Source organism: Hylobates moloch, unplaced genomic scaffold (genome assembly GCF_009828535.3).
Source record: "Hylobates moloch isolate HMO894 unplaced genomic scaffold, HMol_V3 SCAFFOLD_19, whole genome shotgun sequence".
In the NCBI taxonomy this organism is placed as follows: Eukaryota; Metazoa; Chordata; class Mammalia; order Primates; family Hylobatidae; genus Hylobates; species Hylobates moloch.
Genome location: NW_026652294.1, coordinates 31,696,215 through 31,766,276, shown reverse-complemented (window position 1 = coordinate 31,766,276; position 70,062 = coordinate 31,696,215). Strand labels below are relative to the sequence as shown.

General features: G+C 54.0%; 1 protein-coding gene and 1 long non-coding RNA gene across 2 annotated transcripts; both read left to right on the top strand.

The window, feature by feature from the left end:
- Positions 1–17,284: 17,284 nt before the first annotated feature.
- On the top strand, positions 17,285–25,195 carry LOC131381973 (uncharacterized). The gene is made up of 3 exons (XR_009211087.1): positions 17,285–17,420; positions 21,464–21,625; positions 24,962–25,195. It is a non-coding gene; the product is annotated as an uncharacterized LOC131381973 (long non-coding RNA).
- Positions 25,196–27,274: 2,079 nt separating this feature from the next.
- DOC2B (double C2 domain beta) lies at positions 27,275–61,238 on the top strand. Its single transcript, XM_032138174.2, has 9 exons — positions 27,275–27,933; positions 36,443–36,522; positions 41,547–41,621; positions 43,555–43,664; positions 44,204–44,330; positions 48,534–48,691; positions 56,208–56,289; positions 57,153–57,249; positions 57,818–61,238. Exons 1-9 carry the CDS (start codon positions 27,561–27,563, stop codon positions 57,952–57,954), a joined length of 1,239 nt encoding a protein of 412 aa, XP_031994065.1. The 5' UTR covers positions 27,275–27,560; the 3' UTR covers positions 57,955–61,238.
- The last annotated feature ends 8,824 nt before the right edge of the window (positions 61,239–70,062 follow it).

The window sequence follows — 70,062 nt, the reverse complement described above, 5'->3', positions numbered from 1 at the left end:
CCACGCCTCTGTGGGACCAAAGCCCTGTCAGACCTGATGCAGATGAGCCCCCACACTCAGCCCCCACCAGAACCCCATGACTGGGCCAGACCCAGTGCCTGCAGCCCTGGGGTGGATTCCAAATGCATTTCCTAGAAGGCATTCATTAAGACGACGTCCTCGTGGAAGGGTCAGCTTCAGAGCTGAGGTGGGATGCAGATCCCTCATGGGAGACTGTGGCTACCTTGGAGTCAAGGGTTCTCTGTGGGCTGGTCTGGGAACCAAGAAATCTTTTCTTTATGAAACTGCTTTCTTAGTCCCAAGCAACCAACTTACAAATTAGCTTTCAGAACTGAGCCTTTCCCTGATAGAAGGTGGAAGGTGTTCTGTGACATCCGTAAAAATCAGGGCTTACAGAAGGGACTGGATTTGTTCCAAATACCAGATAACCCAAGTGGTTCCTAAAAGAGGCAGCAAGTGGAGAGCTCATGAACTTTGGACCCTGGTTTCAAATCCCAGATCTGCTACTTAGTGCCTGAAAGTATGGGTGCTTCTCTGTGCCTCCGTTTTCTCATCTGTGAAATGGCGATAACACCTCCTTCCTAGGATGACTGGAAATTTAAAACATGAGAGCCCCAGCACAGCTCCCACCACCGTGACAAGCACGTCAACAGCTACCAGCTGTTTCTCCAGTAGAATTCAGTGAGGCACGTGCCTCAGGAGTGGTCAAGATGCCATAAGAACGTGAGCAGGGTGGCTGCCTGGTACCCGGGGCGCAGTAAACCTTCACGCTCCGCCCTTTGGGGCTTTGGAATGATGCTGCTTATCCACACTCATTCCTCTGTGGAGCATTAATCGGGCAGCTGCTGGTGCAGGTGCAGAGTTCTAGGCCCGGGGTTTGGCAGTGGACAAAACGGACATGGCCCCGCCCTCCGCTGCATCTGAACCACCCAAGGGACTCGTTGGAACACAGAACGCTAACCCTACCTCGGAGTTCCTGATTCAGAGGTCTGCCGTGGAGCTGACAATGCATATTTCAGTTCCCAGGTGATGCTGAGGTTCCCACTGGAACCAGCTCACCCGTGACTCCGGGGGCTGACAGCCCTAAACCCGCACCAGCTGGGGCAAAAGATACACGGACATTGGCAGACGACCGAGGGGCAGGGGATGAGGGTCCGGCTGGCAGAGAAAACGCAGCCCTCACAGCCCTGCTGCCGCGTCCCACCCCGACAGATGCGCGGCTCCGCGCTGTTGCTCAGCCCTGGCGCACGGGCCCAGCGGGTTAGAGGATTTCCACCCCAAACAGTGGGGGCTGGCATCTTCCCCACGTGAGAAAACGCCCGCTTTCTGCCCTTGCCTCTCAGAGTCCTCAAAAGCCGGCAGTATCTGTCCTGCCCGTTCCAGCCTGTCTGTTCTGCCGGGCAGGGCGCAGCAGGCTGCGCAGAGGGAAGCTGCCCGGCTCGGGGAGGGAGGCCCATCAGGACTCCAGGCCACGCCCTCCTGGCTCCCCCGCTTCCCTCGCCGCGGCTCCCACCTCCTCTCACCAACTGGGCTTTGTTTGCGGACAACAAACAGAGCCTCAGTTCCACGGAGCCACCGCCAGGGAGAGAGGAAGCATCTTGCTGTGCGGGGATGACCATCGCCATCATGGCCACCGTTTGTGGAGTCAGGCACCTGCATGAGCTTTGGGGAATCGCCGCCCGCCTATGAGTCAGGGACATTTATTGTTCCCACTTTACAGAGGAGGAAACTGAGGCCCAGAGAGGTCAAGAGGGCCCGCACTGGAATCGGGGTAGTCGGATGCCAAAGACCACGCCCCACAGGCTGCACTGCAAGACCGGGGTTTGATATGAAAAAGTTGGGGTTCCAAGGGCAGAGGACAGCCAGCTGTGTCAGCAGCACAGATGGAAACTTCTAGATGAATGGGGGAAAGTCAGCCCCTTGTCCCACTGGGGTATTTTCCCAACGCTAATGTAACAAATGAGAGTAAGTCTCAGTCAATGCAGAGATTTTGCCCCCATTCTGAAAACGGTCTCATGTCCGTGGCCCCACCTGGCTGCGAGCCCCAGGTTCTGAGCTCAGCCTTCCTTCGTCAGCACTTGGGGGTGGGTTCATTGAAGCAGCCGCCCTTGCAGGTGCAGGGGTGGCTTTGGCTGGGAGAGTTTCCAGTAGCTTCCATGGATCAAGTGGGCTCTCAGGGCCTTTACAGCCCAGAGCCTGTCACTAGGCTGACCTTCAACCTCAAGGAGGGCTGTGGGAGCCAGGCCATGGAACGTGGCACCTGAACTCCAAGAAGGGGGGCTGATCCCTTGGACCCCAGCCCCGCTCACAGGCTCCCACAGTTGTCTCATTTTCCCACAAGCACCTGCCTCCCCTTTTTAAAAACTGCAGCAAAATTACATAGAATTTAAGTGTATAGTTCAGTGGCATGAAGCACATTCACAACAGTAACCATTACCATCATCCATTTCCAGAACTTGCCGTGATCCCATAAACAACTACCCGTTTCCCCTCCCCCAGCCCCAGTAACCACCTTTCCACTTTCTGTCTTTATTGCTGACTACCCTGGGTTTCTCATGTAAGTGGAATCATGTATTTGTCCTTTTGTGTCTGGCGTCTTTCACATAACATCGTGTTTTCAAGGCCCATTCCTGTTGGAGCACCCGTCGGATTTTTATTCCATTTTACGGCTGAATATTTGTGTATATCCATCATCTGCCGATGGACACTTGGGTTGCTTCCACCTTTTGGCTGCTGTGACGAAGGCTGTAATGAACACAGGTGTACAGGTATCTGTTTGAGTCCCTTCCAATTCTTTTGGGTAAATACCCAACAGTGGGCCGGGTGCAGTGGCTCACGCCTGTAATCCCAGCACTTTGGGAGACTGATGCAGGCAGATGGCTTGAGCCCAGGAGTTCGAGACCAGCCTGGGCAATGTGGCAAGACCCCATCTCTACAAAATATACCAAAAAATTAGCCAGGCATGGTGGCCCACACCTGTAGTGCAAGCTACTAGGGAAGCTGAGGTGGGAGGATCGCTTGAGCCCGGGAGGTCGAGGCTGCAGTGAGCCATGATTATGCCACTGCACTCCAGCCTGAGTGACAGAGCCAGAACTTGTCTTAAAAAAAATACCCAAGAGGAATTGTTGGATCATATGGTAATTCTAAGTTGAATTGTTTTTAGGACCATAGTCCACTGAAGCGCACCACTTTACACTCCCACCAGCGATACACAAGGGTTTGCCTTTCCTTTGAACGCAGGATGCCACATCCTCCTGAGCCCCTCACTGGCCCCCAGCACCATCCCCTGCCCCAGGAGCTTCAGCTGTTCCCGTGATATCTGGAGTCCTCCTGGCCGCATGGGCATGCGCCCTGGGCAAGCACACAGGGCCCTGGGCTCGGTTCAGTGATCTGCTGTCGCCATCTGGAAATGCTTCGTTATGTTGAATAACGGTCCCCCCGTTTTCATTTTGCACCAGGCCCTGTGATCCTAGAGCGGGTCCTGCCTGGCCTGGCTGTCCTTCTGGGCGCAGAGTCTGTAAGTGCAGCCAGATCAACAGTCCCGGCCGACCGGGATGAGTCCTCTGACTCTCTGTGGAGGGGCAGCCTGGGGAGGTGGCAGGAGTGCCTGACCGGGCGTCTGGGACACAGGTTCACATCCTGGCCCTGCCTCGAGCCCTCCGTGTTTGTCACTCCCCGTCTGTGAGATGAGAGGGTCCCTCGCTGTGTTCCCCAGAGCTCCCTGGGTGGGAGACAGGAAGTTCCGGAGGGCAGTTTGGGATGCCGCCAACAGAGTGGCTGCCGCTGACCTGTTCTCTGTATTGTGATGGTTCAGGACACACTACCCCAAAGTACAGCACCTTGGCAACTGAATGTCTTCAGGGGAAGAAACCTGAGACGGAGCACGCGCAGGAAGGGCTTTTTGACCTTCCCCTGAAGCAGGTCGGAAGCCCCTTGTGCGAGAAGCGCCCTGCTGGTACCTGGAGGAAAGGAGGATCTTATCGCGAGACCATGGAGTGGGGGCGCAAAGACATGCCTGGCACAGGTCCCCGCTCACTCCACTGACCTTGTTCTCTTCGCCCAATCACGTTTCCCCGCCACCTTCTACCTTCCTCCAGCTGCCGTAAGAAACACTCATCCAATCACATTTCCCCATCGAGCGCTGTAAGAAACACTCGTCCAATCACGTTTCCCCATCGAGCTGCCGTAAGAAACACTCGCCCAATCACGTTTCCTCATCCAGCTGCTGTAAGAAACATTCGTCCAATCACGTTTCCTCAACCAGCTGCCGTAAGAAACACTTACCCAATCACGTTTCCTCATCCAGCTGCCGTAAGAAACACTCACCCAATCACGTTTCCGCATCGAGCTGACGTAAGAAACACTCGCCCAATCACGTTTCCCCATCGAGGTGCTGTAAGAAACACTCACCCAATCACGTTTCCCCATCGAGCTGTCGTAAGAAACACTGGGGCTCCCTGGTTCCTTCAGGTGTTCACTTCTTCGTGGCGCTTCTGTGTGAGGTAACACATGCTAAATAACATGCTCAGACTTTTGTGTGGTTCATCTGCCTTTTTTTTTTTTTTTTTTTTCTTTCTTTCTTTACAGGGGGCCCAGCCAATGAGCCTGAGGTGGCTACAAGGAAAAAGCTCAGTTTCCTCCCTATGACTGGTTCCCCCGCAGGAAGGAGGCTGAGGCTGGGTGGGGAACTGGCCTGCCTGCAGCCTCCACCCCAGGCTGCCCTACCCTGCACTCCGCCCATGGGGGAAAGAAGCCTCCTACATAAGGTGACCAGCTGGAGGGTCCAGCTGTTGGAGGTAGTAGGCAGAAGGGGCCCTCGCCAGGGGAGATGGACGGCACACAGACGCACACACACGTGTGCATACACTAGTATGTACAAACACAGAAAGGTTCACCTGTTTACAGAATACGTAGGAGGCCAGGTGCAATGGCTCATGCCTGTAATCCCAGGACTTTGGGAAGCCAAGGCAGGAATATCACCTGAGCCCAGGAGTTCGAGACCAGCCTGGGCAATATGGAGAGATGCCCTCTCCACATACACACACACACACACACACACACACAAAAGCCAGACGTGGTGGTGCATGCCTGTAGTACCAGCTACAGAGGAGGCTGAGAAGGGAGGATCACTTGAGCCCAAGAGTTTGAGGCTGCAGTGAGCTGTGATTGTGCCACTGCACTCCAGCCTGATTGACAGAGCAAGACCCTGTCTCAAATATATGTGGAGGACCCGTGAGTTTAAATTGCTCATCCAAGTGCCACCAAATGCTCTTCTGCACAGGGGAGGGATGAGACCAAAGGAAAACCTGGCACTGGCATTGCCCAGAGTACGTGAGGAGAAGTACCTCGCCAGGCCATGTGTGAAGAGCACTGGCAGAGCCCCTGCCATGGCGAAGTCCTGGCGTCCCCTGCAGAGCAGGGCCTTGAGGCTCCAGTTTCCTGCCCCTTTCCTTTCCTCTGCAAACGGTCAGGGCTCTGACTCGCAGCGCCCAGCCCCACCCCGGGGCTGTCTTGTGCAGAAAGCAAAGCAGAGTGTGTCTCTCCTCACCCCACAGTACCGAGGAGAGCAGGCAGGGGGAGGAGGAAGGAGCTCAGAGAGCCTTAGGAGCCCCCGACAAGGTTCCCCCAGTCTCCACCAAGACGGGCCAAAGCTCTGAGCCTTTGATGCAGACCCCAGGATGTCTGCAGCTTCTTCAGTGCCAATTACCAGAAAATAATTCAGCGTGCTCATCCCCTGCCTCTCAGAGGCTGCTCTTTGGAGACATTTTAAGTCTGACTGTACCTGCTGAGCAGCTGACAAGTGAAGCTTCTCCCTCCCCGCTCCCTCCTTCCTGACTGCTATCGCCTCCACCTTTGCCCAGGCTCTTTCATGGGGAAAAGGGAACCAAAAGCTGGGCCGTGTCATCCCTGCCCCCACAGCAGGGGCCTGCCCAGATCAGTCGCTGCACCTTCTTCCCAGGCTCTGCTTCCAGACGTGGCGTGGCAAGGCTGGGTTCCCTAGAGCCCGGCTCCTGAAGGCAGAAGTCAAGGCTTTTTCACCTTTGGGTCCCTAGTTAGCTGTCGAGAAATACTGCTGGATCAATGGATGCATGGATGCATGGGTAGATGGAGGGGTAGGGGATGGGTCAGTGGGTGGTGGAGGGGTGAGGAAGGTTGGGGGATGGGTGGATGGCAGGTGAGTGTGGGGATGGATGGAGGGATGGATGAGTGAGGGATGGGTGAGGAGATGGATGGGTGAGTGGGTGGAGGAGTGGGGGATGGGTAGGGCAATAGTTGAGTGGGGAATGGGTGGGGGAAGGATGGGTGGGGGATGGGTTAACGGATGGCTGGGTGGGGGAAGGGTGAGTGGGGGCATAGGGGGTGGTTGGATGGATGATCATTGGGTGGGGGATGGTGGGAGTGGGTGGAGGATAGATGGGAGGATGGATGATGGACAGACTGATGGAGCATAGGACAGATGGATGGAGAGACAGGTGTATAGATATTCTGCATGGACCAATGTGCTGAAGGACATCCGAGAGGATGGATAGATGAACAGAGGATGGACCGCTGTCCTGATGGGAAGAAGGATGCGTGGCTGGATGGAAACACTCCAGGCCCAGGGCCCGTGTGCTCTGCATCCCTAGGGAGGGGCCAGCAGATCAGGAGCCCCAACCTACACTTCCCACAAGCTGTGGGTCTGTGGCCAGGGGCACTCAGTTCAAAGCAGCCACAGGAATCCTGGGCAGAGCAGCTCTTGAAGCCCGGCCAGCTGCTGGGGACTCGGTCTTCTGGGCCTCAGTTAGTGCCCCGCCTGCGGACCAGGCCAGGCCTCCAGGCCCCAGAGCAGCCTCCACCCAGGGAGGGAGTAGCAGCTCTGGCCTTGCCAGCCTCTAGCTGCCCAGTCACTCTCCAGGCCAGGCCACTGGTGAAGGAGAGTGGGGCTGTGAAGGGTCCCAGGGCCCTTGTGCAGAGCCTAGGTCTGTGTGCCCCAGCCCACCTCAGTGACCCCCAACAAATTCCTCCCCTGTCAAAATCACTACAGCCGTAGTCCCAGCTACTTGGGAGGCTGAGGCAGGAGGATTGCTTGAGCACAGAAGTTGGAGGCTGTAGTGAGCCATGATCTCGCCTCTACACTCAGCCTGGGTAACAAAACAAGATCCTCTTCAAAAAAAGTAAATAAATGAAAGAAAACCTACTGCCACATTCCTCATGCTAATGAGGAACCCTAACGTGTTTTTATAGATGAGGATTAACTGATTTACTTGACATGTTAATTAGCCAGCCCTTAATGTGTGTGCAGATTAGATCTTACACTCATTCACACACAAGTACAGGCGCGTGTCACCTAACAACCAGGATACGACAGGGATACTTCCAAGAAATGTGTCGTCAGGTGATTTCATCATTGTGCAGACATCATAGAGAGCATGGACGTAAATCTAAATGGCAGAGCCTACAGCACACCTAGGCTATGTGGGAGAGCCTGTGGCTCCTGGGCTACAAACCTGTACAGCATGTGACTGTACTGAATAGCAACTGCAACACAGTGGAATTATGTGTGTAGCTAATCATAGAAAAGGTACAGTAAAAATACGGTATAAAAGATTTTTTAAAATGGCACAGGTGTATAGAGCACTTACCGTGAATGGAGCTTGCAGGACTGGAGTCGCTGTGGGAGAGTCAGTGTGTGGTGAGTGTGAGGGCCTAGGACATTACCGTCCACTCTTATGTGACTGGCAGTGTAGTAGGTGTGTTTACACCAGCGTCACCACAAACAAGTGATAACGTGTTGCACTGTGACATTACACAGCTGCAACATCACTAGGCAATGGGAATTTTCAGCTGCTTTGTAATCTTACGGGACCACCGCTGGATATACAGCCTGTCATTGACAAACTTCGTTATACAATGCATGACTATATTTTAAAATAAATCACTCAGATAGGCCATAGCACCAGTCTCCTCCACTCTGCCGCCTCCAGGTGTGTAAGTACAGACAGGTCACTTGGCCAGTGTGGGCCTCAGATTCCCTGTTAAATATGAGGTTGAGTCAGATGCTCTCCAGGGTTCTCTTGACCCTGAAAGTCTGTGACTTTGTGGCATCTCTGCCCTAGGCTATGGGGTGAAACCAGGCCAGGTGGCCAGGCTCCTCACACTGGGGGAGGGCCCTTCATCCAAGCCCAGCGGTTCCTGCAGGACCTGAGAGCTGTGCCAGGCACTCCTGGGAGAGCACATCAGCCGGACTCTAAACTGGGGCCAGAGCCATCTCCCTCTGAAAGAGCTGATGATGTTGTTTGGATCTGTATCCCCACCCACATGTCATGTCCAGTTGTGACCCTCAGCGTTGGAGGTGGCGCCTGGTGGGAAGTGACTAGATCACGGGGGCGGTTTTCCCATGACTGATTTAGCACCATCCGCCTTGGTGAGTTCTCACGGGCTCCGCCATTTACAAGTGGGCAGCACCTCCCACCTCACTCTCTTGCTGCTGCTCTGACCATGTGGCATGTCTGCTCCCCCTTCGCCTTCTGCCATGATTGAAAGTTTCTTGGGGCCTCCTCAGAAGCTGAGCACATGCCAACATCAAGCTTCCTGTACAGCCTGAGGAACCGTGACCCCATTACGTTGCTTTTCTTTATAAATTACCCAGCCTTGGGTACTTCGTTATAGCAGTGCAAGAACGGACTAATACAGCCAGGGATGGTGACCTGCAAGGCCTGGAACAGACCCCAAATGTGGCCTTGCCCAGCTCTTAGGGCCTTCCAAGTCTAAACTGATAGAGCAGCATTGTTGCAGGTGGAACACACCTGCCATTTTCTGAACAGCTGGGGAGGGAACGCTCCTCTTGGAGAGGAGTCGTCTTCGTTTAGGAAAAAATGCTTTTAAGGGCACATTTCAACCAGGGGCCAAGGCCACAAAAGAGACGTTAGAAACAAACAAAATTTAGAGGAAAGAGCAGAGGTCAGAGCCAGGAGTTGAGGCAGGCGGTCCCTGAGTGAAGCTCCCTTCCACCCCTGCATCCCCCACACTTTCAGGGGGCGGCCAAAGGACTTGTGTGTCATGCTCCATTTGATGCTGTTTGCACTACAGTGATCTCAGCGCCCCCATCCCACCCCGAACGTCTGCGGGGTCTGCCACACCCAGATGCCTTGTGCCTATGGATCTGGGGGGAATGGGGGCTGAATGTCACATCTGAGTCTCTTGTGGTTCAAAAACGTGTGCAAGCACATGTATCCACCTCACCACTGAATTAATTCAGCCAAAGCAGGCCTCAGAGCCACGGGTGATATTACAGTAACCTTAGCAAGGGCTTCGGCCTTCCCCAGGACACAGGCGTGACCTGGCACTTTTAGTGCAATGAGGAGCAGGAGACCACAGGCAGAGTGAGCAACGATCCAGGTTTTCCAGGACCAACGGGTTTCACAAGATGCGGGACTTTCAGGGCTAAAACCAGGAAAGTTTCCAGCAAACTGGGGAGAGTTGATCACTGTAAACAGCCACCACCTGGGTCAGATGGACCCCAGCTGGAGGCCAGACTGGGTCTTTACAGACTTCCCCTGAGTTAGCTCTCACATTAAAGGAATAATGGGGGTGGACGCCATTCCCTTCACTTCACAGAGGAGGAAACTGAGGCTGAGAAGTCCGTCAACTTGCACACGACACACCGCCAGCGAGTGGCAGAGCGAGGATCGGAGCCGCCTGAGGCGCGTGCTATTGAGCGGTGTGTTGCCACGTGGTATCCTGAGGCTCCTCGACTTGTCAAAAACTGAAATCAACACCCTCAACAGCCCTGCTCTGTGCCCTGGTCCAGGGCCTGGCCCAGGAGTCCCCTCGCTTTCTGCAGCCCTCTCTGCATTCCTACCACCGCCTTTGCCTTCCTGGGACCACCCCCTGGCTGTAGGTCGCAGTAGCACGTATCAGCCCGGCAGAGCCCTGTGGAATTTCATCACACAACCCCCTCTGGATTCAGAAGAATCACAAATGCTGCCTGGTTTCTGTCCTCAGCCCCCTCCCCACTGTGTCCCTGTCCCAAACACCCCCTGACCCTCCGCCAAGCCTGCAGGCAGCACCTCCCTCGTCTGCTCCTCCCTCAGGAAACAGCATTCCCGCCCAGCCTGGGGACTTCCAAGCTGGAAATTCAAACAGCTCAGCATGGAATAGGCTCCAACAGCGTCAGGTAATGGAAATAACAAGATGATAAATTATTCCAGGGAAAGGGCAATTTTCCTCGCATGCTGCCTGGCTCCGAGAACACTGTGATCATGGTGGAAATTGGAGCTGATGTGTAGGGAAAGAGAAAGGAAGGCACTGTGCCCGCCGCTGTCAGTGCAGCCCGAGGTGTGAGGTCAATCCCAGGCTGGGCCCGCAGCCGGCCACAAGCAGGCACGTCCTCCCTAGAGGCCCAGGACCTGCCACCAGCCAGCTGAAGAGGCAGAAAGCCAACATCCCAGAGTCATACAAATGCACGTTCTCTTCCCAGCTCTGGCACGTGCCAGCTGTGTGACCTTAGGTAAGTAACTTGACCTCTCTGAGCCTCCTGGACACAGCAGTAGCGAGGGCTACTTGAAATAAGGTGGGGCACATGGTCAGAACGGTGCAGCAGTAAGTGGCAGCTTCCCACTGCCGTGATCAGAGGGCTGTGGGTGCGAGCTGCAGCAGGGCGTGGTGGAAACTGCCATGAGATGCAGGACCCTCCAGTTATCTAGGGGGCCAGGCCCACCTCAGAGGAGCAGCTCCAGAGGTGAGCGTACACCACTGCTAATTCTGCAGAGGGTCCGGTCTGACGTCTACCTCCCACCCAGCCAAGGCTCTCACTTGTGTACCCTCTCCTCTCTCTGAGGCTTCCAGATAACGGAAGTTTACCCTTTCCCTTGCCTGTTTGTGTTTTGTTGTGGTTTTGTGATTGCTTTTTAGCCCATTTTATGGCCATCTTTCTGAGCTGTACTAGGAGCACCTCCTTTTTCCAGATCAACGTAGAAGCGTCTTGTAAACTTGGATGACTCGGTGCTGTGGAAGTAAGGAGACCTCTTTGCCCGCACACCGCCTGACCCCTGTGTGTTGGAGCTGCCTCCTTCTCCAGCACCAGACAGCCCTCCCAGCTGCCTCTTGAATCCGCGGCTGGTTACCCCTGGGGAGACCAAGCCTTGCTGGTGGAGGGGAGATAAACAAGCTCACCAGATCATTATTCTTAATTTGCAGGAAGGCCAAAGCTCTCTCTGAGCCAAGCTCTATTCTGAAGACATTTCTTACTGTTTAGAAGCCTTTGATTCCTTTACTTCCCAGCAACTGGCTGAGTTCCCAGGGCTGAAGTTGCCTTGAAGTTTGACTGCTGAATAAGAAAAAGAGTTTTCCTCTATTTTGTTGTTAATCCAGAGTTTGAGCTGGGAGCATAAAGATTTCAAACATATTGAATAGGATTTCTTCAACTAGATTGTTTTGGAAAATACAAATATGAAATCTGAGAAGGACAGATAAGAAAAAGAAGTCTCCGTTCCAGGCTAAGGTGGACGGAAAGGGGGAGCCCTGAGGAGGCTCGAACCTGAGACAGTCTGTGAACCAGAAAAACCTCCCCTACAGTTTGGGGGCTGGTGTGCAGCTGCTCACATTTTTATCTTGCTAAATTAAGAATATAAAATATTAACCACTGGATAAGATCACCCTTATTTTAGAAAAGAGAGGGGAAAAGTCAACAAAAAAGGCTGTTTTTTTTTTTTAATTAAAGGGATTTAACTTTATGAAAAACTTCCTATATTGCCCTGTGATTTTCTTATTTTGTCATGGGTGAGTAAAGCGGTCAGCTTCTCGGCTTCGGCAAAGCACGAGGGTAGGACCAAGACTTGGAGGCCGGATACTAGAACGCCTGGGTTCCAAACTCAGGAACCTGCTGTGGACGCCTGGGTCCCGGGGTCGGGATCCTGCTGTGTTGCGTGAGCGGGGGTCGAGTGTTCTCTGTGCTGGGTTGTGCAGTCCAAGTTGTGCAGACGCACAGCCTGGGTTTGAATCTGGAGTCCATCTCTAGCCACGGGGCCCTGCAGAAGGCCGCTGTGCCTCAGTTTCCCCATCTGTGAAATGGCCGTAGTCGCTGTGCCTCGGTTTCCCCATCTGTGAAATGGCTGTAGTCGCTGTGCCTCGGTTTCCCCATCTGTACCCCGCTCGTGGACCTGTGGTGAGTCCCCCTGTCTGGCTGTTGTGTCTGCTCACTGGCTGCTGCTTGTGGTTGCTTGTTAGACGTGGCTCCCAGAGGCGCTTGCAGGTCTGTGTGGACTCAGAGGAGTCAGGGGGCAGAAAGGAGCTTTGGGGATGGAAGCACCAGGCCAGTGAGAAGAGACGCGGCGGATTCCACCTGGCCACACAGGGCCAGGCGGTCCCCAGAGATCATGCCCAGCTCCCTCTTCCAGGTCCTGAAACTTTATCTAAGGACCTCAGCAGGCACTTGGTAGCGTAAAGAGAGGGTGGTGGGGCCTGGGGCCCTCCTGGCTGAGAGTGCCTTTCGGAGAAGGCGTCTGCCCCTGATGGAGCATTGCTCAGATCTGGACCATGACAGATGGGCCACACACACACGCATGAGCACACATACACACTGACATTCTCCTCACCCTGAGTAACACAGGATTTGTCAACACCAATTCTAGTCATTTCAGTGTGTGTACAGCTGTGTGAGTGTGTGTACAGCTGTGTGTGTACAGCCATGTGTGTGTGCATGTGCACATGAGCGTCTGTGTGTACACCTGTGCCTGTGTGGGTGTGCACCTGTATGTGCCTGTGTGGGTGTACCTTTTAGGGTGTGTACACCTGTGTGGGTGTGCATCTGGAATGGTGTGTGAAGGCACATGTGGTCTTGGGTACACATATGCACGTGTGCACACACATGTACAGCCTACACACACACACAGCTGTGCACACACTCAACTGACTAGAGTTGGTGTTCAGAGATCCTGTGTTGCACATGTGTATATGTAAGTATCTGTGGATATAGGCTGAGCATAAAAGAATTTAAAAGTTTGTTCTGGCCAGGCACAGTGTCTCATGCCTGTAATCCCAGCTCTTTGGGAGGCTGGGATGGTGGATCACTTCAGGTCAGGAGTTTGAGACCAGCCTGGCCAACATGGAGAAACCCCGTCTCTGCTAAAAATACAAACAATTAGCCGGGCGTGGTGGTGGGCGCCTGTAGTCCCAGCTACTCAGGAGGCTGAGGGAGGAGAATCACTTGAACCCAGGAGGCAGAGGTTGCAGTGAGCCGAGATCTCACCACTGCACTCCAGCCTGGCGACAGAGCCAGACTCCATTTCAAAAAAAAAAGCTTTTTCTGACATCTTTCTCTCCCCCTTTCCACCCATCCTCCTCTTTTCTCTCTTTTATTCCTTTACTGTAATGAAAAAAGGAAAGGCAGCCAAGGAGACCAGCAAAGGGCCGGCGAGCTTGAAGTCACATAGACCTAGATTCAAACCCCAGCTCTATTATTCTCTGTCCAGTGATACTGGACAACCCCTCCAAGCCTGGGTTTCTCGTTCATACCGCGGGATAAAGACATTTGCCTGACACGGCGCACGACAGCAAGAGTGCATGAATTCAGAGTGGGTGGCTGAGTGGCCGACTCTGGGGTGGGACTGGGTTTGCAGCCACCTGTTCTGTGAGTTTCTAACAGGGTGACCGTGGACAGTTTGTGACCCCCTCTGTGCCTCCGTGTCACCATCCCTGAGACTGTCAGCTTGTGGAGTTGCTATGAGGAGTGAATGTGGTGGCATATTTAACACCTTACAGCAGTGCTTGGCACATAGCAGGAGCTTTATAAGGGGCAGTTATTAAAATCAGGAAAAAAAAAAAGAGAGAAAAGCAGAAAAGCATTTAGACTGGTTTTCTCTTTAGAGACAGCATCTTGCTCTGTCGCCCAAAGCTGGAGTTCAGTGGCGAGTTCAGTGGCGAGATCCCAGCTCACAACATCCTGGAACGCCCGGGCTCAAGCAGTCCTCCCACCTCAGCCTCGCACGTGGCTGGGACTAAGGTGCAGCCACTGTGTCCGGGTAATTTTTGAAAAAAAATTTTATTTGTAGGGACAGGATCTCACTATGTTGCCCAGGCTGGTCTGGAACTCCTGGCCTCTTAAAACCCTTTCACCCTGCCTTCCCAAAGTGCTGGGATTACGGGCATGAGCCACCATGCCCAGCCGATTTAGAGTTTTTAGGGGGGATGGAAATGATCTAAAATTGGATTGTGCTCGTGGTTGCACAAGTCTTTAAATTTACTAAAAATCATTAAATTGTACACTTGAAATGGTTGAATTTTATGGTGTATAAATTATGCCTCAATGCAGCTGTTTTTTTAAAAAGCATTTAGAGTTAATGAAAAAGCAACTTGCAGAATAATATACACAGTATGGTTGTCATTTATGAATAGTTTTAAACTATGTAAAACAATACTTCTCTAATACAAATATATGTAGTAAAAATGTCAAATGCAGCCTAGAATGATGCATGTAAGTTTCATAATTATGCTTACCCCTGGGGTGGGGTTGAGACACAAGAAGGGGATTTTTATCTGTAATGTTTTATTGTGTTTATACTTTTAAAAGACCAGGAAAGCTGGGCAATGATGTCACATAAAGTCATAATATAAAACCGGCAAAGCCAGGCACAATGGCGTGGGCCTGCGGTCTCAGCTACTCAGGAGGCTAAGGCAGGAGGATCGTTTGCGTCCAGGAGTTCAAGTCCAGCCTGGGCAATATAGCAAGTCTCCATCTCTAAAAGAATAAATAATCATGGGGGCAGGGAGAGGTGCCTCATGAGAGAAACACATGCTGGGCGTGGGGAAGGCTGGCAACTTCCTGTTTTATGACTTGGGTGGTGATTATGCTGATGTCTGCTTTATAACTAATCACTTTAGGCAACTGTGTTTATGCAGTTTTATATGCCATCGTTCACAATCTTATGGGTTCAAAAATCTCAGGCTGGGAGCGGTGGCTCGCACCTGTAATCCCAGCACTTTCAGAGGCTAACGGGTGAGGATCACTCTAGCCCGGTAGTTTGAGACCAGCCTGGGCATCATGGCGAAAACCCGTCTTTGCAAAAAAATCCAAAAAGTTAGCTGGTTGTGGTGGGATGTGCCTGTAGTCCCAGCTACTGAGGGGGCTGAGGTGGGAGGATCACTTGAGCCCAGGAGGTGGAGGCTGCAGTGAACCGTGATGGTACCGCTGCACTCCAGCCTGGGCGACAGAGCAAGACCCTGACTCTTAAAGAAAAGCAAACCAAACAAAACCCTTCATAAAAAATGAAAATGTTAGTTTGGGTGGATATGTTTTGGGATTTGTTATGTTATTTTCTACAGTTTTGTGTATTAAAATTCAAAATAATTAAAACAAAATTGTGGCCTGCCTTGCAGGGGGTGGGGGCGGTTAGGTATTTGGGATAACGCACTGAAGTGCCTGGGGAAAGGGAGGGAGGCTCGCCTGCCCTCCTCAACCAGGGGGGCCCGAGGCGTGGCTGTCTCCAGTCCCTGGAGGAGCAGCCTGCCCTCCTCAACCGGGGGGGCCCGAGGCGTGGCTGTCTCCAATCCCTGGAGGAGCAGCCTGCCCTCCCAGGCTCCCAGACGCCAGCAGATGCTTGGCCAAGGGGCCTCAGACGGCCTCCCTGATTTACGAGGCTCTACACGTTCCCCGCTGATGGATGGCCCTCCGCTCGCCCTCCCTCCTCCCTCTAAACGCTGCTGTCTCCAAGGCCACAGGCCCAGGGTGGGAGCCGCACAGGCAGGGAGGAGCCGGGCTGGCCTCCCTCCTCCTCCCACCCAGCTGCCCCGTCGTCCGGTGGTCTCCCGCACGGCTGCCTCCCTTCTACCTCCGTGAATTGAGTGCTTGCCCTCCATGAGCCAGGCACCAGGCTAGGCCTCTGCCTCCAAGGAGCCTTGCAGACCAGAAATGAGCAGGACCTGAACACAGCTGTTTTCCACGGTTCCCCAGGCCTCTCTAGGAACTGGCCTCGAGTGAGAACTTCAGTGAGGATGAGCCCTCCGTGGGATGGTTTGGTGCCAGAATAGTCCAGGAGGAGGCCCTGGCCAGTGCAAAGGCCCTGAGGTAGGTCTGGGCAGGTGTGAAAGTGGGGAGGGTAGGACGAAAGCATGAAATGGGTTCTTCCTGAGTACTAAGAACTTTCTATCAAGGCCCTGTGGGAGGGGGTGAGCCACAGTCACCACCGGGGCTGCTGGAAGCCAGGTGGGGTAGGAACAGTCTCCCCGCTGGCCACACTGGGGTGGACTTCGAGCCCTGAGCTAGAACCCCAGAGGGAACCGGGAGCCCTGGCCCCACCTCACAGTTGCTGTATGACCTTGGACAGCTCAGGTCACCTCTTGGCCTCCGTTTCCACATTCGTGAAGCTGGTGAAAGCTCTGCCGGGACCTCTGCTTCAGAATACTGGGCCCTACCCCGGGCCTGAAGCCTGGGCTCCCTGGGAATGGGTCCGGTGAATCTCCCAGAGGGTCCCAGGCAATCAAGTTGGACCCCACAGCTCAAGGGCCACAAAGATGGTGATGCCCCATTCAGGTCCTCAAGAAAGTCAACACTGTTGGGGAGACACACTTGAACGATAATCGCCAAGTGTGGTAAGGCCCATAAGGGTGGCACAGATGTGGCCATGCCAGGGGACCACTGTGGAAAGCTCGTCGGAGGAAGCAACACCTGAGTAGGGTGTTGAGGGCAGCATAGGAGTGTGCCAGGTGGTCAAGGGTGAATGACGCTGCCCAGCAGGCAGAGTGACCCGAGCAGGGGCATGGTGGCTGGAGCTCACTGGTGTGTTTGGGCGCTGGGCTGTGGTGGGAGTGGGGAGATGGGGGTACTGAATGAGTTATAAGGACCCTTCATCCCTGAGTCTTTGACTCTGAATGCAGACAGCAAAGGGCTCCCGGCACTGACCCATAACACAGGTGGAGCCCACAGCATTAGCAGCCTCCAGGGGAGTGTGATAGGAGGGTGAGCACATGCCAAGGCCACAGGACAGGTGCAACAGGAGCCACCGGGCCTCCACCCTCTGCCCCGTAGGGCCCCTTCACACCAAGAGCTCCAGCCAGGCTCAACCACAAGCAGCTCCCCAAACACCACACTCCTCCCCGTGCCCGGCCTCAGCACCTGCTGTTCCCCCTGCCTGGACCCCTTTCTCCCTCCTGCAGCTCTTTGCTGGGCTAACCTTTTCTCAGCCTTGAGGTTTCAGGACTGAGGCCAACACAGTGGCTCCTGCTCTTGCCTTAGGGCAGAAGAGGGGTGAGGGAGACAGCGGATGGGGCTGCAGAGGCAGGGGCTGCCGGGTGGTTAACCTGATGCAGACCCCCTGCCCTCTGAGGAAGGCTGGGCATGAGCCTGAAGGCCAGGCCTTGTAGGGAGTCCGGGACCCCTGGATCATTGTCCTGTGGGTTCAAGGAGCAGAGGACTGGCCCAGCACTGGCAGGTGCCACCGAGGATGGTAAGCAAAGCTCAGCTCAGCTCACCCTCCCTACTCACCCACAAAGAACGATGCTCTGCCACCTGCAGCCTTAACATGTTGGGCAAGCATGCCCCTTCACAGGGGCAGGGGAACAGGTAACTGTCACGGGGGGCAGGGGAACAGGTAACTGTCACGGGGGCAGGGGAACAGGTAACTGTCACGGGGGCAGGGGAACAGGTAACTGTCAGGGGGGCAGGGGAACAGGTAACTGTCACGGGGGCGGGGGAAGAGGTAACTGTCACGGGGCAGGGGAACAGGTAACTGTCACAGGCTGGGGGTAGGTGGCAGTGGTCAAGGGTGTCAATTCTGGAGCCAGATTGCCAAGCCTCAGGGCCAGCTGGCCTCTTTCTAGTTATGAGAACTTGGCCATTTGCTTAACCTTCACTGACTTAGCACACCCTATTTTACTGTAATAATTATGTGCTTATTTCAATGTGCCATAGAGAGACATAATCAGCACATCAATTCCCATCATAGATATTACTGTTAGGACAAAGCTAACCTGGGCATTTAAGGGATTTTTAAGTAAGTCTGTTTAAAGAAAAGTACTAAGTAAATAATAGTGCAGGTTCCAGCTGGGAAGCTGATTCATAAGTGATGAAAGTTAAGGTAATGCCAGCTGGGGTTTTCCTTAGACCCAGTGGTGTTCGAACTGTTCCCCAGACCCTGGGAGCCCCAGAAGGTTCCAGGCAGGCAGAGATGCCCAGACCAGGGGGTGGGAGAGGGTCAGGGCTGCTCTCCAGGGGGGCATGAGGAAGCTGCTCATGGAACAAGTGCTCTCCCAGGTGCAATTAAAATTTATTTATTGTGAACTTATTTTTACCTGCTTTTTTTAGTGTGGTAAAATAGACATAACCTAAGATACACCATTCCAACCATTTTTCTTTTCTTTTCCTTTTTTTTTTTTTTTTTGAGATAGGGTCTTGCTCTGTCACCCAGGCTGGTATACAATGGTGCAATAGTGGCTCTGCAGCCTCGATCTCCCCAGTTCAAGGACCCTCCCCTCCTCCTGAGTAGCTGGGACTGCGGGTGATGCTACCACACCCCACTGCTTGTTTAATTCTTTGTAGTGATGGCGTCTCACTGTGTTGCCCAGATTGGAGTGCAGTGCTGAGAACATGATTCACTGCAGCCTCAACCTCCTAGGCTCAAGCAATCCTCCTGCCTCAGCAACCCCAGCAGCTGGGACTACAAGGTGTGTGCCACTGCACCTGGCTAACTTTTAAAAAAACATTTTGTAGAGACAGAGTCTCACCATCTTCCCCAGGCTGGTCTCAAACTCCTGGGCTCAAGTGATCCTCTTGCCTCGGCCTCCCTAAGTGCTGGGATTATAGGTGTGAACCATTGTGCCAGAGGCCATTTCAACATTTTTTTTTTTTTTTTTTTTTGAGATGCGGTCTCGCTTCTGTTGCCCAGGCTGGAGTGCAGTGGCATGATCTTGGCTCACTGCAACCTCCACCTCCCAGGTTCAAGCGATTCTCCTGCCTCAGCCTCCTGAGTAGCTGGGATTATAGGCGACCACCACCACGCCCAGCTAATTTTTGTATTTTTAGTAGAGACGGGGTTTCACCATGTTGGTCAGGCTGGTCGTGAACTCCTGACCTCAGGTGATCCACCCGCCTCGGCCTCCCAAAGTGCTGGGATTACAGGTGTGAGCCACCGTGCCCGGCCCTTTTCAACCGCTTTTAAGTGTACAGTTGAGTGGCATTAAGTACAGTCACAGTGTTGTCCAACCATCACCACCATCCATTTCAGAACTCTCTCATCATCTCAAACAGAAACTCTGCATCTGTCAAGTAAAAACCCCCTATTCTGTACCCCAAAACCTCTGGCAACCTCTATTGTACTTTCAGTCTCTATGAATTTGCCTATTCTAGGGCTAATTTTTTCCAACAGGCTAATACACATGCGTGGTAAGAATTCACAGAGCAGAAAAGTTTCCCTGTCCTCTAGCGCTCTTCCCAGATGAACTGCTGTTACCAGTGTCCTGTTTCTTCTTTCAGAGGTATCCTGTGCATATACTTGCAAATATGCACGTGTATACATAACTTTTCATTTATTTACAAAGGGAATATGCTTTTTATGCCTCTTGCTTTTTTATTTAACAATACATCTGGGAGATGAAAAGATATTTAGTGCATCAGTATATCAATATCTCTTCCATATCAGCACACACATCTTTGTTAATGGTTGTGCAGTATTCTATTGCATAGGTGAGGCATACTGTATTTAGCCAATCCTTATTGATAGAAGCTCTTTAATTGTTAATTTGTTGCATTTATCTATTGCTAGCACATGCCCACCCTTAGCAGCAGAAATGAAGTAGCACCTAGTTAGCAAGGAGAACTAATTAAATATAAAAAAAACCTACCAGACTAGCAAAAATTCGAGTCTGGCAATACCAAGTGTTGACAAGGACATGGAGGAACTGGCACTGTCATAGATGGTTGGTGAGAATGGCAATGGTTCTAACAAGTTTGGGAAGCAGTTAGGCACTCTCTAGTCAAGCTAAAGATATACAGACCCTAGATCCAGCAAATTTCCTATCCAAGAAACTCTAAAGAAACTCTCTCTGGCCAGTTGTGGTGGCACACACCTGTAATCCCAGCACTTTGGGAGGCTGAGGTGGGAGGATCACCTGAGCCCCGGGAGGTTGAGGCTGTGGTGAGCCGAGATGGCATGAGTGAACTTTAGCCTGGGCAATAGAGTGAGACCCTGTCTCAAAAAAAAAAAAAAAAATCCCATGTATGGACCAGGAAACAGGAATAGCCATTGCAGCATGTTGATGATAGCCACGTATAGGAACTAACTTAAATGTTCAACAATAGGAGAAAAGAGAAATAAATTATGGCGTACTCATATAGTGGAACAGTAGACGCAATAAAAGCAAACTATAGCTAGATGCATCAACAGGAAAAAACTTCACAAACAATAAAAAGTCAAAAATGAGTTTAATGAGGTTACATACAGTATGATGCCATTTTTACAAAGTTTTAAATCATGCAAAACAATACCATATATTGTTTATAGGTACACACATTTGTAGTAAATGTAAAACTAAGTTCATGTAAGCCTGGGCAACATAGCAAGACCCATCTTTAAAAAATAAAACATAAAAAAATTAGCTGGACATGGTGGTGCATATCTGTGGTTCTGGCTACTCAGGAGGCTGAGATGGGAGGATCACTTGAGCCCAGGAGTTCAAGACTGCAGTGAGCCATGATCCCTCCACTGCATTCCAGCCTGGGTAACAAAGCAAGGTCCAGTCTCTTAAAAAAAAAAAAAAAAAAAAAGCGGGGGGTGCCAGGCGTGGTGGTTCACGCCTATAATCCCAGCACTTTGGGAGACCGAGGTGGGCAGATCACCTGAGGTCAGGAATTCAAGACCAGTATGGCCAACATGGTGAAACCCCATCTCTACTACAAATACAAAGAACTACGCCCGCCAAGCATGGTGGCAGTCACCTGTAGTCCCAGCTACTCAGGAGGCTGAGGCAGGAAAATTGCTTGAACCTGGGAGGTGGAGGTGGCAGTGAACCGAGATCGTGCCATTGCACTTCAGCCTGGGCAACAGGGTGAGACTCTGTCTCAAACACACACAAAAAGTGAAACACATCATCATTGAAAGCTACCACTTGCATTGTTAATACCTTTGAATTGCATCATGAATTCAAAGCGATTGGAGGGAACATTTGTGGCTGTTGGCCCTGGGTTTCCACCAGCCCTGGGCTGGTTAGAGTTTCTACCCGTTCTAATTCATGTATAATGCTGAGATGTTCACTCCAGTCATGAAGACCCTGGGCTCTAGAGGTCCCCAGGCCTGTGGGAGGGAGGCTTGTCTGTGCTGTGATATAGGCCTCAGGCTCTGCCCCTCTTTCTCCCAGAGGTCATTTCTAGAGCTTCCCCAGAGGGTTCAGCATTATCCGTCTGTGACATCTAATCTCCTGCCTTAGGCAGCCTGATCCTGGGCTAAGTCTCTCCTGGCAGGGGAGCCTCTCACCCGGCCTCTTTGAAATCCCACAGCACAGACCTTGGCAGTGTGGAGGGAGAGAGCCTGGTTCTTCCGCCCAGCCCTGGGCAGCCTTCTGGTGTCCCAGGATAGAAAAAAGACTCACATTTCTTTGCACCATTGAGCCCGTCACTGCAGCACCACAGCATTTGACATCTGCAAAACAACATCATTAGGTAGGTGTTAACTTTTCCCCACTGCTAGGCCTGGTGCTCGTAAATGTACTGTGACGAGTGTAATGTGTTTATGAGAATGTGCATAATAAATTATCAGAAATAGGCTGCGTTTTTAATATCACTTAATATATTAAGTTGGCCTCTAAGCAGCCACAAGCTGTATTGCAATTGCTGAACTGACTTGCTGGCGTCAGTGCTCCATCATGCTCTCCATGCCGAGGGCATAGTGTATGCCAAGAAGGAGGCAGGGGACCCCCCAGAGTGGTGGTTCCTGCCTCCCTTCCTGACTTCCCCTCCATCATCTGGAATCTAAAGAAAAATGGGCTTCATTTATCACTGGGCCCCCTACAGATTGCAGCACAGGGCCTGTTACAGGGCAGGTGCACAATAAATATTTGTGGAAATGTGGCTTCATGAATAAATGACTGGACAAGAGACCTTGGAAGGCCCCTCTCCGTCAACCAGCAACACTGGATTTCCTCCATCCAAGCGCCTCTGTTGGGTTAAAATTTTCTGTTAATACAGAGAACGTTCTATTAGCATAGCAGGACACGATCTCCTCCGGTAATCAGGGAAGGGTGGGAACGGGGGACACATGTTAGGCCTGGGTCAGAGAGAGCCCTTCTTCTCCGGGCACATGGACACCAGCCAAGATGCCAAGCAAGGAGCATCCAGCCAAGAGCTGCACAGAGGGCATTGCCTCAGAAACACACGTTACCTACTCTAAGAAGAGTCGTTAACTGGTCCTTCTCTGCCGAGACCAGCTCGGTCGGGGAGACCCTAACCCAGTGGCGCTAGAGGAATTAAAGACACACACACAGAAATATAGAGGTGTGAAGTGGGAAATCAGGGGTCTCACAGCCTTCAGAGCTGAGAACCCCCAAACAAAGATTTACCCACGTATTTATTAACAGCAAACCAGTCATTAGCACTGTTTCTATAGATATTAAATATCCCTTATGGGAAACTAAGCGATGGGCTGAATTAAAGGAATAGGTTGGGCTAGTTAACTGCAGCAGGAGCATGTCCTTAAGGCACAGATTGCTCACGCTATTGTTTGTGGCTTAAGAACGCCTTTAAGCGGTTTTCCACTCTGGGCGGGCTGGGTGTTCCTCGCCCTCATTCCGGTAAACCCACAACCTTCCAGCGTGGGTGTTATGGCCATTATGAACAAGTTACAGTGCTGCAGAGATTTTGTTTATGGCCAGTTTTGGGGCCAGTTTATGGATAGATTTTGGGGGGCCTGCTCCTAACACTTCTCCACCAGGAAAGAGGTCAGACTACCCAAACAGGAGGAGATCAGACTCCCTGCTGTGGCTCTGCCAAACCTCTCTGGAAATTCCAACACCTGCCTTGGGTTAGGCACTCACTTCTCCAGTGAAGAATCACTAAATATTGAGAGATGTCACTGATGGGCATATGTTACACATGTGAACAGCATAGAGGCAGCCCAGCAGGTTGAAAATCACTGTTAAACCATTAGCACCCTCTAATCCAGCAAGTCTCAACCTTCATTGTCTACCACAATCATCAGGGGTACTTGTTAAGATGTATCCTGAGTGTGCACACAGGTATCCTGAGTCAGTGGGTGTGAGCTGATGTGTCCTGAGTGTGCACACAGGTATCCTGAGTCAGTGGGTGTGAGGTGATGCGTCCTGAGTGTGCACACAGGTATCCTGAGTCAGTGGGTGTGAGACGGTGCATCCTGAGTGTGCACACACATATCCTGAGTCAGTGGGTGTGAAGTGGTGCATCCTGAGTGTGCACACAGGTATCCTGAGTCAGTGGGTGTGAGGTGATGCATCCTGAGTGTGCACACAGTATCCTGAGTCAGTGGGTGTGAGGTGGTGCGTCCTGAGTGTTCACACAGGTATCCTGAGTCAGTGGGTATGAGGTGATGCATCCTGTGTGCACACAGGTATCCTGAGTCAGTGGGTGTGAGGTGATGCGTCCTGAGTGTGCACACAGTATCCTGAGTCAGTGGGCGTGAGGTGATGCGTCCTGAGTGTGCACACAGGTATCCTGAGTCAGTGGGTGTGAGGTGGTGCGTCCTGAGTGTGCACACAGGTATCCTGAGTCAGTGTGTGTGAGGTGGGGGCCTGGAATCTGCATTATTGATAGACATCCTGGGCTGGGTGTGGCGACTCACACTTGTAATCTCAGCATTTTGAGAGGCCACGGCAGGAAAACCATTTAAAGCCAGGAGTTTGAGAGTAGCTTGGGTAACGTGGCAAGACCCCATCTCTACAAAAATTTTAAAAATTAGCTGGGGATGGTGGTGCATGCATGTGGTCCCAGATACTTCGGAGGCTGAGTTGGGAAGATCACCTGAGCCTCGGGAGGTCGAGGTTGCAGTGAGCCACGATCGCACCACTGCACTCCAGCTGCAGTGACAAAGTAAATAGACATGCTAGTGTTACAGATACCGGGACCATTTTTTAAAGAACCCACTTTATCTCATTTGACAGGAGCCTTTGATAGGGTCTGTGGGGAGTTGGGAGAAAGCTCAGAAGCTTATTGGGAAAAGCAGGAGGCAGAGAGGCAAGGGCGCAGGGCTTCTGAGGGCTGTGACCAAGGGCAGACTGCATCCACTTAACTTTGCCAGAGGCTGGTCCAGCTGCCTAGCCACCCACCTCAGCATGGGGAATGGAAGGCAACATGATTGATGAGGCTTTGGACATATCCAACTGCTTAGAGATGCCCACACATGCCAGCCAGCGCCCAGCCTTGGCAAGTGCATCCATTTCTCACCTGGTCTTGGCAGCAGACAGGGAGCAGCCAACCACATGTCACTGGTAGAGAAATCGAGGCAGGCACTGGGAATGCAATGACAGTTTGCACCAGGAAGGTTTGCACCAGGACGATTTGCACCAGGAAGGCAGGGGCAACAGAATCACAATTCCCTGAGTGCCAGTCGCACACTGGGCACTGTGCTAAGCACTGTATACCCATCCTCACCTTTCACTCACACAAGGTTGTTCTTATTCTCCCCCATTGCAGATGAGACCCAGGGCCTAAGATAAGCAACTTTCCCAAAGTCCGGCACGCTTAGGGGGAAGCACACCTGACTTCTGACTCTAAGTCTGCCTACTCCCTGACCTATGCTCTTTCTAGAAAGTGCACACTTGCCCAGATAACACCACTTCTATCCCTTGGGGAGGCCCCACCCCATTTCAGCTGGGCTCAGAGCTGGGCAAATTCAGACCTAGAGTGGATTTCAACTCTGCCACCTGCCAAAAGCTAGACCCCAACAAACCATGTGTTTCTCCAGTGGGCATCCTGGGGTTCCCTGGCTCCATGCTTAGGAGGCTGGGCCCTCCACCTGACTTCTTCCAGACCCTCCCCAAGAGCCAGCTCCTGCAGAGCCAAGAGCCGTGAGCTGATCCTCCAAAAACCAGACCCACAGGACAAGAGGCCAGGAGGGAGCAGCCAGCTCTCGGTGAACACAGGCACAGGGCCGTGGCAGACTCAGCGGTCAGGACGTCCAGGTCTCATCCCCAGCCTCAGTTTCCCCATCTGTAAGATGATCACGACACCCTCTAGTTCCTTAGTAAAGGAATGATAAAATGACGGTTCAGCGTCTGTATTTTAATGCCTGTGTCATTATATAATCATTTTGTGATGCAGCCACCTCTGGCACAGAAAAAGTCACTCTGTGCCTATTTAAGAATTAATCCCCTTAAGCATTCCTGGAAACGAGAACCCCTCTGTGCCAGGCTGCCCTTCCAGGCTCTTCTGTCCTTCCCTTTGGCTCTTGGAAGGCTGAATATTTCTCCCACCAGGATCTCAGACTATCTTTAGGGAACCCCCAGGCCGGTTCATTCCCACTGTAACCCCTGAGGCTCTTGGCCTCCTCCCCTCCTCCCCTTCCTCCTCCTTTTTTTCCCTCCTTCCCCTCCTCCTCAGTTTGGGCTTCCCCTGTCCAAGAAGCCTCAGGATGAGCTTTGGGAACAAGGTTTTACCTGTGTTTCCAACTCTGCTCTGAGCCCCTGAGCTCTGTAGTGGAGGGGAGGAAAGGGAGAAGGGAGGGAAAGTGGAAGCATGGAAAAGTCAGGACACTGGGCTCTCATCGCAGCTCTGTCGCCAGCCAGGTCACCCTGGACACATCCTTGTGCCTGAGCGCTGATTTTCTCCCCTGTGAAATGGGAACAGCAGGCCCTGCCTACATCCTGGGGTGGTTTAAGGAATCAATGAGATGACAGCTGTGAATGTTCTTGGCACAGTGCAACATATGCCATGTGTTTCTCCAGTGTTTTCAAAGGCCGGTAGTGCCCGCCACCACCCAGTTCAGAACTCACCACGAAACATGAATTTCTCATCACTTCTCACCATGAGTCTTGTCTTTCCAAAGGAAGGGAGAAAGGAAAGCCAAGTGAGCACCTCTTACCTGTCGTTCTGTGCTGGATGGGGCCTTGCCACAATGCTGTGCAGTTGGAAATAGCCTCACTTCATAGATGAAGAAACTGAGGCTCAAAGAGGTCAAATAGCCTGCCAGAAGTGTGCAGCTGGAAGCCATAGGGCAAGGCTTTGCCTCTTTCCTCTGCTCCCCATCACTCTGCAGGGGTTATGGTGGGGGAACAAGAGAGGCTTGGAGCCCCTCATTCAGACTCACCAAAGGCACCAGCTAAGAAGCTCAGTGTCTTACACGTCAGTGGAAACCAGAGGGTAAACAGGATTCCATCCATGCCCAGGGCTTTCCGGGAACACACCTGTCCAAGCAGCAGCAGTTCCCAACAGAGCTCTGGTCCCGGAAAGCGGGACAGCCGGGGCTGGGCCCTGTGGGATTTGTTTAGTGATCTGACCATGTGGGAGGCTTAGAGTAGGAGTGGGGGTGGGGGGAGGGTGCCGCCCAGCCTCACTGCATCACTCACCGCCCAGGCCCTGCCCTTACCCCCTCCTGACCAGGCCCTGTGCAGGTTCTCAGCCACCCTGCCCCGGTGGGTCCTTCGGACTACTCATTGACCAAGTGAGGGACTGACCCGCGGTTAGAGTGCTGTGTTGTATGTGACCTGAGAATATGTGTGCACAGACTGTGCCCCGGTGTCCTTGTACAGTTGAGCGTGTACATGTCCTGCCCGTGTGTAGGCAGCCTGTCCCTACACGCTAGGAGTGTGACTCCATGTCCTGCTAGATGGGGGAGGAGAGAGGGAGTTGTGCTCAGCGTCCTCTGATCACTTCTATGGGCACGTGTTTGTGCGTCTTGTTAGGGGTGCTTGGGGGTGTGGAAGCCTGTGCCCTGGGTGCCCTTGATCACCTGTGTGTGTGCTCCATTAGGTGTGCACGCCTGTGCATTGGGGATGTACTGTGTCACAGCATCCTAAACCAACTCTGTATGTGCGCATGCAGACGTTTGTGTGTGTGTCCTACGGTGTGAGCGAGCGGATGCTTCCACCACGTGTCTCTGCACACGCAGGTGTGCACTTGCACACCTGCGTGTGTCCCGAGAGAGCCAGCAGAGCCCAGCGTGGGCTGGCACGCGCGGGAACGTGTGGGTGCGCGTCCTGCGGGTCCCTGCCCAGCTGGCTCCCAGCTTGTACTGCGGGCGTGCATGAGCGGAAGGCGCCCGGCGGCCCTGCCTGGCCGCGAGTGTGCGCGCGCGGGGTCCCGGGCCGGCGTGCACGCCGGTGTGAGTGCGAGTGCGAGTGAATGTGGCGCCGCGCGGCTCCCTCCGCTCCGCGCCGCCCGCGCAGCCCGCACACTCACCCTGCTTGGTTGCTGCCGGGTGACGCGGGCTGGGCCCGCCCCCTGCCTGCCGGCCTCTGGCACTCACTCGCGCCGTCCGCAGCGGAGCGGGCAGCAGCCAAGTCAGGGCCGTCCGGGGGCGCGGCCGGCGATGCCCGCAGCACCCCCCGCGCCCCGCCGGGCCTGCTGAGCCTCCCCCGGGCCGGGGTCGCGCCGGGCCGGGCCGCGCCCGGGGCGGGGCGGCGCTGCCTGCATGACCCTCCGGCGGCGCGGGGAGAAGGCGACCATCAGCATTCAGGAGCATATGGCCATCGACGTGTGCCCCGGCCCCATCCGTCCCATCAAGCAGATCTCCGACTACTTCCCCCGCTTCCCGCGGGGCCTGCCCCCGGACGCCGGGCCCCGCGCCGCTGCACCCCCGGACGCCCCCGCGCGCTCGGCTGTGGCCGGTGCCGGCCGCCGCAGCCCCTCCGACGGCGCCCGCGAGGACGACGAGGATGTGGACCAGCTCTTCGGAGCCTACGGCTCCAGCCCGGGCCCCAGCCCGGGTCCCAGCCCCGCGCGGCCGCCAGCCAAGCCGCCGGAGGACGAGCCGGACGCCGACGGCTACGAGTCGGACGATTGCAGTAAGTTTCCAACTCGCCGACTTCGCGCCCCCTCCCCTGGCTCGGGCTCGGCCCGCCCACGGCCTCACGGGTTCCCTCGGCCGGTCCCCCTCGCGCTCTTGGTGCGCTCTCCGCGCCCTGCCCACCGGCCTCCTCCGACCCAGACCCAGACCGCAGAGGAGGGACGTTTGGGGGCGCCCCCTGGGGGAGTCCCATTTCCGGGGCCGGGTTCCCCGGAGCCAGCGCCGCGCCCCCTCCCTGCCAGCCCGCCCTCCCGGAGCTCCGGCGCGGGCGGCTGCTTTTGTTCCCGGGAAGGGCGGAGCTGCGTCCCGGGGAGACACCAGTTGCTGCCGGCCGCGCGGTGGCTCCGCGCTCGCCAGCCGCTCCGGGAGGGCCTCGCGGCCGAGGGTCAGGGCTGGGGCGAGCTGGGGAGGGGCCCGAGGCTGGGAGCGGCCCGGCCTCCCGCGTGGGCCCGGCGGCCCGCAGAGCGCAGCTGCTTTGCTGGCGCGCGGGCCGAGGACCAGGAGGACCGCGGGGCCGCTCGTCCTTTGGAAAAACCTTGGCGGTTCCTCCTCCGGTGTCCATGGACCCCGCCGCAGCGCTCGCCAGGGCCGCGCACCTTCGCCCACCTGTTACGCCCGCGGCCCCCGGGCAGAGAGGGCCCCCCGGCCCGCTCCCCCTCCTCCGGGACTGAGCCCCGAGCCCCTGGGAGCAGGCAAGCGCCGGAGTCCCGGGACCGAGGCCCGGCCGGTGGGCGCTCCCGGCGCCTTTTCCCGTCCCCGAGGGTGCCTGTCCGGCCCGAACCGGGACTGGCTGGGAAACCGACGCCGGAAGAGGTCGCAGTCCAGTGAGGAATTGGTTTGCGCGGGGTGGGGATGGGATGTGAGAACCCCCTCCTAGCCCCGCTGTGGGCTCCAGACTTGTCACTGAGACCTGGAAAACCAGCGTCAAACCGCAGCCCTTCCCGGGACGTGGCCCTTGTCGGGCAGGAGTCCTGCTCCGGCTTCTCCAGGGCTGGGGCTGCCCCTCCCCTGCGCAGCAGGGATGTCTGCGCCCGGCTTGGGCACTCACCGGGGCCTGTGGGCTGCGGGCCTGGAGTTTCCCAAGCATCAATTGTGCCACCAGAAGCTGAAGGCAGGGATTACCAGTGGCCCCTGGGCGCAGACCCCCCATCGCCCCAACTGCGGAGGCCCATCAGCAGTGGCCGGTTACAGCAGGGCCCCTGTAGGGGAAACTGCCTGCTATGCACGTTCTCGAGGCCTGGACCACGGCCCTCGGGCCAGCGCCTGGCATCTGAAGGCCCTGCCCTGGGGCATGGGGGCTGGGGAGCAGTCTTGTCCCTCCACTTTCCTGCCAGCTTGGGGAAATTGGGTCGGAAGAGTTTTTCGCCCTCAGGGCTGTGCCCTAGATCCACCCCCCTCCCCTCTGCTCCTGGCACCCTGTGCGAAGCTCACCCTGGACGTGCTGATCCCCTGGGCAGGCCCTGAGTGGGACCCAAGTCACTACTTTGGCTGCCCTGAATCCAAAGCCTCCCCCAGAAGAAGGGATGGGAAAGTCGTTCCCATTTCCGGCATCTCTGCTGCGGCACCAAGGAAGTAAGAGGCGAGGGCAGAGCTTCAGGCCACCCTCCTGGTGCCACAGAGGGCCCTCTGGATGGCAGATGGCCAAGAGGCTTTTTTTTTTTTTTTTTTTTGCTGTCTCTGAACCCACAAAGCAAGGAGGGGACCAGGAAGCTAGAAACTCAGGCCAGCCAGCCCCATCTCCAATCCATCAGCTCAGCAGCCCTTCATTCACCGAGCATGTCCTGGCAGCAGGGCTGGGTCCCTGGCCTGAGATACATGCCGTGCAGGGGCCAGACTCGCATGGGGTCAGCAGTGCAGGGCAGAGCTGGATGCAGCTTTGCCAGCTTGAACTGTGGGCTGGCCACACCCATATTACCAGGACACGCCAAAGAAATTCTGAAAATGGGCTCAGAGGAGCCAAGGAGGATGGTGTGCCACTGAGCTAGGGCCAGCTTGGGCCCCTGCCGCCCCCTTCGAGGGGGCCTCACCCTAGGCTTGGATCCTGTGGGCGGCTGACAAACATCCTAGGCACAGGAGCCCAGAAATCTTGGCTCTTGTCCATGGTGGGGGAACAGGTTCTGGGGTGGGACTGCCTTCCACCCAGTACCCCAGGCCGTGCCCCCCTCTGGGCTGTGACAACCAGATCCCTAGAATAAGCCTAAATGATTCAAGCCAGATGGTTCATTATGGCTTTAGCCAGGGTTATGCTATTTGCTGCCCTAATTATTGGATTATCTCTGTTCTGACAAAAAGAAATGAGGGCGGTTGCTCTGTTGTCCAAGGCAGAGAGTGAAGTGCTGTTTATTTACTCAGCCTTTTCTCCTGGCTCTTTAAAGCCCTTCCTTTATTCAGTCATGTCAAAGCACCAGCACACGACTCGCATTTTCCCAGCAGATCTCGCAGAGGGGCGATGACAGGGAGGAAAGGCAGTGCATGTCCTAATGAGGAGCAGGACCCAGCGTCCGCCCTGCCAGTTCTCATGGGGTGGCCTCTGTGGCGTGCTGCCCTCCAGGTGGGCCGTGGGCCACACACACCACATGCTGCCCCTACTGGAGATGCTCTCCTGCCCAGCCCCCACCTGTGGAAGCCCAGTTCGTTCTTCAAAGCTGTAATCACTAGAGTGCCATGGGTTGCAAGTGACAGAAAACCAACTCAGAGTGGCTGAAACAATGACAGCTGAGGTCTTGCCGTGCCAGGGTGCACCCATGCGGGAGCCCCTCGGCACTGTCAGGGGTGAGGGTTCCGTCCGTCTTTGCTCGTGGCTGTGCGCTTTTCCTTGTAGAGCAAAATCAAGGCGGTTTCCGATTCCCAGGGGTGTCTGGGTGAGGAAGGTTCAGGTGCAAACCAAGGTCAGAATGACGCTGTCAGTCTCCATCAGCCAAGCAGGACCCTCAGGTCCAAGGTGGCTGCAGCAGGTCCAGGCATCACGTGTAACGATAAGGTCCTCGACTGGGTAAGGACCGATTCCTTTTCTCGTGTCTCAGTGTAAGAGCGAGGAAACCTCTCCCAGAAGTCCCCAGGAGACCTGACCTTTTGTCTCACTGGCCAGAATTGCATCACATGGCTGTGTTAAACCTGCCCTGTGTGGTTCACCCGAGACCGGGTCAGGACTGATGCCCATGCAGGTCTGGAGCAAGGACAAAGTGTTGAATCCACCACAAAGGTTCTCCTTGTCAGGGGGCATATTCCAGCCCCCACTAGCTGTGGTGCCCCTTCCTTTGAGCCCAGAACCTCTTTGGCCCCAGTCATGTTCTACCTGGACCTGTGACATTTTTAATGCACTCAACGTTATAGCAACAACTCTGTGGCAGGCTCTGTGTTAGGCACAGAGATAGAAGAATGCTGAGAGGCAACCTCTGACCTGAGGGTATTCATCCAAACCAAGACAAACAGGTGACCCCACAGCGAGGGACAGGGAGGCAAGAACCCAGATGGAAAGCTCTGGCTGGCGGAGGTCACTCACAGAGAGGGCTCAGCTCTAAGACTGGGAGGAGGGAGGAGGTGGGCTGGCAGAGAGGAAAGAGGAAAGGGAGGTGCTCCTGGCAGAGGGACGGCTGTGTACACAGGTCCTGAAGTGTCAGAAACTCAGCCCAGTGTAGGCAAAACAATAGAGCCAAGTGGCTCAAAGAACGGGAAGAGACCTGTGAGGAGGCCAAAGCGGTCATATCACAGAAGGTCTTGAATGCCACACCAAGGAGGCTGAACTGAGTCCAGGAGTTGATTAAAGCAGGTGAATGAAGATGTTTATAAGAATCTCAACACTCGTCTCTGAGCTCCTGGGAAGCAGGATGATGGCTCGTTTCTCTCTGTCCCCCCTGCAGTGCCGGCCTGGCTCAGTGGCTCAGGTTCCCCAACTATGAAATGCTTTCAACACAAGCTTGATGATTTTCTATGGTCCTTGCCACAGTTTTTTTTTTTTTTTTTTTTTAAACTGTTTGAGAGCCTGACATTTTTCTTCCAAAAAAAAAAAAAGAAATCAGGGCAGATTTCCTGTTCCCATGGGTGTCAGGAAAGTCCAGGCGCAAACCAAGGTTATGACGAGGCTGTCAGGTCTCCATCAGCCAAGCAGGGTTGTTCGGCCTCAGAGGAGCCAACAGGGGCTTGAGCTTGATTTTCTCTGAATTAGCCCCATTAAAGCTCTATAATTATCGACAAGCGGGTGACAACTCTCAAAGGCCCATTAGTGACCAACCCTCATTATTTTTCCGAAGACGTAAACTTCGGTGGGGTCATGTGATTTGAGCGCTCCAAGGGCAGGGCACTGTGGCTCACAGAGAAGCACCTTCTCCTGCCCTTAGGGCCCGCCCCACTCCCAGCACAAGCCCGAGGTGCTTTTCCAACGCGGGGGGCTCTCCAGGGCAGCGGCTGAGCCCCCACTCTCCTTCCCCTAGAGCGACTCTGCTTTTCTCTCTGTTTGTTTCTTAGTTGCATCCTCCTAAGATTTCAGCTAAACAAAGTGGCCAGAAAAAAGCTTTTTGGACCAGGGCGGAGTGGCCCGTGCGTGCCTGTAATCCCAGCACTTTGGGAGGTGGAGGCGGGAGGATTGCTTGAGCCCGGGAGTTCCAGACCAGCCTGAGCAACGTAGTGAGACCCCCCCCGCCGCCACACACACACACCACTGTCTCTTTTTTTGTAAATATTTTTTTAAATTAGCCGGGCATGGTGGTGGGCGCCTGTAGTCCCAGCTACTTGGGAGGCTGAGGTGAGAGGATGGTTTGAGCCTGGGAGGCTGAACATGATCGCACCACTGTACTCCAGCCTGGGTAACAGAACAAGACCCTGTCTCCAAAAAAAAAAAAAAAAAAAAACTTCTTGGGAGCCACTAGGCTGTAAGGGAGAAACTATTAGGATGGAAGTGAAGAGGCCTAGACTGTGTGCCCGGGTCTGCTGGGCCACGCTGAGCTGCTCACCTCCCCTCTCTGAGCCTCATTTCTCTAAAGGGAAATGAAGAGTTTGGGGCATGTGTCTGTAAGAGAGTTTCACCAGCCTCTCAAAATTGTGACCGAGCTTCTGTTTATAAACTATCATTTCTTAAAGACATTCCAGTGGAGTTCAAAGAAATTCATCAGTCCCTTCCTGGTGACACATTGGGCGTGCTGTTCCTTCCCAGGAGGTGGTGACAGGTGTCAGTTTTCCCCCCAAGCAGTTGGAGCAGATCGCTGCCCTCCTTGGACAGGGGTTTCTGTAGAGCCAGTGCAGGGGCTCCTCCCCTCCAGGAGCTGGGTGTCCCAGGGGGAGCAGGCAGCCACTCTGTCTTCTGGCTGTCCTTCTCTGGGGTTGGGAAACAGGCAGAAATCAGAGTGTGCATTTGTACACGTGGGTGTCACACCAGATCCCAGCTCCTGGGAGCACCTGGAGGGCAAGTTGGTTTGAATGGACCAGCCATGTGTGTCTGCCTCTGCTGTTTGTTGGTCTCACAGGTGTGGCCAAGGCATGGTCCCTGTGCTCAGGAGGCTAATTCGTTGGGGGAACAAACCCCAGGTAGGCCTGACCTGAACAGCAGATCCATTTACTATCACGTAAAGCCAACGGCTTTGGAGAATATTGTTACAAAAGCACAGATTGGTGCGTCTTGGACTGTGGCTGTGTTCACTGTTGCAGAAGCAGTGGGATATACCTCCCTTCCAGCAGCCTCACCTGCCTGGTGTGGAGATGGCAGCTAGCATGCAGGCAGCTGAAGGCCAGCTACAGCTATTGCTGAGGCACACATACCCTGCTCAGAAGAACGCGCCCCAGGCTTCACTCAAGACCTAGTATTTATTTATTTTTTTGAGACAGGATCTCGCAGTGTCGCCCAGGTTGGATGCAGTGGTACAATCACGCTCACTGTAGCCTCAACCTCCTGGGCTCAAGTGGTCCTCCCACCTCAGCCTCCCGAGTAGCTGGGACCACAGGCATGTGCCACCATGCCTGGCTATTTTTGTATTTTTTGTAGAGACGGGTGTTGCCATGTTGGCCAGGCTGGTCTTGAACTCCTGGGCTCAAGTGATCCACCCGCCTCAGCCTCCTAAAGTGCTGGGATTATAGGCGTGAGCCACCACACCCGGCTATTTTTGTGGTTTCGTTGCCATGTTGGCCAGGCTGGTCTCGAACTCCTGGGCTCAAGTGATCCACCCGCCTCAGCCTCCTAAACTGCTGAGATGACAGGCGTGAGCACCACACCAGCCACTGAAGACCTGTTGGCTCTTAGTTTGCACACAGTTCCAACAAGTATCATCACCTGGTCTCATGGGAGAAACAATTATTGAATAGGCGAGAGCTGTCTGCGCCACCACAGACAAGTAATCTAATAGGAGTTTCAGGCCGATGTCAAAGGAAGAGGCAGAAAAATGAAGAAAACCGAAAAGAGGGCCACCCGGGACCCTCTGGTGGAGGGGTTGCTTCATGTCCCCTTTTGCATCTGGACCATGACTGTGACATACGGAAGAGTAATTGTAGCCATAGCAATGACTCAGGTTATTCAGAAAAGTTTAAGTTTGTATGTTCTGTTCCCAAAGGCAGGGAGGGAAATGATCCAGTTTAGGACAGTTTCATTCCAGAATGGGTCTCATAGAAGCCAGTACTGTTAGCTAGAAAACCCACCATAGGGATCTGCCCCTTCTCTAATGATCTACTGAGCTCCTCCCACACCCCAGCCACACTGTGTGCTGCCAGCTCCTCCCACACCCCAGCCACACTGTGTGCTGCCAGCTCCTCCCACACCCCAGCCACACTGTGTGCTGCCAGCTCCTCCCACACCCCGGCCACACTGTGTGCTGCCAGCTCCTCCTACACCCCAGGCACACTGTGTGCTGCGAGGTGGATACTATTGTTGTCTCCATTTTACAGATGAGTAAACTGAGGCATAAAGACGTTAGATAAGCTGGTCACACAGTAGGGAAGGGCACGCTGGGATTTGAACCGAGGAGACTGATGTCAGAGGGCAGGTCTTGCACCCCACACTGCTGCAAAGACAGAGACATATGCCTGATTCGTGTTAGAAGGGGATGATCTAGACAAACGCCACTCCCATCACCAGCTCAGAATAAAGGACACTCCACACTCGTGGCCTTTCATTAGCCAATTTCCCTGCAGACCCAAGAAACTTTGTTATGCCTGGGCCCAGCACTCGCCCAGAGATCTGCAAACTTGTTCTATAAAGGGCCGGATAGTAAATATTTTCAGCTGTGCAGGCTGTGTGGTCTGCTTCTGACGTAGGAAAGCAGCCGCAGACGAGATGTAAATGATGGGCCCGGTCAGGTGTGGCCACAGTTTGGGAGCCTAGGTCAGAGCCTGAAGAATAACGTCCTTCAAGTTTGGCTTTCCCTTATCCCAGGATCACACCAGCCGCTAAGTCCGCACCTGCTGGTTGGCCTGTGGTTGGAATCGTCACCTCCCCCAGCCCCTCTGTGCCATTGGCCAACTCCTACTCATCCCTCATGGCTCAGGTGAAGCATGGCCTCCTCCAGGAAGCCTTCCCTGATGGTCCCAAGTCACATGGGCTCCCCATGGCTCCCGGCTCACCAGACTCTACCGCAGCAAATTATTTCCGTTTGTTCCTCGCCTTAAGCTGTACTTTCCTTGGGGTAGGGACGCTGCCTCACAGATGTCCATCCCTTAGAGTCTGGCATGTCGTAAACACTTGGTAAATAATGAAGGAATGTGACACCAGTTGACTGGCCCTGCAGCCTGGGAGCAGGCTCTGGGCTTCTGAAGCCATCTGTGAATGTGCATCTTGCTGTCTGGGGACTGCCCCCAAGCTCTGCCCCCCACCATCACCTCGGCCTTCATGCTGGGAGCCGCTTCTGCATGGAAAGCCACAGCTGCTGTGAGTGATTGTCCCCGGGGAGGGAGGCAGCTGCACCCAATTATGGCTGCACCCTCCCTGCTGGCTTTTGGGAGTTACCACTGCCATTGAGAGACTTGGGGGCAGCAGTATGAGGACCCAGCTGGCTCCTCACAGCCTGCTCGGGGTCCCCAAGGGGCCAGAGAGACGGAGGAGCCGCAGTCCTGTGTGTTGGCTGGGGGACTGGTGATCAAATCAGCTGATCTTCCTGGCCAGGGCCTGTCCCTCTCAAAGCCTCATCTCCTCTGCTTTCTCATGTGATCCTCGTGACATTTCACAGGTGAGGGAAACTGAGGCACGGGGCCCAGACTGGCAGTTGCACCAGGAGGGCAGGAAGTCCTCTGGCTGGGTGCCCAACTCAGGTGGGCCACACACTGGGCCAGACAGGGAACTGGAGTGACCCCCCTGACCTCTCTGAGTCTCAGCTCCTCCTCTGGAAAGTGGGGAGAATATTGTCACTTCCCAGGGTTGGATGGGACTGGGAGGGTAGGTGAGGGGCTGGCACACAGCAGGTGCTTGGTTGGCGGCAGCCACCATGGAATGGTGGCACCTGCCCAGGCCAGGCTCATCCAGCCTCACAGGGGCAGGAGAAGCCTCTCCAAGATGCGGCCAGGGTGGGACCTGTGCCCTCCTCTGTCCGCAGCCGCCCTGGGCACGCTGGACTTCAGCCTGCTGTACGACCAGGAGAACAACGCCCTCCACTGCACCATCACCAAGGCCAAGGTAGGCCCCGCCACCTGCCCCCAAATTCCCTGCCCCGGGGTCCTCAAGAGATGGCCTAGGTCAGGGAGGCCAGACCACACCACCCCCCAGGTTCCTGTCCAGGCTTTTAGATGTCTGCGCTGTGTGGGGTGCGGGGCCAGGAAGGAATTCTTGTTTAAACCTTCTTGAATACCCAACCCCAAGAAACGCCCTGGACAGTCAGGCATTGTGGGGAGCAAAGAAACAGATGAGAATGGGAAGATGAAGGCCTGGACCGAGGACCCCTGAGCCTGGGGAGGGGCTGCTGAGAGGGAAAGAGAGGAGCAGGGTGATGTCTGCCCTGCAGGCCAAGGGAGGGCGGGTTGGGTGCTGGTGCCTCCAGGCCTCCCAGACGCCCTGAGGAGTGGGGATGCCACTTTGCACCCTGGAAGCCGAGCCACGGGAGGAGGCCGATGCCACTCCAGGCAGGGCGTCCAGGGCCTGAGCCCAGAGGCCCTCTGAGCCTCACTACATGGGCTGGGGTTGTGGGTGCCTGTGGACCCCTCTGCAGCCTGGCCTGGTCCCTGGTGCTGCCCTCTGGCTCTGCCGCTCCAGCCAGCATGTGTCAGCTCCATGTTCTCAACTGTCCTGTTCCCTTCCCCCTCACCCCATCGCTCCCTGTGGGAGGAAGGTGCCAAAATTGATGTTCTCTCGCAAGGTAAGGGCCTGCATGGCCAGTGGAGTCCCTCTAGTAGCCCCATGGAAGGGCCTGAGCCAGCCCAGCTCAGATCCAGCGGCTTCCCGCAGAGCTGCCTGGGTCCAGGCCCCACCCAGCCTCCCAACCTGCAGGCTCCCTGCCCCTCCTCCCAGCCTGGCAGCGAGGTCTGCCCTTGGCACCATGCCCACCCAGCAGGACAGGCTACTGCGTGCCACCCCAGGCTGTCCTCCAGCACAGCCTGGGCCACCACATGTGGACTGCCATGGGTAGGTGTGAGTGCCATCCACACCAGCCTCAGGGCCCTGGTAGGGCACTGAGAGGCCTGCACGCTCCATCCCACCCCTGCCTTCCCCTCTAGAACCACCCATGCTATGACTCGGGGCATGTCCAGCCCTGCCTGGCGGGGGCTCCAGCCCGCCGCTAGGAGCAGAACTGAGCATTTGTCAAACCCCAGCTGTGCCAAGGTAGAGACCAAGCTAGACCCTTCCTCCTTTCCCTCTGTCTAACTTTGCAGAGGTGGTCCAGGCCTGGGGACTGGAGAGGTGCTGGCTGCCAGGCCACTCTGGCCAAAGCCCGCCCCTTCCTCTCTCCATGCCAGACACCAGGGCCTTCCCTTCCCAGCTCCAGGTGTGTGTGTGTGTGCACGTACATAGCTGTATGTGTGTCTCTGTGTGTACGTGTGGGTACTGTGCGTGCACACATGTAAGTGTGTGTCCACTTTGGGCTGTAACCCTCAGGTATCAGAAGTGGGGGTGGGAGGCCCAGTTCCTTCTCTGTGTAAACCCAGTTCTGTAGGGAAGGGGTGGTGCAGGCTGGGGAAGAGCTGGGGCTCTGGGCTGGGGTGTGGGGAGGGGCCCAGGGTGGGCGAGCTGAAGGAGGGCTGGCCTCTGGAGTGCCAGGGTGGGGGCTGGACACCCTGGGGTGCACCCTTGCTTGTTCCCCCTTATAAGGGTCAGTCTCAGTTTGCCCATCTGTAAATAGGGTTGGTTGTCCCTGCCCTACATGGCTGTTGTGAGCATTAAATGAGTTAACACGTGGCCACTGGCACTGCCAGTTCTGGGAGACTTTTTTTTATTGTAAAATACACAGATCTAAATTTCCCATCTCAACCATTTTTTTTTTTACTCCTCCCCTCAGCGCTCAACCATTTTTAGTGTACAGTTCAGTTGTGCTAAGTACCTTCTACCTTCACACTGCTGTGAAACCCATCTCCAGAGCCCTCTTCAGCTTTTGCAAAACTAAACTGGACCCATTAAACAACAGTTCCCCCTTCCTCCTCCCCTGGCCCCTGGGGAGGCTGCCATTTGGCTCCCTTCTCTATGAATTTGACTATTCTAGGGACCTCATATAAGTGCAGTCCCCGGGATCCGTCCTTTTGAGTCTGCAGTCCCCGGGATCGGTCCTTTTGAGTCTGCAGTCCCCGGGATCGGTCCTTTTGAGTCTGCAGTCCCCGGGATCGGTCCTTTTGAGTCTGTCTTCTTTCACTCTGCAGAATGTCTTCAGGCTTCACCCTCATTGCAGCACGTGTCAAAACTTCTTTTTCAGGCTGAGTGATACTTCAGACTAGAAAGCTCCTCTTCTGAACACTTCACCAGCAACAGCCTCTGAGAGGTCCAGGGCAGGGCAGGGCTAGGGTTTTGGGGAGAGGCTGTCCTCTCAAAGCCAGACCCCTCATCTGTTCCCTCAGTGCCAGTACTAGCCAGGGCCTCCCCAGGGGCCGCCTCTGCCCATCCCCCCTGTATTAGTCCATTTTCACGCTGCCGATAAAGACATACCTGAGACTGTGTAATTTATAAAGGAAAGAGGTTTATTGGACTTGCCGTTTCACGTGGCTGAGAAGGCCTCACAATTATGGTGGAAGGTGAAAGGCACTTCTCACATGTTTGGTGGCAAGAGAATGACAGCCAAGGGAAACGGGTTTCCCCTTATCAGACCATCAGATCTCGTGAGAAGTGAGACGTATTCACTACCACAAGAACAGTCTGGGGGAAACCTCCCCCTGTGATTCCGTTATCTCCCACTGGGTCCTTCCCACAACCTGTAGGAATTATGGGAGTACAACTCAAGATGAGATTTGGGTGGGGACACCGCCAAACCACATCACCTCCCGTGAGGCCCACCCCTGAACCATGGGATCAGTTTACGTCTCTTGCCAACTCCCAAGGTGGGGAGGGTGTGCACAAGGGCCCCACTAACAGCTCCCTGCCCTGGAAACAGCCTCCTGCCCTTCCCCTTCTGTGGACAGAGGTCAGGTTCCCTCCACCCACAGAGGGTGGAGGCACTGGTGGAACCCCGGGTCGGGGCCAGGGAAGCTGCCTGTTTGGGCACAGAAGCTGGTGGCAGCACAGTGACACAGCCTCAGGCAGTGCCTACTGGTCCTTTTGCTTTTGGCCAAATGTGTGGCTGCCCAGGGTGCTCAGGGACCTGCCCGGTGGAGGAGTAGAGAGGCGGCAGCAGGGGCCTCGTCACAGTCCCGGGGTCTGCAGGACAGAGCAGGCGTCACTCCTGTCCCAGCATGACAGCACCTCTCGACCCAGCCTAGCTCCCACGGGTGTCTTGGGGTACGGAGGTGGGACCACCAGGGCCACTGGAAAGACACGCCAGAACTTCTGGTGGCCCAAAGATTTGTAAGTGAAATGTGTCAAGAAACGTGGCCCAAATGGAAACATTTTAAGCTACAACAAACAAACGTATAAGAACTGTAAGAATAAGACACAGCGGTCAGGTACCCCCGGTCAGGCTGGGCCCCCAGATTCCCAGAACTCTGCGCCTCAGGCACTTGGTGGGAAAGGCGCAAGGCCAGGGTGAGGGAGTTGGGTTTGGAGCAGCCTTGTCCCCTTGAGCACGTGTTGGGCCACTGAGCCAGGCCCTGTCCCAGAGGCAGCCCCACAGTGCAGGCACAGCTCAGATGCACCCACCAGACCTCAACCACTTCTCCGGCATCTCACGGGGGCCTGGCGTGCAGGGAAGGGAGCAAACCCTGCCTGCCAGGCCCTGTGTCCACACGGTCTCCCTCCCTCTCACTCCAGCCCTAAGAAGATGGGAGTATTACATCCCTGCCCTTTTTTTTTTTTTTAAATTTGAGACAGGGTCTCACTCTGTCACCCAGGCTGGAGTGCAGTGGTGCGATCATGGTTCACTGCAGCCTCCGTGTCCCAGGTTCAAGCGATCCTCCCACCTCAGCTTCCCTAGCTGCTGGAACCACAGGCACGTGCCACCCCACCCAGCTAATTTTTTAGTTTTTGGAAGAGACGGTCTTACTGTTTTGCCCAGGCTGGTCTTGAACTCCTGGGCTCAAGCGCTGGGATTACAGGCGTGAGCCACCGTACCCGGCCAACCCCTTTAACAGATGATAAAGCTGAGGCTTAGCGTGCAAAGTAACTCATCCACTTCCCAGCTGGTGAACACAGGAGCTGAGCCTGGAACCCAAGCCAGCCAGGCCCCCAAACCTCTGCCCTTTGCCAGTGGCAGGGAAGTAGATGGTTGGAAGCCCCAGAGCTCTGTCAAAGCAAGGTGGGCTGGGCCTGGGAGGGAGCCCCAGCCTCCCCTTGGAGATGGGCCTGGTGTGAGCTGCCACGCTGCCTCCCTGACCCGGCTGGGTGGAAGCCTTGAATACTGTCCTGGGGTTGCCGGCTGCACCCCTACAGATGCTGCAGCTGCCTCCCTGCATCCCTGTGCACATCCCAGAAGGAAACAAATGCAATTTTCAGAGACAAGAGCCTGCTGAGGTCAGAAAGCCCCTATCTGTCCATGCTTCTGTGTGCCTCTGGCTGTGCACGCGTGGCTGGGTTTTCTAAAAGAACCAGAGTGAGAGAGGGGTGCCATCTTGTGGAGGGACCCTCTGTGGCCAGTCAGCTTGTGTGATCTCTGTGGACGGGCTGGGAGTTGTGGCCAATATGGCCAGAAATGGGGCCTAGTCTCGGACCATGTCCCAGGGTTATGTGGATTTAGGGTCAGTGAGGGGTGTGGCCACTCAGGAGGCCATGCTTGGAAGATGGGGGAGGGGAGTCAGGATGATGGAAGGGCCTGAGCAAAGCCGGGTGGAGAGGGAGGCTCAGAGGAGGGCGAGCCACTGGCTTCCAGGATGAGGAGAAGAGAAAGAGAAAGTCTGTCCTGACAAGAGGCCCCATGACAGCTGCCCTGGGCCAGGGTGTTTTGGGGAGGGGAGAAGGCACCGGCATTGAGCCATCCTCACGCCCTCCCTCTGGAGGTGTGGGGCCCGGGGGCTTCTGAGAAAGGCGCCGTGAATGGACCCAGCTAGGAGACCCAGCGGACAAGGGCACCTGCAGGCCCTGTCAGTTCCAGCTCCGCGATTTCCAGTTCACACCTTTTGCTGTTCTCTGCCCAGGGCCTGAAGCCGATGGACCACAATGGGCTGGCAGACCCCTACGTCAAGCTGCACCTGCTGCCGGGAGCCAGTAAGGTGAGGGGTTTCTCCCAGGCCCGCCCACCAGCTGCACCCGTCCACCACCTCAGGCAACGCACTCTGGTCCTTTTGCTTTGGGGCCTGGACTGGGCTGGGGGCACCCAGGGAGGCCCACAGCTGCCACTCCCCTCAGAGCGCAAGCAAGCTGATGGGACCTCAGCCATTCAGCTGCACACAGAGCACCCAGTCTGCCCCACACCCTGTTGCCTCCTGGGGACCTCACGAGTCAGCGTTACCTACCTGCTGATCTGGGGAAACCCCCGGAGAATTTCCAGGCCAGCATTTTATAAGAAGCATTCTCAGCTGGAAGTTACTATTAGGTGCAAACAAAGGACTCTGTGGTTAAATAACATTGGGAAACATTGTTAAACAGGTTTCTGTACCATAGGACTTATCAGAGCACTTAATGTGTTGATGGGCTGTTCCTTGACTCTCCGTAAGGGGAATGAAGTGGGCGGAATCTGCCCCATATATTTGACCACAGGATCCTCATTCCTACGCCAGACAACCCAAGAGTCCGACCACAAGAGTGCTGAGGGCACCAGCACAGCAGGTGCATCTAGGAGAGGAGAGAGAAAAATTGCTGTTAAATAAAAGCATCAAGGTGACCTTGAGCCATGGAAAATCAGAACTTAATTAGACTTCCTTCTGTGCATCCTACACTTCAGTGCTGTTTTATTTTGAATTTCATGGGGCAGAGTCTGAGTTTATGTGGGGGCCTAAATGGGTGGGCCTGGGGCCCACAGTAGTCCAGGAGGCCCACCCTGGAAGGGGCCCTTCCCCCTTCTCTAGGGAAGGCAGGGCTGTAGGGGAAACGGCCGTGCCCCACCACCTACTCCTGGGGAAGAGATGGGCTCCCCACGCCAGGTCTTGATGTGCTTATGCTGCAACAGGGGTTCAGGGATGTGAGGGCTGAGGGCGAGTGTGACCCGGGAAGTATGCCGCACACGGGAGCTCAGTGACCCTTCATTTGTGGGACTGGAGCCAGCAGTGCCTGGCTGCTGAGTTGTAGAAAGTCCCAGGACTTTCCCTGGTGTTTTTTATAAAGAGCAGTCTCCTTATAAACAAGCTCCCGAAATCAATGGGAGAGAGGGATTCCTGTGCCCTTTCCACAGTGGGGAACCTGATGCTGCCACAGACAGGCTGTCTGACCTCCCAGCCTGAGCCGGGTGTGGCAGGCATCAGACCGATTCAGACAAGGAGCTCAGAGTCGCTGGCACAGGAGGAGGGGCCACCCCCCAGGCAGGCCCGAGGACAGGATGGGTTCCAGGCAGAGGGGACAGTCCACAGCAAAGGCAGGGAATGCCCTGGGAAGGAGACTCCAGCTCCACACAGGCCTCCTGCAGAACCTACCCCGTGGCATCAGGGGCTGGAGGTGGGTCCTCCTTGGATGAGCCTCCCATGGCTGCTGCAAGAAATGACCACGAACTTCGTGGCGTAAAGCAGCACACTTACTCTCTGACGGCTCTGCAGGTTAGAAGTCCAACAGTGGTCTCTGGGCTAAAATCAAGGTGTCGCAGGGCTGCGTTCCTTCTGGAGCCTGGGGAGCCCACAGTTCCCTAGCTCTTTCCAGCTTCTAGAGGCCATTGGCCCTCCTGGGCTCGTGACTCTCCCTCCACCTTCACAGCGGGCCCCATTGCATCTCTCTGGCCCCCTTCCTTGGTGACGTCTCACTCCGACTCTGTTCTCTGCCCATTCTTCTGCTTTTAAGAAGCCCGTGACCACATTGGGCCACCCAACAATCTCGGATAATCTCCCTATTCTAATATCAGCTCGTTACCAGCCCCAACTCCACCTGCAGCCTCAGTCCGCTTGGCCACGTTGGTAACACATTCACAGGCTCCAAGATGAGCACGTGGCCATCTCTGGGGGCCCTTGTTCTGTCTGACACACCCTTTGATGCTAATAAGATCGTTTTTCTCTTCTCCAGGCAAATAAGCTCAGAACAAAAACTCTCCGTAACACTCTGAACCCCACGTGGAACGAGACCCTCACTTACTATGGGATCACAGACGAAGACATGATCCGCAAGACTCTGCGGTGGGTGAGGGTCCCGGGCCGCCTGCTCCCTCCCCAACCCCCACTCCCACCCGGCTCGTCCTCATGAAGGCAGGACTGGAGGGTCAGATGGTCCCCTGTGGGTTCAACCTCATGCCAGCAACTCCAGCCTGGGGACCTTGAAGAAAGGCAGAAAGGTCTGCCCATGCCAATGGAACATGGTGGGTGGAAAAGGGTCACCCTGGCCCCAGTCCCCTGAAGGTGCTTCCTGGGGCCTCTCAGGGTGCTGGAGGTGGTTCCCTCCAGAGAACCAGCTCTCCCAGCCCCTGGCTACTCCTGGCGCTGGCTCTGCCTTCTCCTGTCCCCTCTTCCAACCTGAGGACACTTGTCCGTGAGGACAGTGCCTGATATCATGCCACACTCCGGCCCTGTCAGGGCCCGGGCATCTTGTGCATCTCCCACCCCAGACCAGGGCCGGGCTTGGGGCAGGACAAGCCAGGGCTGGCCCTACCCGCGCACATCCCCACCACGCTCAGTGCGCCTGAGACGCTCGCTGTGCCTCTCGCCACCGCCCCCGCTAGGATCTCTGTGTGTGATGAGGACAAATTCCGGCACAATGAGTTCATCGGGGAGACACGTGTGCCCCTGAAGAAGCTGAAACCCAACCACACCAAGACCTTCAGCATCTGCCTGGAGAAGCAGCTGCCGGTAAGAGGATTGATTGAGCACCTGCTGTGTACCTGGCTCGGTGGCAGGTGCTGGGAAGGCAGAACTTCCTGCCTGCGATGGGGCTAATGAGGGGCAGAGTGAGAGGGGAGGGGAGACCGGGGAGGTGAGTGTGGAGAGTCAAGGGGGTGGAGGTGAGGAAGGACTCTGACTTTCACTCTGAGTGGCCACGGGAGGGTGCTAAGCTGAGGGAGCGCGAGAGATGACATTTTACCAGGCTCGCTGGCCTGGGCTCAGGATGGCTTGAAGAAGAGGGAGGAGAGGGCAGGAGGCCTGGGGAGATGGGGAGAGATGGGCGCAGCCCTGGCCTGACCTTGGCAGCGGTAGGAGGGCTTGATTCTGACCCGGATGTGCAGGCAGCAGATAGGACGTCGTTGGGTGAGGGAAGGGCAGATCCGAGGTTTGGGGCCTGAGCCACTGAAGCCTGAGGGGCTGTTTGCTGTGCTCAGAGGACTGCAGCAGGGACCATGGGTGGACGGGACGTGCAAGGAGCATGCTTGGAACGTGTTAGATCTGAGTGCCTGTGAGATGCACAGAGGAGACAGGAGAGTGTCCTTTCCTAGAAATGGCGTTTGTCTCAATGTTATGTCAGAACAGATTTTGCCCCCTGGCCTGCTCCAGCGGCTGCGCCCTCCCGAGTCTCGGTCTCTGTGTCCCTCTTCCCTCCCCCATCCTCCCTTGTCTCTGGCCTCACCTTCACCTGGTTCATAGGGCTGGTGAAGCCAGGAGTCCCCAGTGCCACTGGGGTCAAGAGAAATGCTGGGGCCTCAGCCTCCCAGTGTTCAGGACACAGGCGGAGGCACGGTTCCCTCGCTGGCACGTTGTCCTCCTAGAGGCCTGGGCAAGGGGCAAGTTCAGGAGGACAAAGCCCAGCGGCCGTCCCCAGTGTACCCAGCCCCAGTGGGGCCCAGGGACGTGGACTCGCCTCGAGCTTAGCCCAAGTCAAGCCCTGGGGTGAGTCAGCCTGTGGCCAGGGCTTCTTCCCAGAATCCCAGTTATTTTTGCATAATTTGATCCAATTTTATTCCCTTGTCACATTCTCTCCCACTCAGACCTTTGTGTGGTGGATATAACCTTTTCTGTTTTATTATTAGTCACTAACCACAGGTAACCCAGTTTTTCCACATGACCTATGTCACTTAAGAAAGGCAACATCTTAGGAGGCAGGTGGGTCACGAGGTCAGGAGGCAGGTGGGTCACGAGGTCAGGAGTTCAGGACCAGCCTGGCCAACATGGCGAAACCCCGTCTCTACTAAAAATACAAAAATTAGCCGGGTGCGGTGGCACACGCCTGTAATCCCAGCTACTCAGGAGGCTGAGGCAGGAGAATCGCTTGAACCTGAGAGGCGGAGGTTGCAGTGAGCCGAGATTGTGCCCCTGAACTCCAGCCTGGGTGACAGAGCAAGGCTCAGTCGATACTGAGCAAGACCCAGTGGTCTTCATAGGAAACAACCCGAAGTACAATATCCCACCCCTGAAAAAAGAGCTAAAAATATCCCTGCTGGTTGGTTTTTGGTTTTTTTTTTTTTGAGATGGAGTCTCTGTTGCCCAGGCTGGAGTGCAGTGGCGCGATCTTGGCTTACTTCAACCTCTGCCTCCCGGGTTCAAGTGATTCTCCTGTCTCAGCCTCCCAATAGCTGGGATTACAGGCGCCCGCCACCACACCCAGCTAGTTTTTGTATTTTTAGTAGAGACAGGGTTTCACCATGTTGGCCAGGCTGGTCCTGAACTCCTGACCTCAGGTGATCTGCCCGCCTTGGCCTCCCAAAGTGCTGGGATGACAGGTGTGAGCCACCGTGCCCGGACCCTGCTGGTTTATATTGTTTAATTTTCACACCACACACACTGACACAAGCAGCACAGTGCATCGAGGCCTGGGGGCAGATAGCGAGATCTCGCAGGCCTGGCCTGATGCACCAGGAATGGCTGCCTGAGCACTGTGTCGGAAAGGATTCTGAGGGGGCATTGGAGCTCAGGGCAAACGCTAGGATCGATTAGCCACGTCTGCTCTGGGCGTGGGAGGTGGCGAAGATGGCTGGTCGGGCATGTATGTCTTCCCTGCTCGACATCCCTGCTCACCTCACAGGAGTCTCAGCTCCAGGAAGGGTTAGATGTAGCCAGAGGGACTCACTTTGGTGTTAGGCAGGGCACGGTTATGAGCAAAAGGATGTGGCTGGGGCTGCTTAGGGGGCACAGTTGCGAGTAAAAGGAGGTGGCTGGGGTTGCTTAGGAGAGGAGCCCGGTAGAGTCCTGAGGGGATCCAGGGGGACACAGGGCTCAAGCTGGGTACGTCTGGGTGGGCTGAGGGCCTAGGAGAGAGGGTTTGGGGTGTGCAGCAGCCAGAAGGAAGAAGCTGGGTAGTCTCGGGAGGGCAAGGAATGGAGAAGCATCAGGCTGGCTGGGGATGGGGAGGCCTGGAGCTGAGATCTGCCCTGAGAGGCAGGCACCGGGCAGCTGCTGAGGCAGGGGAAGGGACTGGATGGGCTCCCTACCTGGCTCCCAGCTTCTCCAGGGTAAGGAACGTACCAGAACTCTGTCTTCAGGGTTCTCCTGAGGGAGCCACATCCAGCACCCTGAGAGGCCCCAGGAAGCACCTTCAGGGAACTGGGGCCAGGGTGACCCTTTTCCATCCACCAGGCTCCACTGGCATGGGCAGACCTTTCTGCCTTTCTTTGAACCCCCCAGGCTGGAGTTGCTTGTATGAGGTTGAACGCACAGGGGACCATCTGTCCCTCCATTCCTGCCTTCACTAGTACAAGCCTCCAGTGGGCCCCTAGTGCCAGGCCCTTGCCCAGCCCTGAGGTATTAAAGATGACTCAGGTATTAGCTGGATGCGGTGGCTCATACCTGTAATCCCAGCACTTTAGGAGGCTGAGGTGGGTGGATCACTTGAGGTCAGGAGTTAGAGACCAGCCTGGCAGACATGGCAAAACCCTGTCTCTACCAAAAAATACAAAAATTAGACTGTAGTCCCAGATATTCAGGAGGCTGAGGCAGGAGAATCGCTTAAACCCGGGAGCGGAGGTTGTAGTGAGCCAAGATCGTGCCACTGCACTCCAGCCTGGGTGACAAGAGTGAGACTCTGTCTCAAAAACAAAATTTACAGGCAGAGTTCCAACTTCAAGGAACTTAGAGGCTGGGGCAGACCCCTGAGGAAGCAGGGGGCCACACCGGGCCATGACCGGATAAACCCGAGGCAGTGGGTGCACAGAGGGGACGGCCAACCCACCGAGGATGGTCAGCAAAGCCCCCTAGGCCCAGAAGGACCAGGAATCTATCAACAGTGAACACTGAGGAGGTCAGAGGAGGGTGCTGGAGCTGTGGATTCAGCGTGTGCAAAGGTGTGGAGGTGGGACCCGGCTTCAAAGCCGAGGGACTGCAGAGAAAGTCAGGGCAGGCTGTGAGGAGGGCCTGGTGGAAGACCATCTGCAGAAGCCGAGCGCGCCAGGCCGGGGACTGCAGACCCGTGGAGGGCCGGTTAGCACTAATGTTAGGCTCTGTGTGCCATGCAGTCTGTGGCTGCCATGCAGCTCTGTCCTTAGGGCAAAAGCAGCTATAAGGAAACATCAGGGAGCCGGCAAGGCTGTGTTCCAATAACATGGTATTAATGGAAGCTGAAGTGTGAATTTCATATCATTTTCATGTGTCACAAAATGTTTTTCATTTCATTTTTCCTTCTGCTATTCCAAACAGTAAGAACCAGCTGGGCACGGTGGCTCATGGCTGTAATCCCAGCACTTTGGGAGGCCGAGGTGGGAAGATCCCTTGAACCCAGGAGTTTGAGATCAGCCTAGGCAACATAGTGAGACCCCTGTCTCTATTTTTTTGAAAAAGAAATTGTTTAAAATAAGGGTAAGAGCCACTCAGCTCACATCCCACACAGAGCCAGGCGTTGGGCCTGATCTGGCCCCCGGGCTGCAGTTGCCAAGCTCTGGGCTGGCCCTTGCTGGGCTGTGAAGGCCACCGCAGGCCATGCAGCCAAGAACAGGGAGGGCGAGGGTCAGGTCCACCCCCGGAAGAACGCTTGGGAGGGAAGAGATGACAGAAGGTCTGTGAGTTCACAGTGTGACCACTCACCAGGGACCCTGACCAGGCCCGGCTGCAGCAGCCGGAGTGGACGAGGTCAAGGACGGCCAAGAGAGGGGTGGGAGCAGGTGAGGACTGAGTGACCGTCCCGTCCAACAGGTGGACAAGACCGAAGACAAGTCCCTGGAGGAGCGGGGCCGCATCCTCATCTCCCTCAAGTACAGCTCGCAGAAGCAGGGCCTGCTGGTGGGCATCGTGCGGTGCGCACACCTGGCCGCCATGGACGCCAATGGCTACTCGGACCCCTACGTGAAAACGTGAGTGTGCCGTGCATGTGCCCACCTGCCACCTCTTCACTTCCAAGGACGGGGGTCCGTGTGCCGGCTCCGTGGTCTCAGGTGGCAGGCACCCAGGGAGTACCTGAGGTACAGGGGCACCATGTTCCCTGATGGGCTACCTTGGCAACTCCAGGGGTTAAGCATGGCCAGCCCATTTCACAGATGGGGAAACTGAGGCCCAGAGAAGCTGAGTGGCTTCCCAGGGTCATGCAGATATTAGTTATCACCTGATGCTATGTCCAGGCCTCTCTGTGACTGAGGGGCCCAGGAGGGCCATGAGTCGGAGGAGGGGACAGAAGGCGGGGCAAGTGCCAGGGGTAGCCAGGAGGCTGGGAGAGGCTGCAGAGGAACTCTGCCAGGCCTTGGCAACTGCCCACATGTGCCCAGCCCTATACTGGGGCCACAGATGCGGATAAGAGTCCACCCAGCTCTACCAACAGGGCTGATGGTGGGCCTGGGGAGAGACACTAACTCAGGGGGCCATGCCAGGTGGCCTGGGTCCAGAGCTGTGGACCTGTGAGCCTGGTCAGGAGAGGCTGTGTAGCTCTGAGAGCCAGGCAGGAGCTGGCGACCCTTTGGAGAGGGGTGCCACAGGTGCCACAGTGACTACCATCAGTGCTTGGGGCTCTTCAGAAACTAGGTAGGTATGAGTGTGAGCTCACAGGGAGACTCTGGAAAAGTGAGACTTGGGGAGGAATTTAGTTCAGCAGAAAGGAGGGGCAGCTGCTTCAGGGACGGGGAATGACAGAGGGATGGCCTTGACCTAGGGGACACCAAGGACCCAGGTGACTAAGGCCTCAGGGACATCTTGGCACCATGAAGAGGCGAGTACTGCTCGTGGCACAGCTCTAGGGGCACCATTGCCATGGCCATGATCACATTTCTGTCACTTTAAAAATTGCATGTGGCAGGTGCAGTGACTTACACTTACATTCCCAACACTTTGGGAGGTCAAGGCAGGAGGATTGCTTGAGGCTAGGAGTTTGAGACCATCCTGGGCAACATAGTGAGACCCCCATCTCTACAAAAAAATTAGAAATTAGCCGGGCATAGTGGCGTGTCCCCGTAGTCCTAACTACTTGAGAGGATTGCTTGAGCCCAGGAATTTGAGACCAGCCTTGGCAACATACTGAGACCTTGTCTCTACAGTTAAAAATAGTCATAAATTAGGCCGGGTGCAGTGGCTCATGCCTGTAATCCCAGTACTGTGGGAGGCCGAGGTGCACAGATCACTTGAGGTCAGGAGTTTGAGACCAGCTTGGCCAATATGGGGAAATCCATCTCTACTAAAAATAAAAAAATTAGCTGGGCATGGTGGCGGGCGCCTGTAATCCCGGCTACTTGGGAGGCTGAGGCAGGAAAATCACTTCAACCTGGGAGGTGGAGATTGCAGTGAGCCGAGATCGCACCACTGCACTCCAGCCAGGGTGACAGAGTGAGACACTATCTCAAAATAATAATAAACAAGTAAAAATAATATGACAATAATGGGATGGCCACTTTGGGAAGCAGCTGATAGTTCCTCAGAAAGTTAAACACAGAGCCACCATTTGATCTGGCAATTCCACTTTTAGTTATATACCCAAGAGATAAGAAAAACATGTCCATCCTAAAACTTGTGCAGGAATGTTCATAGCAGCACTATTCACAACAGCCAACACTGGAAACAGCCCAAGCATCCATCCACTGATGAATGGATACACAAATGAAGTCTGTCCCTGCAGTGGAATATCAGCCCTAAGAAGGAGTGTAGCAGGTGTGTGGCATATCAGCCATAACAAGGAGTGTAGCAGCTGTATGGAATATCAGCCATAAGGAGTGTAGCACAGGTGCGTGGAATATCAGCCCTAAGAAGGAGTGTAGGAGGTGCGTGGAATATCAGTCGTAAGAAGGAATGTAGCAGGTGCGTGGAATATCAGCCCTAAGAAGGAATGTAGCAGGTGCGTAGAATATCAGTCATAAGAAGGAGTGTAGCAGGTGTGTGGAATATCAGTCATAAGAAGGAGTGTAGCAGGTGTGTGGAATATCAGTCATAAGAAGGAGTGTAGCAGGTGCGTGGAATATCAGTCATAAGAAGGAGTGTAGCAGGTGCGTGGAATATCAGTCATAAGAAGGAGTGTAGCAGGTATGTGGAATATCAGTCATAAGAAGGAATGTAGCAGGTGCGTGGAATATCAGTCATAAGAAGGAGTGTAGCAGGTGCGTGGAAGATCAGCCCTGAGGAGTGTAGCAGGTGCCTGCTACACTGTGGGAGGACCTTGAAAGCAAGATGCTAAGTGAGAGAAGCCAGACACAGAAGGCCACGTATTGCAGGACTCTATTTCTATGAAGTGTCCAGAATAGGTCAACCCACAGAGGCAGAGAGTAGATTTGTGGTTGCAGGAGCCGGGGGAAGCTTGAGGGGACATGGGCAGTGGTTGCTGAAGGGTCCTAGGTTTCCTTCTGGGGTGATGAAAATGTTCTAAAATTGATTGTGATGCTGGCTGCATAATTCTGTGAATATACCAAAGTTATACACTAATTATACACCAAAAAGGGTACATTGTACAGTATGTGTATTATGTCTGAAAAAAATCTGTTATTTTAAAAAATCCAATCACACCAGACTCCAGGAGCAGAGCCCAGGACCTGCTCCATCTTTGGGGGAAGTTAGTCTCCCAAAGAGTGCAGGGACTACTGGTTTTCTATGTGGAAAACACTAAAGTGGGCCCCAGCCTCAACAATTTAGCAAAACAAAGTATCCCAGTGCACCATAGACCCGAGTGTTAGGGGAAGCTCTGTGAATGCTTAGAAGACACTCGGGAGACTCCCATAATAATCATTGGAGAGAAAGTTGGCAATATCCAGTCAACGTGGAAAACGTGTGTGCCCTGTGGCCACATTACTTTCCTTCCAGCTTTATTTCCTAGAAACCTGGGCACAGGCAGGTAGCTGTTTATCGCAGCATTGCTTATAATAGCTACAAACTGGAAATAGCCAAACATTCATCATCAGAGGAATAGATTAATAAAATGTGGCATATGTGTAGAATGTGGTACTATGCAGTTAAAAATGAATAAATTAGAACTAGATGAATTATTATAACATGGACAGCTGTCGAAAACACACCAAACAGCACACACAGTAGGATACTGGTTTGCGTATGTTTTTCTTCACTGACTTGAATCTCACGTGTGTACGTCCTTGCAGAAGGATGTGCAATCTGAAGCCAAAATGGTGTGATTTTTTTTTTTTTTTTTTGAGACAGAGTCTTATTCTGTTGCCCAGGCTGGAGTGCAGTGGTGTGATCTGAGCTCACTGCACCCTCTGCCTCCCGGGTTCAAGCAGTTCTCGCCCCTCAGCTTCCCAGGTAGCTGGGATTACAGGCATGCGCCACCACACCCGGCTAATTTTTGTATTTTTAGTAGATGGGGTTTCACCATGTTGGCCAGGCTGGTCCTGAATTCCTGACCTCAGGTGATCCACCCACCCTGGCCTCCCAAAGTGTTGGGATTACAGGCGTGAGCCACTGTGCCCGGCCTATGGTGTGAAATTTTTAAACCAGTTTCAATGCCCACCTGCCAGATGGACAGGAATTCCACGGTCACCTGCTGGGTTGCCCAGAAAGCTGACAGATGGTCTGGTTGGCTTCCACAGGCAGGCGGGGGGCCATCTGGGCAGGGCCTGTTCACTGTACCACAGGCTCCTCCCTGCCACAGGTGGCTGTTGTGGGTGCTGCTGGACCCCTGCAGCTGGGTCCCACCTGCCAGCTGTGGGCCAGGTCACGTGGCCTTTCAAAGCCAGGATGAGCGGGGGGCCACTCCCTGTATCTGAGCCACGCCTCACCTGAGACCTCCACGTCTGTTGCAGACTCCCTGGGTGAGACACGAGGGCTGCTGCTCAGGTCTCCTCAGGGGTCCCCATCTCTGAAAGGCCCCTTCATGGACCAGGGGCTTCTTCCTCACTAAAAGCAGAGGAAATAAGGGCACAGGTTAGATGGTAAGAGGGGCACCCCTCAGCTGTATCCTAGACCTGGAAGAGAGGGAAGGACGTGTCCAGCCGTCGATGCTGAGGGCCAAAGCTAGATGGGTCGAGGCCTTTTGTCTGCACTATTATTTTTATTTGTTTTCTTTATTTCTTCCTTTCTTTTTTGAGACAGTGACTCACTCTGTCACCAGGCTGGAATACTGGAATGCCTGTGACACGCCCAGCAGCCTATGCAGTCGCTCCTGTTGTTGTCTCCATTTCATGCCAGCGAAAATGGCAGTAACTGGCAGCAACTCGCTGTGCCACCCTGGGCAACTCCCTTCTCTGCTCTCTTATGTATAACCAGAAGGGGTTTCTTCTCGAAGGCACGGGCAAGCAGAAGGCACTGTGCAGAGGGCCCAGAGGTACATGGCACAGGGTGCCTCCATGAGCTCCGGTGGCCAGGACCACTGTCCTCACAGCAAGGGAGGGAGAGACGCCACAGGGCAGGCCTCAGGGGCTTTGCAGGGTGGGCTTGTGCCAGAGCAGGGTGTGCTCAGGGAGGGTGCTGAGGGATCTCCCCAGGGTGGTCAGGTGAGGAGGGAAGGGCACTTCTGGTAGAGAAAACAGCAGAACAGAGGGCAGCGCTGGTGGAACTGTCCGTGGCTGAAGGTGCCGAGGCTGGTGCCTGTCCTGGAAGTCTGGTGGCTGAGTGAGGGGTCACCAGATGGGCACAAGTTGTCCAGGCTGAGGGCGCAGAGATCCCAAAACAACTTTCCTTCCAGGGGCTTTTGAAGGCAGGGCATGCGGGACCCTTCTGTCCCTGCTCCTCACCCGTCACCAAACAGACCAAGGACAATTCACAGCAGATACAATACCAATAAGTAGCGAAATGGCCAAGGAGCGTAGTAAGTAACTAAGGAAACCCGCTGTCTCCGGGTGGCGGGCTTAGGGGAATCCCCCAAACTTTTTAAAATCAGGTTTATTGAGGTACAGGTTGAGCGCCCCAAATCCATAAATCCAAAACCCCAAACATTCCAGGCACCGACGTGACGCTCAAAGGGAATGCTCATTGCAGCGTCTGGGGTTTCAGATTTTTGAATTTTTGAATTAGGGTTGCCGAACCGGTAAATATACTGCAAATATTACAAAATATAAAAAATCCAAAATTCAAAACATCTGGTCCAAGCATTTCAGATAATGGATCCTCAACCTGTATCATTCATATCCAGTGAGTTTTTCTTTTCTTTTTTTTTTTTTTAAGACAGGGTCTTGCTCTGTTGTCCAGGCCAAAGTGCAGTGGTGTAATCATAGCACATTGCAGCCTTGAACTCCTGGGCTCAAGCGATCTTCCCACCTCAGCCTTGTGAATAGCTGGGATACAGGCACGCACCACCATGCCCAGCTAGTTTGTAATTTTTTGGTAGAGGTGGGGTCTCGCTGTATCGCCCAGGCTGGTACAGTCTTGTTTCCACCACCACAATCAACACAGAGAATGTGACCCCCGAAAGTTCCCCAGCCCAGGCAACCACTCACCTGTTTTCTGTCCCAACAGTGTTGCCGTTTCCAGACTTTCCCATGAAACAGTCAGATAGCGTGTTGCCCTGTGAGTCCGGCTTCTTTCACACAGAGGAATGCGTTTGAGATTCATCTGTCAGTTGCATGTACCAGGAGTTCAGTCCTTTTTGTTGCTAAGTGGTCTTCCATTGTGTGGGTAAACCACAAGTTTGTTGTTGATGAGTTCCCCAGTTGAAGGGCGTGTGGTTGTTTGCAATTTTTGGTGATGGTAGAAAGCTGCAATGAACAGGTTTTTGTGTGGACATATGTCTTCATTTCTCTCTCCTAATCCCAACTTTTGTCCTCATGCATTTTCTAGTGCTTCTATAATAAACCAGTATTATTTATGCCACGAAAGTCACAATTTTAAAACATGCAAAGTAAAGCAACTGTGAGATATCATTTTCTGCCTCTCAAACCAGCCAGGATTTTTTAAATGATAGCATTCAGCTTCGTCGCAGGCACTGTGTTTCAACCAGGCAGGCTTTCTGGAGAGGAACTGGGCAGAATAAGCTGGACATGGGTGTGCCTTTGGGCGGTGTCTTCACTTCTAGGGATGCAGGTATTCGTTGGACAGATGTTTCTTAAGCTCCCTGGTGCCAGGCCCAGGGAGCTGGTAGTAGGTGAGACCACAGAGACCCCAGAGCACATTCAGCAGGGACAAGGCAATTGTCATGCAATTATCTATGCAGCAACAGGGTGAGAAGCTTTGCAAAGAAGTTGGGGACCTCTTGTCCCCTCTCCAGCCTTCACATGACCTCCCTGTCATAGAGAAAGGAGCCTGAGCCTGGCTTCCAAGCACCACGCTTGTGCTTGCCGGCTGTGTGACCTTGGGCAAGTCACTCCACCTCTCTGAGCCTCAGAGGAAGACAGCTGTTCTGCATCAAAGTCTAAGGCCTTAGTGGCTGTGGAGGGAAGAACATCTAGGTGGCCTCCCTGTTACTGCACAAAAGGTCTTGTCCTTCCTCAAAGCTCCAATGGAGGTAGTGGTGATGGTTGTACAACTCTGGGAGTCTACTAAAGGCTACTGTGTTTTACACTTCAGACGGATGGATTTTATGGTATGTGAATTATATCTCAATAAATCTGCTATTTTATAAAAGAAACTTGAGGCCGGGGGTGGTGGCTCACGCCTGTAATCCCAGCACTTTGGGAGGCTGAGGCAGGTGGATCACCTGAGGTCAGGAGCTCGGGACCAGCCTGGCCAACAAGGTGAAACCCCATCTCTACTAAAAATACAAAAATTAGCCGGGCGTGGTGGCACACACCTGTAATCCCAGCTACTTGGGAGGCTGAGGCAGAAGAATCACTTGAACCCAGGAGGTGGAGGTTGCAGTGAGCCGAGATCACGCCACTGCACTCCAGCCTGGGTGACAAGAGCGAAACTCCGTCTCAAATCACACCTGTAATCTCAGCACTTTGGGAGACTGAGGTGGGTGGATCACAAAGTCAAGAGATTGAGACCATCCTGGCCAACATGGTGAAACCCTGTCTCTACTAAAAATACAAAAATTAGCTGCGCATGGTGGCACGTGCCTGTAGTCCCAGCTACTCTGGAGGCTAAGGCAGGAGAATCGCTTGAACCGGGGAGGTGGAGGTTGCAGTGAGCCATCTCAAAAAAAAAAAAAAGGTTTGAACAAGAGACCAACTCTGCTAAAAACTCTGTTCTGATGGGAAACGTGAGCCTTATGAAAATTAGACTTCCAGAAACGAGGAAAAACCCCTTTCCTAGGGGGATGGAGGGCGCCCCCCAGGGTTAACTTCAGGAATGTGTGTGTGAACAGAAGTGCGGTGGATGAAGGGACCACTTGCTTCTTGAAAACAACATCTCGCCTTTGCCACAAAATAGCGTTGGGAAAATCCAATGATTAGGACAAAAGAAGGGCCCAGGAATCTCTCTCCAGGGACAGAAAGCTCTTCGAATACCTGCTGGCTTGATCTATACCCCATAGCATGTCCCCATCCTCTGCCTGTCCCTTGGATGTAATTCCAGATACCTGAGGCCAGATGTGGACAAGAAATCCAAACATAAGACAGCGGTGAAGAAAAAAACCCTGAACCCGGAGTTTAATGAGGTATGAGGGGCTGGTGAAGCTTCATGAAGGCCACTCCTCTGCCCCAGGGTGTGGCTGGGTTTTCAAAAGGTCATGGCGGGATGGGGAGGGTGGTCAGAGACGGTGGGGAGGGGCCGCACCAAGCCACAGACACAGGGGAGCTGGGGGACCCCTGGAAAGCTCTTGGCAGGACTCATCGGATGTAGGGCTGGGGGGAGGGAAGTGTTGAGGGGAGTCCGGCGTTCCTCATGGAGGCAACAGGGCAAAGAGGGGGTGAGGAAGACGGGGAGAAGCTCTGTGTGGGGCAAGGGGACTCGAGACACCCTGGGGCCCCAGGAAGGTCTTCAGCCCAAGGCGGCAAGTACAGCTGGAAATGCGGATTGCCCCCCAAGGAGCAAGAAGGAAAGAAGAGCAGAGGGGCCTTGGGTAGAGCCCACGCCACACCAGTGATCCAGAGGCAGGCAGGGGAGGTCGAGAAGATGCTTCCAGAGAGTGAGGGGAACCCCGAATGGAAGGGAGGGTCCCAGAAGCTGCGAGAAAGAGGCACCCACAGAGAAGGGAGGGGTCAGCAAAGCCAGGCCCCGGAGAGGCCCAGGATGACAGGGACTGTGGGGCGTGCAGTGCCTCTGCAGTCAGGAGGCTCCTGGGGTGTGGAGAGAGCAGGCTCAGGGACAAGGAGCAAGTGGGTGGGGGGACAGGGGCCCTGAAGACCCCAGTGGAGCTCAGGGGAAAGTGGGCGAGACACGTGAGCATCCACCCATCATCCACTCTGAGCACTGCTCACCCCCATCCCTCCTCTTTCCCTACACCTCATACCCCTCCTGGCCCCCGGCCGAGGGCCAGGCCTCGTGACATCAGCCCTAACACTCCCTTCTTGCCAGCAGGAGTTCTGTTACGAGATTAAGCATGGGGACCTGGCCAAGAAGTCCCTGGAGGTCACCGTTTGGGATTATGACATTGGAAAATCCAACGATTTCATTGGTAAGGGGGCATAGTGGGAACGCCGTCTCGCTGTGTGCCTGTCCTGGATCGGGCCATAGCCCCTCCTTCCTGGCCCCTGGGGAAAGCTGGAGTCTCAGACCACCTGCCCCCAGGTCAGGGGCCTCAGACCTTCTGCAGCCTGACCCTTGTGCCCCAGGAAGAGACAGGCCCAGAGACAGAAGGAGTTCTGGGAGGGTCACACAGCGCTCTGTGGTGGAGCACAGACAAGAGACGATGATGGGCGGTGCCTCGGGCTGGACTCTGAGCCCTAGAGGCCCCAAATTCCTGGTGGGCCTGGTGACTGCGCATAGTGGGGCTGCCTGGCCTTTTCTCCCCTCCTCGGGCCCCCATTCCTTGACCCCTCATGCTGCCTCTGCACCCTGCCCCTATCCCTGCCCTGGTGGAAGAGAGACGGGATGGCTGGGCCCTGACGGGGCCAGAGTGTGGCATGGAGGTCAGGTCCTGTTCATGTTCAGAGCCCAGCGGGCAGTGGGAGAGGCTGGCCCTGGAGCCCACGCCTGGGAGTCGGGGTCCCGGTGCCCCAGCTGCCCCTCCTGTCCTCCCGCAGGTGGCGTGGTTCTGGGCATCAACGCCAAGGGGGAGCGCCTGAAGCACTGGTTTGACTGCCTGAAGAACAAGGACAAGCGCATCGAACGCTGGCACACACTCACCAGCGAGCTCCCGGGGGCCGTGCTCAGCGACTGACGCCCGCCCCCCACCGCTACCCCTGCCGCCGCCTGCGCCCAGCACAGCCGGCCCCGGGCTTCCCCAGCAGCCACCAAGGCCTGTGGCCCCCACACGGGGAGATCCAGAACCCCTGCTTGGACACAGAGCCACTGCAGTCCCCGCTCGGAGGACGTGGAGGGTTCAGCCACTCTGGGACGGGGAGGGCAGGGAGCTGGGGGTGGCTGTCTGCCCTCTGGGGCCCAAGAGGCCAGTGGCGGAAGGAGACCTCAGCACCTGCCCAGGGGAAGGGGACAGGCCCGTCTGGGAGCAAAGACCCTTCTAGAGGCCAGCCCAGGCTGAGAGGACAGGAGTGTGGGGGCGCCCTGGGGGACAGTGCGAACAGAGGAGGGAGGTGGTGAGCAGACAGGTGGATGATGGGACCTTGAAGACTGGCTGCTCCGGCCCAAGAAAGGCTGACTGCATCCCTCATCTCCTTCACTGCTGGGCAGACGGAAGAAGCGGGCCTGCCGGCCGAAAGTCTGCCAGAGTTCCCGGAGTCTCACATGCTTCACTCAATGATTCCACAAGGCCTGGGGGTGAATGAGACACAGGGTCTGCCCTCAGGGAGTTCCCATCTAGTCAGGAAGCTGGGAACAAACCATTCCAACTGGGGTGAGAAATACCGAGACCAGCTTGGCCAGTCTGCAAGTACCGTGGGCTCTGCTGACTCTGCCGGGAGGTCGGGGAAGGCTTCCTGGAGCAGGTGGTGCTTCCGTAAGGCCTTGGAGGGTGAGTGGGGGGTTCTAAAAGCAGTCCAGGCAGTGGGACTGGTCTAAAAAGGCCTGGAGAGAGAAAGCCAATGGGGCCGGGGTGCTGTGGACCCAGGGTCTCCTCTCCGGGGGAGGGTTTGTTAGGAAGGTGTGAGGCTCGAGGCAGGAGGTGGGGGAAGTGATGGGAGCGCCATGGAGAAACTGGTGCTGGTGCAGGGTCAAGTTCAGACCTCAGACCCAAGTCTCCCACTTCCATCTTTTTCTACTCCTGAGAGACCTCGAAGACGGAGCCCGCCCCTCCTCCTTCCTGGCATAAGCATCAGGTCAGCTGCAATGGAGGAAAGGGTCCCTTGTGCTTAGAAAAACAGCAAAAGCATTCCTGCACGTCCTCGCTCTGCCCTTTCCCTTCCCCTCCACTCCCCAGCTCACACTGGGGGCCTCCGGGTGCTTGCTCATGGCATCTTGGTCCCACTACTGCCACAGATGTCCCTTTTGGGAGTAATCGGTGGCAGTCCAGGGCCTTGTCTCTGGGGAGGCCTGTGGGGCCGGCTCCACCCTCCAGGAGCTGAGCAAGAATCACCCTGCCTGGTGGTCCTGTCTGCTCCCCTGAGTGAGACTCCCCAGGAGGCTTGAGAGTATCTGAATCTTGGGGCCCATGCCTGAAGCCCACAAACTTTCCCTGCCTACCAAGGGCCCCTCAGGAACGCTGGGTGAACAAATGCAGAGCCAAGGAGTTGCACAGCCAGAGTCCCAGTGTGCTCAGCCCATCAGTGTGTGATGGAAACAGAGGCCCAGAGAGGTCAGGTGACCTGTCCAGGGTCTTCCAGCCCCCACACAGCTGGAACCAGGATCCACAACCCCCAGCCCAGAGTGCTGGACACCACACTTGAGGGGAATTGGCGTGCTGAGCTCACACAAGAGAGGCCCTGCTAGCTGCCAGCCTGGGGCTCACCCGCCTGCTGTCCACCCCTTCAACACCGATAGAGGGACTCACAGGCACGACACAAAGCACACCACCACCTGAGGTCCAGGGTCATGATTTGAATCCCACCAAGTGCCCATCAGGCCTTTCCCAGGTTGCAGGGAAAACAGGACCCCAGCCCCCACACAGTCCCTGGCCACCTGCTGCTCATGGAGCCTTGTCTCCCCACCTTTAGGAAGGGTTTTTGTGTGAAGGTTTTTGCATGCACTTGCCTGAACGCATGTTCACAGCCCTGCAAGGTGGGTTTGATTCTCATCCCCATCTTGCAGGTGAAACAGGTTCCCAGAGTCTGAGTAGTTTGCCAAGGCCGCACAGCCAGGAAGGGTGAGCCAGGACTCAAACCCAGGTCTTCTGACTGCCACTTTCTCTCCCTGGGGGTCGGTACCCGCAGTCCCTTCCCTCCTGGTCTGTTGGAGACTCAGCGGAGACCCCAGGTGAAGGCTCAGTAAGCTCAGGTACATGATGGAGACCTGGGGTCTTGCCACTGTCCTGCCACCTCGTCCACTGGCTTTGAAACCATCGTGCTGCTTCAGGCTTCCCCAGAGGTGCCTAACCCGGCCCCAAAATCCAGCCACCCCACCCTAGCCTCTGGGGGCTGAGGCAGGGGTTCCTCTTTTCTCCACACAGAATGGGCACCCTCTGGGGGCCTAAGGTAAGAGGTGGTCTATTTCTAAAAGGCCTGGTGTCTAGGCGAGCTCTGGGTATCTTCTTAGCTTTGCTTTTTGGAGGTCTGATTCAGAGAGGAGACTTGACAGCCTCTCTGAAGACAGAAGTGAATGGCAAAGCTAGAAGAGACTGCACCCTCCACCTAGCGTGACTTCCTTATTAGGCACTTGGGGAATGTGGGGCCCAGTGGGCGAAAGGGGCCTGAAGCGGCACAGCTGGGACAAGAACCCAGAACTCCAGCCCCCCAGTCCAGGGCCCTCTACCGCCCAGGCTGTGCAAATGGGGCTGGGCTGGAAAGATGGGGACAGTCAGGCTGGGAGGCGGGTTTACTGGCCAGCCAGCCCAGGGGCAGCATGGGCACTTGGGCAGGAACTTACCAGGAAGTTTGGAAACCTGCCTTCCCTAGGATCTCAGCACCCTTCTAGATCCCGTGCAGATTGTCTTTCTGTTAATGCGTTTTGAGGCCAGGCGCTATGGCTCACGCCAGTAATCCCAGCACTTTGGGAGGCCGAGGCTGGCGGATCACCTGAGGTCGGGAGTTCGAAACCCGCCTGGCCAACATGGCGAAACCCCGTCTCTACTAAAAATACAAAAATTAGCCGGGCGTGGTGGCGCATGCCTGTAGTCCCAGCTACTCAGGGAGGCTGAGGCACGAGAATCGCTTGAACCCGGGAGGTGAAGGTTGCAGTGAGCTGAGATCGCACCACTGCACCCCAGCCTGGGCGACAGAGCAAGACTCCGTCTCAAAAAAAAAAAACAAAAAAACGCTTTGAGAAGCTGCAGAAGCGGCTCTGCCTTTGACCCCAAATGTGCATCTTTACTCGGGTCCATCAGCCCCACAAAGACAGGAAATCTGATGCCAAAAAAAAAAAAAAAAAAAAACCAACAAAAAAAAATTCCAGGTATCAGTAACCAGGCGCTGCATCCAAGCCCGCCCCGCTCTCCGCCCCGCCCGCCGCCAGCGCCAATCCCCGACGGGCCCGTCTTCCAGCCCCGAAGCGGTCACCTCCTGACCTCTAGTGGCGAGCGCGGGGAACTGCGCCCGGCCTGTCCGCCCGCAGAGCCCGGGCCGTGCATGCCCTGCCCGTTGTTCCTTCGCAAACCGAGTGAACCTCCCGATGCATGGACTCTGGCTGTCGTCGACGCAGACTCTCGTGCACTGCTTAACACCGTTTTGCTGCCATGTGACGGCTGCAGACACTGTCCTCAAACTGCAGTCCCACACACAGGTTTTGTACTTTGACCTACCCGAAGGTGTCCTTTTTAAGTCTTATTTGTTAATATTTATAATCACATATAATCCAAAGTAAATGGAAACATCATATTGCGATCTCATTGCTTTGGCGAGACTCTCACCTTTTAATAGATTTGAAGGGGGTGGGGGCGGTGGCTCACGCTTGTAAGTCCTAGCACTTTTGGAGGTCGAGGTGGGAGAATTGCTTGAGGCCTGGAGTTTGAAACCAGCCTGGTCAACATGGAGAAACCACATCTCTACACACACACACACACACACACACACACACACACACACACACACACACACGCAGTGACAGCCTAGCGTGTTGGCACACACCTGTCGCCCCAGCTATTCAGGAGGCTGAGGTAGGAGGAGGAGGGTCTCTTGAGCCTGGAAAGTGGGGATTGCAGTGAGCCGAGATCAGGCCACTGCACTCCAGCCTGGGCAACAGAGGGAGACGCTGTCAAAAAAAAAAAAAAAAAAGATTTGGAAGGGTTGGAGGGGAGGGTGGAAAGACGGAGGAAAAGGCAACTGAAACCTACTCCGGATATAGTCTTGTTACTCTTCGCCAGGAACACATTTGAGGTAGGCCCTCACGTTACAGATGGGGAAACTAAGGCCTAGAGAGGTTAAAATACTTTTACAGAATCAATCACACGGCTGGTCGATGGCAGAAGCAGGATTCAAACTGAGGCAGCCCAAGACTTTTTGCACCAGGACCTGGTGGCCATGCTGTTGTCCACTCATCCAACAAACAGCTGTGGAGTATTGACTCTAACGCCAGCCGGTCTGAGGCTCCAAGAGTCTTAAATTTTGGAAGGTAATTTAAGACATGTACTGCTTAGGTTTCGAGGGAAAAAAAAAACCTTCCTAACCACAGATAAGTGTATGAGGACTAGTAGCAATCTCCACACTTTATATTTTCATTCCACCTTGTTAGAAAATGTTGATCAGTTGTTGAATACAGTTTATTGTACATCATTCTTCAGGTCAGAAACTTCTCGAGAGATAAAAAGCCTTTGCTTTCTAACATCGACTAACGAAGAAAATGTACGTCACTGAATGTGCAAACCTCTCCATCTCTTTCCTCTATGTCTCCCCTCAGGGTCAGGGTCAGGGTTTAGGGTCGGGGTTAGGGTCTAGGATCAGGATTAGGGGCTATGGGTTAGGGGTTAGGGTTCAGGCTTGGGTTCGCACTAGGTCCAGTTCCGGGTCCGGGTCAGCGTTTTGCATTTAGTCAGGGTTTGGAGTTCGGTTTTGGCTGAGTTAGGGTGGCTTAGGACTCGGGTCATAGCTTTGGGTTGGGGCGGTGGGCATCCCTGCTGGAATTTCCTTTCTGGCTGTCACCGTGACCATTACCCTAATTCTGGTTCCACTGCTCTCCGCTGTCTAATTGTCAGGGCTCTTTCCACCGCTGGCTCCATTCATTGCTCGCTCCTCCTGCTTATCTCTCCTGTCCAATCTGCAGAGCTCTCCACCTTCTTGTTCCGCCCTCTTCTCCGTAACATCCAATAGCAGCCTTCTCCGCAGTCCTTGCTCCTACCACTCCTGCCTCTTGCCCAATCAGCAGGCTCTACCAATGCTTACTCCGCCCACTTCTCTCTCTTGTCCAATTGGCAGGGTCTCCTCAGCGCTCGCCCCACGTACTTCATGCCTGTCCAATTGCAGGATCTCAGTGTTCGCTCGGCCTGCTTCTCGCTCCTATCCAACCTGTAGACTCTACCAGTGCCCACCCTGCCCACTTCTCTTTCTTACCCAATGACAGGCTCTCCTAGTGCTCACTCCGCCCACTTGTCTCCCCCATCCAATCAGCGAGCTCTGCAAGTGCGTTGCGTTCCTGTCCCTGGAGGAGGGAGCCCGGGGTCTCTCGGGGAAACGGAAACGCAGGCTCAGATGTGCAGGTCCAGTTTCGAGGCGACGCGGCCAAAGCGCTCCTCCGCCACACAGTGGTTTTGTGGGGCAGAGGCCGCGCGATTCCGCAGGCCCTGACCCTGCAGGGACTCAGGGTGGCCCTGGGCGCTTTGTCCGGGTGGAGCAAGGGCCCGCCGGGCGGGACGTGTGTGGGCGGCTGCGCAAATGGCCCCGCCGGCACCGCGCGGGCCGGGGATGGGGGCAGCCTGGGGAGGCGGTGCCTGCGGGTCCCGTCCACGCCGAGCGCTCGCTGCCTCCCCGAGCACTTGCTCTGGACTCCAGGGCACCGTGTACCGAGTGCCATCCCCGCTGTCCGCACAGAGGCTCGGCCAGGCTCCCGCTCCCTCTCTCGGTGGATTGAGCTGTCAGAGCCGCCTCTGTGCACTCCTGTGCTCAAAGAATGGAAGCTGGGCTGGCTCCATGCACCGGGAAAGGGATGTTTGGCACCACCAGCGACTGGCAAACCAGTTGCACACCTGCTCAGCTGTCAAGCTCATCTGAAGGACAAGTCCTCCTGCCCCCAAACAACAAAACCTCCAGCCCGGCTGGAAGACGGAGCTGTGGCTGCCCCTTTGCATTTCGAGGTCACCGTGTGGCTGGGCCAGGAGCTGAGCTGGAGATGAGGGCATCGTGTGGCCAGAGAAGGGTTCAGTGAGTATATCTGAGAGGTGAACCAAGCACCAGGATTTGGGATGTCTTGGGTTGGTGGTAATGGATTGTTGGTTCAGACCAAAGACCTGCCAAGAAAGAATATTTGGATGGCCCCGTGGCAACAGCCTTTTCCAGCCAGCAGGGCTGCTCTTGCCTGCTGGGAAGGAGACTGGGACCCGGACGGAGCCTCACTAAGCCTCCCCTCCCATCTCATGACTTGCAGAGGGACGTGAGGAAAAGGGGCCTCCACAATCCCCAGAGACATCCCAAGGACCGTGGGAGCCGCTGGCCTTAGCCCCGGACTTTCCTGGAGCTGAGACGGTTTCAGAGCCACTGGCTGCCAGGTACTATCACCCCGTGGCCATGGGACCAGCTCTCGTGATCAGTTCCTCTCCCTCCTCAGATGGAGACTGGAGCATGGAGTGGGCGTGCGGGTGCCAGGGCCCCGACACGGGGGCAAGGTCAGACCCCAGGGACGGGGAAGCCACCAGCAAGGAGCCCACATCAGGGACCAGGGTCGGGGGCTTCCTCTGACCCCACACTGCTCCTGCTCCCTGACTCATCACCTGAGGTCATGTCTGTTTTGCAGAATGAGGGGACAGACTTAGAAGGAAACACATGCAGGCCTGACACCTAAAGACAAAGCCAGCTGTCCCTGTGGTTTGTTTCTAGTATTTTGTCTGATTGCTTTTCACTGGGTCAGTGACAGCCAACATCTCTAGTTCCTAGTACGCACCAGTGCTGTTTGAACCCTCTCCCTGCACTCTGTGCGCTTCCTATGATGAAGTGAAAACTTCATGTAAGGACAGGAAAAGTGTATCCTGGCCAGCTGTGAGGCTGGATCCACGTGGGGTCAGCCCATGGCATGTCTGGCCATCATGCCATGCTCACTCCTGCTCCTTCTTTTCCTTGTACTGTTATGACATCAGCGTCTCTCCTGACACCACCTGTGCCTGCTCATATTCAGGCCTGACACTGCCCAGCTGTGTGACCCTAGGCAGGTTCACAAACCTCTCACCTGTAAGATGGGGATGGTGCTAGGACCTGCCATGCGGTGGTTGCAAAGGTTAAGCGGGTGGTTAACCAAAGCCTAGCAGCACCAAGGAGCACCACTGAGACACAGTAAGTATTGGTGGAATAGTAATTCTTAATTCTTTAATAATTCTCTAATGAATTATTAATTCCTTTAGGATCAATCATCATTTATTCACTGAACTGTTAGGCTCTTATCATTTTCATTTAGGTTATGGATAGCATAAGAAGTGTGTTAGGGTTAGGGTGGGGATTAAAATTCCATATGAGATTTGGGTGGGGAAACAGAGCCAAACCATATCATCAGTTCAATATTTTATATTACGAGTTATAGAGATGTTGAACTTATATTCCTCATGGAGGTTAAAAACTATGATGGTGAGAAGTTGTAGTTAGAGAATTTATTTATTCTATAAATTTATCTTTGAGTGTTAAATCCCTTGTACAATAAGGACCCGTATTCATTAAACTAAACTAAAATATTCTGAGAACTGTGTGATGTGACTAAGCTATTACTGTACCAGCTCATTTAATCCTTACCGACTGATAACTATAGTGCCCACATTTTACTCATGAGGAAACAGAATTAGAAAGATAAAATATCTTGCCTAGATTCCCAGTTAGCAAGTGACATATTCCAGGCTTGAGTCCAAGATTATCTACCGACAGAGCTGAAGTCTTGGACTTTTAGTTACTATTCCTATTCAAGTCTATCATTTTGGTTGTATTACCTGGTTACAGGGTGAGACCCTGTCTCAAACAAAAAAAGAAACCCAAAAAGTTGGCTTGTGAAGAAGGAGGAAAACGTCTTATGTGGTGTCGTCAAGAAGTGAGAAAGGAAAATGTCTTGATCATACAGCCTGATCTGATACTTTAAAAGTTGCTGAGAGGTCAAATAACGAAGGCAGATGGGACCTTTTGAGCTTACTGGTGACCTTCATATGAGCAATTTCACTGTTGGAGTGAGATGAAGCCATGTTGGTGTTCAGTTACTCAACATTATTCAACATCCCTTCATGCTAAAAACTCTCCATAAACTAGGTATTGATGGGACGTATCTCAAAATAATAAGGGCTATTTATGACAAACCCACAGCCAATATCATACTGAATGGACAAAAGCTGGAAGCATTCCCTTTGAAAACTGGCACAAGACCAGGATGCCTTCTCTCACCACTCCTATTCAACATAGTACTGGAAGTTCTGGCAAGGGCAATCAGAGAAAGAAATAAAGCATATTCAAATAGGAGGAGAGGAAGTCAAATTATCTCTGTTTGCAGATGACATGATTGTATATTTAGAAAACCCCATTGTCTCAGCCCAAAAACTCCTTAAGCTGATAAGCAACTTCAGCAAAGTCTCAGGATACAAAATCAATGTACAAAAATCACAAACATTCTTATACACCAATAACAGACAAACGGAGAGCCAAGTCATGAGCGAACTCCCATTCACAATTGCTACAAAGAGAATAAAATACCTACGAATACAACTTACAAGGGATGTGACGGACCTCTTCAAGGAGAACTACAAACCACCATTCAAGGAAATAAGAGAGGACACAGAACCATGGAAAACCATTTCATGTTCATGGATCGGAAGAATCAATATAGTGAAAATGGCCATACTGCCCAAACTAGTTTGTAGATTTAATGCTATTCCCATCAAGCTTCCAGTGGCTTTCCTCACAGAATTAAAAAACTACTTTAAATTTCATATAGAACCAAAAAAGAGCCTATATAGCCAAGACTACCCTAGGCCAAAAGAACAAAGCTGGAGGCATCACACTACCTGACTTCAAACTATACTACAAGGCTACAGTAACCAAAACAGCATGGTACTGGTACCAAAACAGACATATAGACCAATGGAACAGAACAGAGACCTCAGAAATAACACCACTTATCTACAACCATGTGATCTTTGACAAACCTGAGAAAAGCAAGCAACGGGGAAAGGATTCCCTATTTAATAAGTGGTACTGGGAAAACTGGCTAGCCATATGCAGAAAACAGAAACTAGACCCCTTTCTCACACCTTATGCAAAAATTAACTCAAGATGGATTAAAGACTTAAATGTAAAACCCCAAACCATAAAAACCCTAGAAGAAAACCTAGGCAATACCATTCAGGACATAGGCATGGGCAAAGACTTCATGACTAAAACACCAAAAGCAATTGCAACAAAAGCCAAAATTGACATATGGGATCTAATCAAACTAAAAATGTTCTGCACAGCAAAATAAATTACCATCAGAGTGAACAGGCAACCTACAAAATGGGAGAAAATGTTTGCAAGCAACTCATCTGACAAAGGTCTAATATCCTGAGTCTACGAGGAACTTAAATTTACAAGAAAAAAACAACCCCATCAAAAAGTGGGTGAAGTATATGAACAGACACTTCTCAAAAGAAGACATGTGGCTCACAAACATATGAAAAAAAGCTCATCACTGGGCATTAGAGAAGCGCAAATCAAAACCACAATGAGATACCATCTCACACCAGTTGGAATGGTGATTATTTAAAAACCAGGAAACAACAGATGCTGGCAAGGCTGTGGAGAAATATGAATGCTTCTACACTGTTGGTGGGAGTGTAAATTAGTTCAACCATTGTGGAAGACAATGCAGTGCTTCCTCAAGGATCTAGAATCAGAAATACCATTTGACCCAGCAATCCCATTACTGGATATATACCCAAAAGATTGTAAATCATTCTACTGTAAAGACACATGCACACATGTGTTTATTGCAGCACTATTTACAATCGCAAAGACTTGGAACCAAACCAAATGCCCATTAATGATAGACTGGATAAAGAAAATGTGGCACATATACACCATGGAATAATATGCAGCCATAAAAAAGAATGAGTTCATGCCCATTGCAGGGACATGGATGAAGCTGGAAACCATCATTCTCAGCAAACTAACACAGGAACGGAAAACCAAATACCACATGTTCTCACTTGTAAGTGGGAGTTGAACAATGAGAACACATGGACACAGGGCAGTGTGATGACATTTTTAAAGTCCCCAAAGGAAAATAAAACCAAATGGTCAACCATGAATTCTATATTTTGCAAAACTACCTTTCAGGAATGAAGGATAAATTAAGAAATTTCCAGATAAACAAAAGCTGAGGGAGTTCATTACCAGGAGGACTGCCCAACAAACAATGCTAAAGGAGCTCCTTCAAGCTGAAATTGAAGGACATTAGACAGTAACTTGAAGCTGTAATAAAAAAATAACAATAGTAAAGGTAACTTTATAGGTAAATATAAAAGCCAGGATTATTACATTTGTGGTTTGGCTTATACTTTCTCTCCTTTTCTAATATTACTTAAAAGGTATTTGCAAAAAAAAAATTATAAATCTATGTTAGTGAGCATATAATGAGTTAAGATGCAATCTGTGACAATAATAACATAAAGGGGGAGGGACAGAGATGTATAGGAGCACAGTTATTGTATGCTTTGGAAACAAAGTTGGCATTATTCAAATTAGACTTATCGGCTTCAAATGTTAATTACAATGCCCAAGGTTACAATTTCTGTAACAAAAATATACGGTTAGGGTCAGGGTCAGGGTCAGGGGTTAGGGTTAGGGTTGGGGTTGGGGTTAGGGTTAGGTGTAGGCGTAGGGGTAGGGGTAGGGTTGGGGTTGGGGTTGGGGTTAGGCTTAGGGTTAGGTGTAGGCGTAGGGGTAGGGGTAGGGTTGGGGTTAGGGTTAGCGTTAGGGGTTAGGGTTGGGGTTGGGGTTGGGTTGGGGTTAGGGTGAGGGTGAGGGTTAGGGTTAGGGTTAGTTTTAGGGGTTAGGATTTAGGGTTAGGGTTAGTTTTAGGGGTTAGGGTTAGGTTAGCATTAGGGGTTAGGGTTAAGGGTTAGGGTTTGGGTTTGGGTTTGTGTAGTGTTAGGGCTAGGGTTTTGGTTAGGAAAATTGCTGGAACCTGGGAGGCGGAGGTTGCAGTGAGCTAAGAGTGCGCCACTGCTGTCCAGCCCAGGTGACAGTGGGAGATTCCGTCTCAAAAAATATATATATTAAGTAATACCTACTTTTAACACTCATGAGCAACATTTTTTTTAAAAATGTTCGTCACTTCTTCATTTTTCTGATTGCTAGAGCCCTGTCTCCAATGGAAACATCCTCATGCTTATTTCATGCAGCTTCAGACTCGCTCTGCAGACAAGCTGATGACCACCTTCTACAGGTGCTGCAATTCTCAGGGTGGACACTGCTGTAGGGATTAGGACTAGGATGGCCCAGCTGCTTCAGTGTGTGCTTACCTTGTCCCTTTGGGTATATGCTTAGCTGGCAGTGTGAATCATGTATCCTGAGGGTCTTTGCTGGTGTGGTGGAAAGATAAACCTTTTGATGTGAAGAGCCAGGGTGTCAGGAAATGTGGCCTATCTGCTAGTCAGAGTGGATGAAGTCATGAATGTTGGGGAGTTTTTCTGTATGGGTAGGAGACGGAGACCCATAACTAAGTATGTGCTGTTTAAAGTCCTGTTCTTTCATCTTCTACATTTATTGGCAGTTGACATTCCCTTACTCCCAATCAACACTATTTTTTTTTTTTTTTTGAGACAGAGTCTCACTCTGTTGCCCAGGCTGGAGTGCAGTGGCGCGATCTCTGCTCACTGCAAGCTCCGCCTCATGGGTTCATGCTATTCTCCTGCCTCAGCCTCCCAAGTAGCTGGGACTACAGGCGCCCGCCACTACTCCTGGCTAATTTTTTTGTATTTTTAGTAGAGACTGGGTTTCACCATGTTAGCCAAGATGCTCTCGATCTGACCTCGTGATCCACCTGTCTCAGCCTCCCAAAGTGCTGGGATTACAGGCGTGAGCCACCGCATTCAGCCTCAATCAACACTCTTAAATATTTGTACTGTTTGCAA

Bases quoted from the DNA above. Each gene is read 5' to 3' on its own strand.
- DOC2B (XM_032138174.2), top strand. From the start codon at position 27,561: ATGACCCTCCGGCGGCGCGGGGAGAAGGCGACCATCAGCATTCAGGAG. The intron at 27,934-36,442 runs GTAAGTTTCCAA...CTCTGTCCGCAG, and splicing joins CTACGAGTCGGACGATTGCA to CCGCCCTGGGCACGCTGGAC. The intron at 36,523-41,546 runs GTAGGCCCCGCC...TTCTCTGCCCAG, and splicing joins GCACCATCACCAAGGCCAAG to GGCCTGAAGCCGATGGACCA.